The sequence below is a fragment of the Pseudophryne corroboree genome, chromosome 11 (genome assembly GCF_028390025.1).
Source record: "Pseudophryne corroboree isolate aPseCor3 chromosome 11, aPseCor3.hap2, whole genome shotgun sequence".
Classification (NCBI taxonomy): domain Eukaryota; kingdom Metazoa; phylum Chordata; class Amphibia; order Anura; family Myobatrachidae; genus Pseudophryne; species Pseudophryne corroboree.
The window spans coordinates 212,463,238-212,534,901 of NC_086454.1; the positions used below are offsets into that span (position 1 = coordinate 212,463,238).

Consider the following 71,664-nt stretch of genomic DNA (forward strand, 5'->3'; position numbering starts at 1 on the left):
GACTCATTTCATACTAAATCTACACCCCTTGAGCCTACACTGCTTTTCTCACCTGCATTTCTGCAATTCTTCTGCTCGGATTGCATTACAGTCTCCTCTCCTACTTCCACTACTTCAACCTATTTACCTACTTAACACTATGTCAAGGTTTTCTTATACTCCCCACATCACTCAGTGTCTACCTAATAATGTATCTTTATCCTTCCCCACTAGTCTCCTCCACCTCCTCCTCTCTCCCCTCCTCTGTCTCCCCTCCATCCCTCTGTTTCCTTCCCCCACCTTTCCTGTTACCCCACTTTCATTCACCTCTGCCCCATGGTCCTGCTACCCCACAACTCAGCCCTGCTCCCTCTCTCCCTTCCCTGTCACCTCCCCACACCCCCATCCACATCACACTGACCTCCCTCCCTGCCCACCTCCTGCAGTTTCCCCTCCTAGCTTAGGCACCCGTACCATCACTACTCTCTCATCATCCCTGCCCTCAAAGTTAATCCCACCTCATCGCTACAGCAACCCTGAAAATCTAATTCACATCTCTCCCACAAACTCATACCCCCTATCCTGTGCCCTCTGGAATGCCAGATCTGTTTGTAACAAACTGGTCCCCACTCATGACCTTTTCATTTCCAACTCCCTACACCTACTAGCCATTACTGAAACTTGGATTACGCCCTCTGACACTACTTCTGCTGCTGCTCTCTCTGCTGGGGGCCTTACATTCACACACACACCCCGACCTGGGGGTCGCCATGGGGGTGGTGTTGGGGTCCTTTTACCTTCTAGTTACTCCTACCAACTCATACCACCAGAACCATCCCTTATATTCTCTACATTTGAGGTCCACGCCATATGCCTCTTCCAACCAGTCCATCTTAGAGTAGCTGTCATTTACCGCCCCCCTGGCACTGCTTCCAAATTCATCGACAACTTTGCTTCCTGGCTTCCTCACTTCCTCTCTTCTGACATTCCCACCATTATCCTAGGCAATTTCAACATCCCTATTGACATACCCACACAATCCCCTGCCTCTAAACTCCTTAACCTCACCTCTTCACTTGGTCTCTCCCAGTGGACCTCCTCACCCTCCCATGTGAATGGGAGCTCACTGGATCTGGTCTTCACTCACCGCTGTGATATTTCTGATTTTTCCAACTCCCCATTTCCCCTCTCTGACCACCACCTGCTCTCCTTCAACCTATCTCTCTCGACTTCCCCATCTCTACCTCCTAAGGCTACCATCACTAAGCGTAACATTGAAGCTATTGACACCACATTCCTTTCCTCCCTGTTTGACTCACTTCTCTCTCCTATTCTCTCTCTCTCATGCCCTGAACAAGCCACTTCCACATACAATGCTTCCCTTACTTCTGCTCTTGACTCTGTTGCTCCACCAACGACTATTCACCCTTGCAAATTAACACCTCAACCCTGGCACACCAAATGCACCAGATATCTGCAAAAATGCTTATGTACTGCTGAGCGACACTGGAGGAAATCACGCTCTAAGGCAGACTTCCTCCATTTCAAACTTATGCTCTCATCCTTCAGTGCTGCCCTTTCTCTTGCTAAACAGTCATACTTCAAGAACCTCATCTCCTCCCAGTCTTCCAACCCCCGGCGCCTCTTTGCCACTCTCAACTCACTCCTCTGCCCACCTCCACCTCGTCTCCCTTCCTCACTCTCTGCTCTTGACTTTGCCACTTACTTCACATCCAAAATTGACTCCATACGTCAGGACATCACATCACACCAGACTATCAGTAACCAGCCTTCTCCCATCCCTTACCAACCCTCCCCATCCCTCGTACCAACTCTGTCATCTTTCTCCCATGCATCTGGAGAGGAAGTCATGGCCCTCATTCGTTCCTTTCCGCCCACAACCACCTCCCCACTTGACCCTATCCCCTCCCGCCTCCTTTGCCACCTCTCTTCTTCTGCTTGTTCCCATCTTTCCCACCTTCTCAATCTCTCCCTCTCATCAGGCACTGTCCCCTCTGCCTTCAAGCACGCTCTCATCTCTCCTATTCTTAAAAAACCTACCCTTGATCCAAACACTCTCTCCAACTACCGACCCATCTCTCTCCTCCCTTTTGCCTCCAAACTCCTTGAGCGTATTGTCTACAACCGCCTTACTTCCTTTCTTTCCTCACACTCACTGCTTGACCCATTCCAGTCTGGCTTCGGTCCTCTCCACTCCACTGAAACTGCCCTTACAAAAGTATGCAATGACCTCCATGCTGCTAAATCTAAGGGACACTACTCTCTACTTATTCTACTTGATCTCTCTGCTGCTTTTGACACTGTGGACCATCCTCTCCTACTGCAAATCCTTCACTCCATTGGTCTGCGTAACACTGCCCTCTCTTGGTTGTCGTCCTACCTTTCTGACCGTTCATTCTCTGTCTCCTCTCATGACTCCACCTCCCCCTCACTTCCACTAACTGTAGGGGTACCCCAAGGTTCTGTCCTTGGTCCTCTTCTCTTCTCTCTCTATACGTCCTCACTAGGTAAGCTCATTAGTTCTTTTGGTTTCCAATATCATCTCTATGCTGATGACACTCAAATCTATCTTTCCTCTCCAGACCTCTCCCCTACTCTCCTCACTCGTATCTCCAACTGTCTCTCTGCTATCTCTTCCTGGATGTCCCAGCGCTTTCTTAAACTTAACATGTCTAAGACCGAGCTGATCATCTTCCCTCCCTCCCGCATAATCTCACCTCCTACAATCGCACTACTATCTCCTCTACCCCCCAAGCGCGCTGTCTTGGAGTAATCCTTGACTCCTCCCTCTCCTTCAAACCACACATTCAGCACCTCTCACAAACCTGCCGTTTTCATCTAAAAAATATTTCCAGGATCAGACCCTTTCTGACCCAGGATGCTACTAAGACTCTTATCCACTCACTGGTCATCTCCAGACTGGACTGCTGTAATCTCTTCCTGACTGGCATTCCTGACAAATACCTCTCTCCACTCCAATCTATCCTCAATGCTGCTGCCCGGCTCATTTTCCTCACCAAACGCACTACGTCCACCTCTCCTCTCTTACTAGTCCTTCACTGGCTCCCCTTCCCTTTCAGAATCCATTTCAAGCTTCTCACACTTGCTTACAAAGCCCTCACCCACTCCTCTCCCATCTACATCTCTGATCTTATCTCGCTTTACACTCCCACCCGTCCTCTTCGCTCTGCTAATGCACACCGACTCTCCTGCCTACGGATTACTTCCTCCCACTCCTACCTCCAAGATTTTTCACGTGCTGCACCACTTCTCTGGAATTCCCTACCTCTCCCCCTCAGACTCTCCACCTCTCTACAAAACTTCAAACGGGCTCTCAAGACCCACTTCTTCACCAAACCCAGCCAAATCTCATCCTAAACCTCTGTTCCATGCTCTCTATGTACCCCATCTGTCTCACCCCTGTCTGTCTACCCCTCCCTTTTAGAATGTAAGCTCTCACGAGCAGGTCCCTCTTCCCTCATGTGCTTACTCTTTTCTTACTTTAATAATCTTCAGCTGCACCAAATCCAGCAGTCTTCTGCCACCTGATACTTATTCCAGTGTCATCTGCTGATGTAGCTATGTTTATTTACCCTGTACTTGTCCTATATTGTCGTCAACTGTAAGTTGCTGTTTTCCTGTTTGATTATTTGTTTATGTACTCTGTAATTGGGCACTGCGGAACCCTTGTGGCGCCATATAAAATAAGAATTTACTTACCGATAATTCTATTTCTCGTAGTCCGTAGTGGATGCTGGGGACTCCGTCAGGACCATGGGGATTAGCGGCTCCGCAGGAGACAGGGCACAAAAGTAAAAGCTTTAGGATCAGGTGGTGTGCACTGGCTCCTCCCCCTATGACCCTCCTCCAAGCCTCAGTTAGGATACTGTGCCCGGACGAGCGTACACAATAAGGAAGGATTTTGAATCCCGGGTAAGACTCATACCAGCCACACCAATCACACTGTACAACCTGTGATCTGAACCCAGTTAACAGCATGATAACAGCGGAGCCTCTGAAAAGATGGCTCACAACAATAATAACCCGATTTTTGTAACAATAACTATGTACAAGTATTGCAGACAATCCGCACTTGGGATGGGCGCCCAGCATCCACTACGGACTACGAGAAATAGAATTATCGGTAAGTAAATTCTTATTTTCTCTGACGTCCTAAGTGGATGCTGGGGACTCCGTCAGGACCATGGGGATTATACCAAAGCTCCCAAACGGGCGGGAGAGTGCGGATTACTCTGCAGCACCGAATGAGAGAACTCCAGGTCCTCCTCAGTCAGGGTGTGCCCCTGACCAAGTAGCAGCTCGGCAAAGTTGTAAAGCCAAGACCCCTCGGGCAGCCGCCCAAGATGAGCCCACCTTCCTTGTGGAATGGGCATTTACATATTTTGGCTGTGGCAGGCCTGCCACAGAATGTGCAAGCTGAATTGTACTACACATCCAACTAGCAATCGTTTGCTTAGAAGCAAGAGCACCCAGTTTGTTGGGTGCATACAGGATAACAGCAAGTCAGTTTTCCTGACTCCAGCCGTCCTGGAAACCTATATTTTCAGGGCCCTGACAACATCTAGCAACTTGGAGTCCTCCAAGTTCCTAGTAGCCGCAGGTACCACAATAAGCTGGTTCAGGTGAAACACTGACACCACCTTAGGGAGAAACTGGGAACGAGTCCGCAGCTCTGCCCTGTCCGAATGGACAATCAGATATGAGCTTTTGCGAGACAAAGCCGCCAATTCTGACACTCACCTGGCCGAGGCCAGGGCCAACAGCATGGTCACTTTCCATGTGAGATATTTCAAATCCACAGATTTGAGCGGTTTAAACCAATGTGATTTGAGGAATCCCAGAACTACGTTGAGATCCCACAGTGCCACTGGAGGCACAAAAGGGGGTTGTATATGCAGTACTCCCTTGACAAACTTCTGGACTTCAGGAACTGAAGCCAATTCTTTCTGGAAGAAAATCGACAGGGCCGAAATTTGAACCTTAATGGACCCCAATTTGAGGCCCATAGACACTCCTGTTTGCAGGAAATGCAGGAATCGACCGAGTTGAAATCTCTTTGTGGGGCCTTCCTGGCCTCACACCACGCAACATATTTTCGCCACATGTGGTGATAATGTTGTGCGGTCACCTCCTTCCTGGCTTTGACCAGGGTAGGAATGACCTCTTCCGGAATGCCTTTTTCCCTTAGGATCCGGCGTTCCCCCACCATGCCGTCAAACGCAGCCGCGGTAAGTCTTGGAACAGACATGGTACTTGTTGAAGCAAGTCCCTTCTTAGCGGCAGAGGCCATGAGTCCTCTGTGAGCATCTCTTGAAGTTCCGGGTACCAAGTCCTTCTTGGCCAATCCGGAGCCACGAGTATAGTTCTTACTCCTCTACGTCTTATAATTCTCAATACCTTGGGTATGAGAAGCAGAGGAGGGAACACATACACCGACTGGTACACCCACGGTGTTATCAGAACGTCCACAGTTATTGCCTGAGGGTCTCTTGACCTGGCGCAATACCTGTCCAGTTTTTTGTTCAGGCGGGACGCCATCATGTCCACCTTTGGTCTTTCCCAACGGTTCACAATCATGTGGAAGACTTCCCGATGAAGTCCCCACTCTCCCGGGTGGAGGCCGTGCCTGCTGAGGAAGTCTGCTTCCCAGTTGTCCACTCCCGGAATGAACACTGCTGACAGTGCTATCACATGATTTTCCGCCCAGCAAAGAATCCTTGCAGTTTCTGCCATTGCCCTCCTGCTTCTTGTGCCGCCCTGTCTGTTTACGTGGGCGACTGCCGTGATGTTGTCCGACTGGATCAATACCGGCTGACCTTGAAGCAGAGGTCTTGCTAAGCTTAGAGCATTGTAAATTGCCCTTAGCTCCAGTATATTTATGTGGAGAGAAGTCTCCAGACTTGATCACACTCCCTGGAAATTTTTTCCTTGTGTGACTGCTCCCCAGCCTTCCAGGCTGGCATCCGTGGTCACCAGCATCCAATCCTGAATGCCGAATCTGCGGCCCTCTAGAAGATGAGCACTCTGTAACCACCACAGGAGAGACACCCTTGTCCTTGGAGATAGGGTTATCCGCTGATGCATCTGAAGATGCGATCCGGACCATTTGTCCAGCAGATCCCACTGAAAAGTTCTTGCGTGGAATCTGCCGAATGGAATCGCTTCGTAAGAAGCCACCATTTTTCCCAGGACCCTTGTGCAATGATGCACTGACACTTTTCCTGGTTTTAGGAGGTTCCTGACTAGCTCGGATAACTCCCTGGCTTTCTCCTCCGGGAGAAAACCTTTTTCTGGACTGTGTCCAGAATCATCCCTAGGAACAGCAGACGTGTCGTCGGAAACGGCTGCGATTTTTAGAATCCACCCGTGCTGTCGTAGAACTACTTGAGATAGTGCTACTCCGACCTCCAACTGTTCTCTGGACCTTGCCCTTATCAGGAGATCGTCCAAGTAAGGGATAATTAAGACGCCTTTTCTTTGAAGAAGAATCATCATTTCGGCCATTACCTTGGTAGAGACCCGGGGTGCCGTGGACAATCCAAACAGCAGCGTCTGAAACTGATAGTGACAGTTCTGTACCACGAACCTGAGGTACCCTTGGTGAGAAGGGCAATTTGGGACATGGAGGTAAGCATCCTTGATGTCCAGGGACACCATATAGTCCCCTTCTTCCTGGTTCGCTATCACTGCTCTGAGTGACTCCATCTTGATTTGAACCTTTGTATGTAAGTGTTCAAAGATTACAGATTTAGAATAGGTCTCACCGAGCCGTCTGGCTTCAGTACCACAATATAGTGTGGAATAATACCCCTTTCCTTGTTGTAGGAGGGGTACTTTGATTATCACCTGCTGGGAATACAGCTTGTGAATTGTTTCCAATACTGCCTCCCTGTCGGAGGGAGACGTTGGTAAAGCAGACTTCAGGAGCCTGCGAGGGGGAGACGTCTCGAATTTCCAATCTGTACCCCTGGGATACTACTTGTAGGATCCAGGGGTCCACTTGCGAGTGAGCCCACTACGCGCTGAAACTCTTGAGACGACCCCCCACCGCACCTGAGTCCGCTTGTACGGCCCCAGCGTCATGCTGAGGACTTGGCAGAAGCGGTGGAGGGCTTCTGTTCCTGGGAATGGGCTGCCTGCTGCTGTCTTCTTCCCTTTCCTCTATCCCTGGGCAGATATGACTGGCCTTTTGCCCGCTTGCCCTTATGGGGACGAAAGGACTGAGGCTGAAAAGACGGTGTCTTTTTCTGCTGAGATGTGACTTGGGGTAAAAAAGGTGGATTTTCCAGCTGTTGCCGTGGCCACCAGGTCCGATGGACCGATCCCAAATAACTCCTCCCCTTTATACGGCAATACTTCCATGTGCCGTTTGGAATCTGCATCACCTGACCACTGTCGTGTCCATAAACATCTTCTGGCAGATATGGACATCGCACTTACTCTTGATGCCAGAGTGCAAATATCCCTCTGTGCATCTCGCATATATAGAAATGCATCCTTTAAATGCTCTATAGTCAATAAAATACTGTCCCTGTCAAGGGTATCAATATTTTCAGTCAGGGAATCCGACCAAGCCACCCCAGCGCTGCACATCCAGGCTGAGGCGATCGCTGGTCGCAGTATAACACCAGTATGTGTGTATATACTTTTTAGGATATTTTCCAGCCTCCTATCAGCTGGCTCCTTGAGGGCGGCCGTATCTGGAGACGGTACCGCCACTTGTTTTGATAAGCGTGTGAGCGCCTTATCCACCCTAAGGGGTGTTTCCCAACGCGCCCTAACTTCTGGCGGGAAAGGGTATACCGCCAATAATTTTCTATCGGGGGAAACCCACGCATCATCACACACTTCATTTAATTTATCTGATTCAGGAAAAACTACAGGTAGTTTTTTCACACTCCACATAATACCCTTTTTTGTGGTACTTGTAGTATCAGAAATATGTAACACCTCCTTCATTGCCCTTAACAAGTAACGTGTGGCCCTAAAGGAAAATACGTTTGTTTCTTCACCGTCGACACTGGAGTCAGTGTCCGTGTCTGTGTCGACCGACTGAGGTAAAAGGACGTTTTAACTCCCCTGACGGTGTTTGAGACGCCTGGACAGGTACTAATTGGTTTGCCGGCCGTCTCATGTCGTCAACCGACCTTGCAGCGTGTTGACATTATCACGTAATTCCTTAAATAAGCCATCCATTCCGGTGTCGACTCCCTAGAGAGTGACATCACCATTACAGGCAATTGCTCCGCCTCCTCACCAACATCGTCCTCATACATGTCGACACACACGTACCGACACACAGCACACACACAGGGAATGCTCTGATAGAGGACAGGACCCCACTAGCCCTTTGGAGAGACAGAGGGAGAGTTTGCCAGCACACACCAAAACGCTATAATTATACAGGGACAACCTTTATATAAGTGTTTTTCCCTTATAGCATCTTAATATATATAATCATATCGCCAAATAAGTGCCCCCCTCTCTGTTTTAACCCTGTTTCTGTAGTGCAGTGCAGGGGAGAGCCTGGGAGCCTTCCCACCAGCATTTCTGTGAGGGAAAATGGCGCTGTGTGCTGAGGAGAATAGGCCCCGCCCCCTTTTCGGCGGGCTTCTTCTCCCGTTTTTCTGAGACCTGGCAGGGGTTAAATACATCCATATAGCCCCAGGGGCTATATGTGATGTATCTTTTAGCCAGTATAGGTATTTCATTGCTGCCCAGGGCGCCCCCCCAGCGCCCTGCACCCTCAGTGACCGCTGGTGTGAAGTGTGCTGACAACAATGGCGCACAGCTGCAGTGCTGTGCGCTACCTCATGAAGACTGAAAAGTCTTCTGCCGCCGGTTTCTGGACCTCTTCACTCTTCGGCATCTGCAAGGGGGTCGGCGGCGCGGCTCTGGGACCGGACTCCATGGCTGGGCCTGTGTTCGATCCCTCTGGAGCTAATGGTGTCCAGTAGCCTAAGAAGCCAATCCATCCTGCACGCAGGTGAGTTCACTTCTTCTCCCCTAAGTCCCTCGTAGCAGTGAGCCTGTTGCCAGCAGGACTCACTGAAAATAAAAAACCTAACAAAACTTTTACTCTAAGCAGCTCTTTAGGAGAGCCACCTAGATTGCACCCTTCTCGGCCGGGCACAAAAATCTAACTGAGGCTTGGAGGAGGGTCATAGGGGGAGGAGCCAGTGCACACCACCTGATCCTAAAGCTTTTACTTTTGTGCCCTGTCTCCTGCGGAGCCGCTAATCCCCATGGTCCTGACGGAGTCCCCAGCATCCACTTAGGACGTCAGAGAAATAAAGGATAATAATAATAATAATAAATAATATAATATATAGCAGTACGGTACAGTAGGCCACTGCTCTACCTACCTCTGTGTCGTCAAGTATACTATCCATCCATACCTGTGGTGCATTTTAGAAAAAAACATGTCTCGGCAGAGCAATCTATAAATCCATCATTTTTCAGACAGCAACAGTGGGTATTGTAATAGTCACCCAATCCATCACTTTTATAGGGTTACATGCACCCACATGCTACAGCCTGTCTCAATAATTTTACTGTCACGCTGTGTGTGTTTGTGTTTTTATTTGGGTATTTTTTGTTGTTGTAGAACTACAGGTACCAGCAAGCCCGTTATTTCCCCGCCTGCTGGTACTTGAGGTTCTCCAAGTACCAGCAAGCGGGGGAGGCTTGCTGGGCCTTGTAGTTCCACAACGAAAAAACAATATTCTTTTTTTACACACATGGCTATCAGCCCGGCACCCACCACCCAGGGGTGCTGGGGACAGCCTCGGGCTTCACCCCTGGCCCTTGGGTGCCTCGAGGGGAGGAACCTCTTGATTTAAGGGGTCCCCACTCCTCCAGGGAACCCCGGCCAGGGGTGACTAGTTGGAGGGGTAATGCCAGGGCCGCAGGGACCTACATAAAAGTGTCCCCCGGCTGTGGCGTTATCTCTCTGGCTAGTGGAGCCCGGTGCTGGTTTTAAAAATATGGGGGACCCCTACATCTATTGTCCCACGTATTTTTGGAACCTGGACCGGTCTAAGAGCCCGGTGCTAGTTGTCTAAATACGGGGAACCCCTGTCCAATTTTTCCCCCAGTATTTAAATAACCAGGACCGGCTCAAAGAGCCCGAGGCTGGTTATACTAAGGAGGGGGGACCTCACGCATTTTTTTTAACCCATTCAGACCCTTCTCCTTTAAGTTAATGGAAGCCCTGGACAACAAAATTGCATTCATGTCCTCCTCCCTCACCCTTCCCAGTCCCAAACACTCATTTTTTTTCTTTAAAAATTTATAATATATAACGAGAACAATGAGCAGGCAGGCAGCGGGCATTGGCGGCATCGGACTGAGATAGAAATTAGTGGTGGAGGGCTGGGTCAGTTGATTGTGGGCGAGTTTGTAAGCCATTGGCGGTGGCAGCGGGTATCGGCTCAGAGGCAGTAGCGGGCATTGGCTAAGGGTCATCGGCAGGATTCGGCGGACATTATGGCTGTAGTGCCTCACTAGCCACTGACCTCACCGCACGCCACTGTGGGACAGATGTAACATGCAGAGAGAGGTAGATTTGGGAGGGGGAATGTCCTAGCATAACTGTTAATTGCAGTGTAATACTGTAATTCAGCTGTGCAGCATTTGTGGCTAAATGTCAAAGAAGCCAGTATTTACCCTGCATGCAAAACAATAAATGTATTTGAACATACCTCCCAACTATCCCAATTTTTGCAGGACAGTCACTTTTTTGGGGAATGTCCAGCTAACCCAAACAACCCCCCCCCCCCTTCCCATGGGGAAGGGGGGGGGGGTGGAAGGCTCCCTGTAGCTTGTTGCTCTGCAAATATGCACATTGTGGGTAATTCAGACCTGATCGCTAGGGTGTGTTTTTTGCATCCCTGTAATCAGGTAGTTGCCGCCTACAGCGGAAGGGAAAATTTGCTGTGCAGGTGTGTGATCACATGTGCACAAGAGCTGCACAGCTCAGCACTTACTCAGCCATTGAGGTGACGTCACAAATCCTCCCACAAAACGCCGGGTCCCTCCAGTGTTTTTCCGGACACTCCCTAGAAACATTCAGTTGCCACCCACACAAACACCCTCTTCTTGTCAATCTTCTTGTGATCTCCGGACCGTCGCACTTACGCATTGTGGCGCATACGCATGTGCAGTGCAGACCAGATTGCCCGCTGGGTGAAAATAAATTGAAGCGATCTGGTCTGAATAAGCCTCAATGTCTATTCACGGGAGACAGAGGGGCTGGGGCATGGCCAGCAGCTCACAGAGCACCTATAATGACAAAAATGGGAGACATGGCTCATGATCGCGATATACCTGCGAAGGTACGCCCTCTACTGATTGACAGGCAGAGGCATTCGCATTTTCTGCGGGGCACCCGGAGAAAATGTAGGCACACGCACAGGATGGACCCTGCGTATATGCCCCCATCCTCTTCATAGTTTTTGCGGTTGGAACGCGTATTACGATCCAAACTGAATTAGGCCCTATGTCTTATATACACGAGCAGTGTGAAAACATCAATCGATGGGGGTAATTCCAAGATGATTGCAGCAGGAATTTTGTTAGCAGTTGGGCAAAACCATGTGTACTGCAGGGGAGGCAGATATAACATGTGCAGAAAGAGTTAGATTTGGGTGAGTTATTTTGTTTCTGTGCAGGGTAAATACTGACTGCTTTATTTTTACACTGCAAATTAGATTGCAGATTGAACACACCACACCCAAATCTAACTCTCTCTGCACATGTTAAATCTGCCTTTCCTGCAGTGCACATAGGTGGTCATTCCGAGTTGTTCGCTCGGTAATTTTCTTCGCATCGCAGCGATTTTCCGCTTAATGCGCATGCGCAATGTTCACACTGCGACTGCGCCAAGTAAATTTGCTATGCAGTTAGGAATATTACTCACGTTTTTTTCATCGTTCTGGTGATCGTAATGTGATTGACAGGAAGTGGGTGTTTCTGGGCGGAAACAGGCCGCTTTAGGGGCGTGTGGGAAAAAATGCTACCGTTTCTGGGAAAAACGCGGGAGTGGCTGGAGAAACGGAGGAGTGTCTGGGCGAACGCTGGGTGTGTTTGTGATGTCAAACCAGGAACGACAAGCACTGAACTGATCGCACTGGCAGAGTAAGTCTCGAGCTACTCAGAAACTGCACAGAGATGTCTTATCGCAATATTGCAAATTTTTCGTTCGCAATTTTAAGATGCTAAGATTCACTCCCAGTAGGCGGCAGCTTAGCGTGTGCAATGGGGTAATTCTGAGTTGATCGCAGCAGGATTTTTGTTAGCAGTTGGGCAAAACCATGTGCACTGCATTTACGAACAGATGATTTTTTTATATAAATTTTAAAATGTTAGTAAATGTGTGTGTTTTTTTCAACCTGGAAGCCCAACATCGATTAAGATCGATCTTAAATAGACCCCTGGGTTTTAAGGATAACCATGGTTGAGTCCAATGGTTAATTCACATTGACCGAAGTTCTAATTAAGTCACCTGTGCTCAAGCATGATATCCTTAAAATCTGGATTGCAATGACAGCATTTTGGAACTATGCCTAAGGGTTTAATTTTTACATTTATCCACTGACAATAAATCTACCTACAATATCCCTGTAACTGTTATGATTACAGTATTTCACTAAATAATTTAATTTGCTGAACCTTCTGTAAAAAGAAATATTAAGCTGCTGTAATTCCCAGATGCAGCAAATTTGTTAGCTAGTGGGCAAAACCATGTGCACTGCAGGGATGGGGGGGGGCAGATATAACATTTGCAGAGAGATTTAGGTGGGTTATATTGTTTGTGTGCAGGGTAAATACTGGCTGTTTTGTTTTTACACTGCAATTTAGATTTCAGTTTGAACACACCGCACCAAAATCTAACTCTCTCTGCACATATTATACACCCCCCCCCTGCAGTGTACATGGTTTTAGCTAATAAATTTGCTGCTGTGATCAGATCTGAGTTAAGCCCTATGTATTTGGCACTGGCAAAGGGTTAGAGGCCTTGCTGTAGAGCTCACACCTTTCTTATCATGCATTGTAATATTTCCTATGTCCTGATGTTGTGCTCTCTGCTCCATCCAAGTAAACAGCAATGTAGCATGGCTATCAAAGAGCGTGAAGATTGCAGATTTCCTGGGATTAATGCTAAGGAATGCTATTCCAGAGGCTGCTGCTTTAATTCAAGTGTCACTGGGGTTAAATGGTGTTTTTACCTTAAAAACACAGGTAGAGTATATAGTACAGTGGTAAAGTGGGAGCATGTAGTGCTATTGATTACAGATTTGATGGAGCTTAAACATGGATAAGGTCCATGGCTCTAAGAGTTTATCTTGTGTATCCTTTATTCTTAGTCATGGTCAGATAAGATTAGAAAATACCATTTAAGTGGAAATTTCCTGTTAGCTGTTTTTCAGTTTGCTCAACTGTCTGATTAACTGGTCCTAAAAAAGGACCAAAGGAGCTAAATTGCCCTGTGATCTAGCTAAATTGCCCCAGTTAAAAAAAAAACTAAGCTTCTGTAATTCCTGGATGTTTCCTTACTGCATCAACAGGAAGTGACAAGAAACAATGTAATGTGGAACCGTACAGCAGAAGGGATTGCGGCTACCCCACAATAAGTGCAGCGGAATGTAAGAAGAGGAATTGTTGCTTTGACTGCAGCATTCCCGGGGTTAACTGGTGTTTCTTCAAGTCACAAGGTATGGAGCTGCTGTATAGTTACTCGCAAGTCAGTAGTTGTATGATGCTCACACCTGTTAAGCTGGATACACACAGAATGCCCTACACAGAGGGTGAAATGAGCGCCCCCCCCACCCCCCGTATGCTCAGCACACATCACGCTGTGCTGAGCGGGGGGAGAGATGTGTGCTGAGCAGTTCGCTCAGCACACATCTCTCCCCAAAATCGGGCCGTGAATACGGACCTTTAAACTGGATCCACACTTAGATTATCTGTCCAATTTTTTTTTCTAGTTGAAACAAAATTATGCTAATATGTGGCAGCAAATGACAATTGACCATTTGCTCACAAACACTGGAAAACATCCAAAAATGGTCATTTAGATAAATTGGTTAAATCCATTTCATTTAGCTAATTTATCCAAACTACCTTTATTGTATCTTTGTGGGTGAATGATGTGTGGGTCAGTGTTGAGGGTGGTGGAGGAGATGGGTAATAGGCACAGCAGGGTGTGGACAGTCAAATAGTGTGCTTAGAGGTTCAGAGTCATTGTATGAGACTCTGGCAACAGTGACTTGATGAGTCTGGTGTCCATAGGGTGGGACGCATTAACCTTTTTATGCTATTGAAATAGTTCTCCTCCTGACCGACGCAGTTCCTTGCTCCGAGGTTGGTGTATTGTCCTGTTGCAGCGTCTCTCCACTGTGGTCACAGTGAGCTGTGTGGTGTTGCTGGCGCATGCCAATCTCCCCCCAACCTCCCTCTTGCATTTCAGACCTACGTACGCATGATGGGATCTTGTATGATATGCGCGTGTGCTGTAGAGATGAAAGTGGGGGTGAGGAGGCAGATCGTGAGATGGGGAAACTTTGTGGACTGTTAGCGAAGGGGAGCACTGGGCAATCTGAGTTGCAAAGAGGGCAGCAGAAGAGGTTATTGCATGTGCACTGGTGACAGGTCCATCCTTGGTGGCCAGCCTCAGTGGTAAAGGTGTACATGAGCTAGTGTCCCTTGGCCAGCCATGTACCATGGCCACCTCCCTACCTCCTATATATTCTCCCTGATCTGTCACTTTGTTACGGTCTGCTGCTGGCACTGGTGTATCGTCCTGCAGTTGCCGTCTCCGCCCATTGCTGTGACTTCCCCCAGAGTTAGCCACACAGAGTGACAGATCTGGGAAAATATATAGGAGATCATTACTTTCACTTGCAGCCTACCTTATTTTTTGCAGCCTAGCATGCTCCTGACCCCTTCTCTCACTAATACTTATACAACATTCATGAACTCATCTTAAGGTTTCTTTATTATTCAGTCACACTGTCTTGGATCCAAACCATTTCCTGTGGCATTGCAGTCAAACAATTGAGCTATTTACCCTTGCATAGAAAGGTATAATCTAAGCTAGAGAATTCTATTTGGAGCTCACCTTGTACTTTGTGAAGAAATAATCAGCTTTGTGGCTGAGCAGATATATGGAGTGTGTGGCTGCACACTGCATTGATCTGCTGAGTTGCAATGCTAATAATTTTTTTTTTTGCAAAGTACCAATAGCTTCATTGTGAAGGTGGAAAGAAGGGTGTTACGGCATGGAATGTACAAACTGCGAGACCCTGCTGGTAGCGCCTTTGTCTATTTAGTAGGAAGGGCACGTAACAGCCGGGGGGCAATGGAGGAAGCCCCTTTAGGGCTGGAGCCCGGCGGCAACTGACTCCGTTGTCTCTGGCAGTTCCGCCCCTGGACTAGAGGAATGGTCAAGAACATGGCAACATTTAATGCCAAAAAATGCAAAATCATACACGTCTCAAAAATGCAAAGGCTAACTATAATATTAAGGGCATTATAATGGCAAGAGGAAAGCTATCTAAGTATTACTATTTCAGGTAAGCAATGTAACAAAGCAATAGGAAAGGCAAGTCAGATGCTTGTTTGCATAGGTTAAAGAACCAGTAGCAGAAAAAAGTAATACAGGTTGAGTTTCCCATATCCAAATATTCCGAAATACGGAATATTCCGAAATACGGACTTTTTTGAGTGAGACTGAGATAGTGAAACCTTTGTGTTTTGATGGCTCAGTGTACACAAACTTTGTTTAATACTCAAAGTTATTAAAAATATTGTATTAAATGAACTTCAGACTGTGTGTATAAGGTGTATATGAAACATAAATGAATTCTGTGAATGTACACACACTTTGTTTAATGCACAAAGTTATAAAAAATATTGGCTAAAATGACCTTCAGGCTGTGTGTATAAGGTGTATATGAAACATAAATGCCTTCTGCGCTTAGATTTAGGTCCCATCACCATAATATCTCGTTATGGTATGCAATTATTCCAAAATACAGAAAAATCCGATATCCAAAATTCCTCTGGTCCCAAGCATTTTGGATAAGGGATACTCAACCTGTAATGCCACTGTATAGGTCCTTGGTACAGCCACATTTAGAATCCTGTGTTCAGTTCCAGAAGCCATATCTCCAGAAGGCTGTAAATACATTAGGGCAACTAAAATTGTGCATGGCCTACATCACAAAACTTACCTGGAAATACTAAAAAATGTTGATGTGTATAGTTTGGAGAAGGGAAGAGGGAACATACAGTAATAGAAACATTTAAATATATAGGGAGGAATGTAATAGGGTGTGAGAATCAGAAAGTGAGAGATTTTGTGTTTTTTCCTGTTGTTTTTTTTGTTTTTGTTTGATTGTTTGTTTTTAAAGTGGCAATCCTTTACATGGCAAAACCAGGTTGATATTTGCCATGTAAAGGATTGCCACCGTGGGCATGTGTAGAAGGGGCACTGCTACTGTTGGCATTATGTGTGTAAGCTGCACTGATATGGTGGTTATGTGTATAAAGGGCACTGCGACTGTGGGTATTATTATTATTATTATTACATGCGGTGTAATGACAATAAGATAGTGCTACTGTGTGGCGTATTTTGATTTGGGGTGCTATTGTGTGGCCATGCCCCTTCCTTGTGATACCACACCTTCTTTTTTTAAGGAGCGCACTGTCCCTTTATTAAGTATTGGAGAGAGGGCCCAAATTAATAGTTTGCAGGGAGGCGCCAAACACCCTAGCACTGGCCCTTTGGTAGGGGACAGGATTTGCTTCTGCTTGTGCACATATGTTATGATTGCCAGCCAACAGCACTGGTTTTGCCTATAACACTAACTATAAATATTTTGAATTGGTCCTGGACCACCAATCCAAGGCACCCCTGCAGGTGTCCTGAGGCACCCCAGGGTGCAGTTTGAGAACCACTGGTCTAGTGAGTACCCAGGATAATTATTGTAGCTGGTCTGCGGGTAACAGCTCTCAGATCCACTTCTAGAAAAAATGCAGCAATGTAATTTGAGTGACAAACTGCAGAGATGAACCCTTTCTGTGACTGCTGCACAGGGATCACACAAACTCTATTCATAGGGCTGACTTCACTTAGGGGAGATGTTCTCACCCCGCAAAGAAGTGCGAGTATATACCGCACTTACGGTACCATTGGATTTACAGATATTTTCTTGCAATACACTATGGGGGTCATTCTGAGTTGATTGCTCGCTAGCAGTTTTTAGCAGCCATGCAAACGCATTGTCGCTGCCCACTGGAGAGTTTATATTCACTTTGGAGAAGTGCGAACACTTGAGCAGCAGAGCGCCTGCAAAATCGTTTCAAAATAAGACCAGCACTGTAGTTACACTTCGTGTGCGTTGATTCTAACAACCGAGGGACGGCTTTTGATGTCACACACCCATCCAGCGAATGCCCAGCCACGCCTGCATTTCTTCTGCCACGCCTGCATTTTTCCAAGCACTCCCTGAAAACGGTCAGTTGACACCCAGAAACGCCCTCTTTCTGTCAATCTCCTTGTGGCCTGTTCTGTGATTGGAATAATCGCTAGAACTAGTGCAAAACCACAATGGACTTTGTACCCGTACGATGCGCATGCACATTACGGAGCATGCGCATGCACAGATTAGCCATTTTTTTTCAACTGATTGCTACGCAGCGAACAACGGCAGCATGCGATCAACTCGGAATGACCCCCTATATACATAGAAACATGGATTTTTACTGCAGGAATTATGGTTAGTTTAGGGGTATCGGTTAGGGTCAACAGAGGTGTAGCTAGGGGTCCAAGCGCCCCTGGCAAAGTAAGGGACTGGCGCCCCCCCTTTCGATAAAGCATTGCAGTCCATTGGCGGTTACCATGTTGGAGCCACAGCAACTGACCCCCTCCCCCACACGCTGCCCTACATCATCGGCTGGGATTCACTGTTGGTGTGAAGCCACTGGGAACAGTCTGGTAGCATTAGCAGCAGTCTGTGTCATAGATAGGGAAGGCAGAAGGTTAACTAGCTAATAGCAGTCTGTTGGCAGCAGAGGCTGGGCGGGGGGCTGAGAATGAGCCAACGCTGATCAGTGTCCAGTCTGCTCAGACAAAAATATTTTGTGATCAGGGCTGGTTCTAGACCAAAGGAGCCACTGGCAAAAATTTCCTTTGGCACCCCCCCCCCCCCCCCCCACACACACACATACATACACACACACCAAAAAAGAACATATCCCAGTTTAACATAACGCTATGTGGTGCAAGGTGTGGAGCTGGTCACTTGTATCAGACCTCTGACATTTGCCTTTTCACCCATATTGCATACTTTTTCTTGCAGGTTGTGTCTTAATTCAAGAAGTGTTCTAAGTACTTCAGCTTAGCATCTTTACTGACCCCTCTTTACCCCACACTACATAACTGACCCCTCTATACCCTACACTACATCACTGACCTTTCTATAACCATCACTGCATTACTGACCCCTCTATACAGTACACTGACCTCTATATACCTGCTAGTACATCCCTGATGCCTATATTCCCTAAGCTAAATCCCTGACGCCTCTATTCCCTACGCTACATCCCTGACGCCTCTATTCCCTATGCTACATCCCTGACGCCTCTATACCCTACGCTACATTCCTGATGCCTCTATAACCTACGCTACATCCCTGACGCCTCTATACCCTACGCTACATCCCTGACGCCTCTATACAGTACAATGCATTACTGATCCCTCTAGACCATACATCCTCATTACATCAGAGAGATAGTGAAACACTGGAAAAAATAAGGATAAAGTGGACTACAGAAACTGATGCTCTAAACAAAGGAGAGAGAGAGAGAGAAAAGCACAAGGGAAAGTGGGCAATCGGAACACCATAGAGAGAGGAGAGATAGAAATGCCTGAAAAAGTAAAGGGGGTTGGGTATGGCATCCGGCGGTCGGGATTCCAGCAGTCACATGATACCTAATCCTAATCCTCTGGGGGGGTGGCGGATAGGGCTAACCCTCAGGGGGTGGCAGCTAGGACTAACCCCCCCCCCCCTCCTAGTGCCTTCCCTAACACCCGCTCCCCCGGTCCTAACCCTCCCTCCAATACTCGCCTTCGGGATGTTGGCTGTCTGTGTGCCGGCACCAGTCTCCCAAGTGGTGTCAGGATTCCAACATCGGTCAAATGACCGCCGGTATACCGTCTGCCGGGATGGTAAATGTATCCTGAGGACAGGTAGTGAGTGTGGAGGGATAGGTGGTTCAGTAAAATGTAACAGCTCAAACTGCGATCATTCACTGATAAATTGATTTATAGCTCTCCCTTTTTAACCATTGCAGTCATAAAAGCAATGTTTTTTAAACTTTTAAATAAAGCTTGTTAGCATCCCCAGCACACTGTATATGCTGGGAGATGTAGTTCTCAATATGAAAACATTTAATTACTGTATGAACTCTAATTCCCCAACTGAAACCTCTCACAAACACACACTCCTAAATCTAGTACACACACACACACATTTCCCCAGTACTGACAACTCTCATCACTTCCACACACTGACAACTCCCTCCTGCTCCTCTCCCCACTGACACTGACAGCTCCCTCACAGTCACACACATCCTCCACCCCCCCACCCCCCCACACACACACTGATAGCACACATGCACAAATCCCCCCCTCCTCGACACTAACTGTCACGGACTGCTTGGGCAGCAGGGGGCAGGCTCTGGCTTGAAGTGCTGAAATTCAACAGCTCTCTCGAACTTGCAAGGCATGGCTGTGCAGCTGTCTCCAGCCATCTCCTTGCCCACTGTGTAATTTGTGGCGTTCTCTGATGTTCCCCGCTCTGCCTCTACAACCGGCACATAATGTACAGCAGTGGTGACTCCTGAGTATGGGCCTGGAGAACTCCGCCTACCGGGGGGTAGGGATTAATAATTTCAAAGGGGCAGAGCTAGGAGTGAAGCAGTGGACAGCAGTTGAGGGGCGTTTCAAACTGTAACAGGGTTGGGACAATTTCAGTATCCTTCCCTCACCGTCTAATTGGTCAGTCCCACGCTGATTGCCATAGCGCCCTTTCGAGACTGCAGAACTCTATCCCTTAGCCACGGTTGGCACAGCTGGATGGTGCCCCTGGCAAGTGCCATCCTGGCCAAGGGGTAGATACGCCCCTGAGGGTCAGGGCCAGCAACAGAAATCTCGGGGCCCAGTACACTGATATCTCTGGGGCCCCCTCAACCCCCCCTTAACTTGGCAGAGGGATCTTTAAAAAAAATGGAGCCTTTGACTCGGACCGTCAGTGAGGCCGGCAGGTGGTTTTCATACTGGGCTATCCAGCTCTTCGGTGGCGGTGGCAGGGACATTCAGAAAAGGGCCAGCACAGCAACATGCATAATAATGGCAATACAGTATGGACCACAGGGACTGGACAAAGTGATGGGGTAAAAGGAGGGGGGAGGGTTTAGTTGGCCTGTTAATTGTTTTCCTGCTTAAATTGAGCAGTTGGTGGATACACTTTAAAAAGCAATATTGGCACTGTGGCCCCATTATTTCTGTTCTTAATACTTGGAGCCCTGAACAAGTGTCCCCTTTGTCCCCCCTGTCACCGGGCCTGTTCAGGCGTTACCTATGGAGAAGCTGCGACATGACATCCTGGGACACGATACTGCACCATGCATCACCATTATATTTCAGTGTGCCTTGTCAATATTTAAATCTTGTTCTGTGTGACGTGAGTTGTAAATGGTTGAAAATCTCTGTGCTACAGTATCGTCACCATGTAGTTATAACAACACCGCAAAACCACCAAAAGACGTGTTTTGGTAGAGGGACTGCTGGAGGGGCCCATTGGGGCCCCCAGTTTGCTACCCCACCCCAGTATACCTGTGCTGTAGCCAGTGGAAGGGGCACTATCTTCCCGGTGATCTCTTCGGGAAGATGGTGCCGCACATAGAAAGCAAAGACTCTGGCTGCACTCTCCTGCCCTCGCTCTAAGCAAGGTGATCGGGCCACAAAAGGACCCCTGTCGGACCCCGGCCTGTGGGCCACAAAAGGATGCATTGGGGGCGGCATGCGGCCCATGGGTTTGACACCCCTGCCCTAGAGTATCAAAATTTGTTTCACGGCACCCCTAGGCCAAAGTTTTTTTTATTGAGAAATTCAGAAAAAAATATAAAATTAAGTAAATTGTGTTTATAGCATGTCATCCTCAGGTTCAGTTATGTTGTGAGGGAATGGTTTTGCCAATTTAATAAAGTATAAATAATTTTAATTGGTCCTGGACCACCAAACTATGCTACCAGTGCAAGAACCCCAGTTTGGAAACTACTGCCATAAAATAAACCTTTTTTGGTTTTTTTAAACTACATGTAATACACCTTAGATCTCAGTTCCTAAAAGGTTTTAAACCTTTGCATACAGTAAACTACACATATTTAAAAATCCTACACCGGGCACAAGTGCTCACGGGCCAATTTCATGGCAGTCTCGGATAGGAGGGCATTGTGGATTCACCAAGGGAATGCTGATGCTGACTCCAAGAAGAAAGGGAGTCTCTTCCCTATGAAGGTGAAGCCTTGTTTGGCGACGGCCTAGTTAATTTGATCTCGGCAGCTCCCGCAGGTAAGTCATCCTTCTTGCCCTATGTTCCCTCTCAACGGATGAAGACGCATCATTATCTGACGCAGTCATTTCGGCCCAATAGATATGCAAGAAGTTAAGATTCCCCTTTCTTTGCAGGTAGAGGAAGGAAAAGAGGGAAGAGGTCTGTAGCCTCTTCAAGATCGCAGGAGCAGAGATCGTCCTCTGCTTTTGCCAAATCCACTGCATGACGCTGGGGCTCTCTTGCAGGAGCCCGCACCAGTGGGGGGCACGTCTAAAACTCTTCAGTCAGTTCTGGATTCATTCGGACCTGGACTCGTGGGCTTTACAAATAGTGTCCCAAAGGTACAAACTGGGGTTTCAAGACGTTCCCCCTCACCGATTGTTCAAATCAGCCTTAGTCAGCAGGGAGAAGGTTTTTATTCAAGCCTCTTCGTGGTCCCGAAGCCGGACGGCTCAGTCAGACCAATCTTAAATCTGAAATCCCTTAATTTCTACCTAAAGAAATTCAATTTCAAGATGGAATCTCTCAGGGTAGTGATCTCCAGTCTGGGGGATAAAGGAGATTTCATGGTTTTGGTAGACATAAAGGATGCCTACTTATATGTTCCCATTTAGCCACTGCATCAAGCTACCTGAGGTTTGCAATTCAGGATTGTCATTACCAATTTCAGACGTTGCCGTTTGGTCTGTCCACGGCTCCGAGGATTTTCACCAGGGTGATGGCGGAAATGATGGTTCTCCTTCGCAAGCAAGGAGTCACAATTATCCCGTACTTGGATGATCTCCTGATAAAGGCGAGATCCAGGGACCAGTTGGTGCAAAACATCTACTCTCCCTGACAGTTCTTCAACAACATGGTTGGCTCCTAAACTTGCCAAAATCGCAGTTGGTCCCAATGACGCGGTTGTTGTTTTTGGGAGTGATACTGGACACAGAAGAGGTTTTCTTCTAGTGGAAAGGCTCTGGAGATCCAGAGTCTGGTCAAACAAATTCTGAAACCAGCAAGAGTGTTAATCCATCAATGCATTCAGTTGCTGGGGAAGATGGTTGCGGCCTACGAGGCCATTCAGTTTGGCAGGTTCCATGCCAGAGTGTTCCAGTGGGACCTGTTGGACAAGTGGTCCGGATCCCACCTACACATGCACCGGAGGATAATCCTGTCTTCCAAGACCAGAATCTCACTCCATTGGTGGCTGCACAGTTCTCACCACCTAGAGGGGCGATGGTTCGGGATCCAGGACGGGATCCTAGGGACCACGGATGCAACCCTCTGAGGCTGTAGAGCAGTCACACAGGGGGAAAACATCCAAGGAAGATGGTCAAGTCTTCCTTGGATGTTTTCATCTCCACATAAATGTTCTGGAGTTAAGGGCCATTTAATAACTGCAGACACAGTACGCACTGGGACGGGTGCCCAGCATCCTCTACGGACTAAGAGAAAAGGATTTACCGGTAGGTATTAAAATCCTATTTTCTCTAACGTCCTAGAGGATGCTGGGGACTCCGTAAGGACCATGGGGATAGACGGGCTCCGCAGGAGACATGGGCACTTTAAGAAAGACTTTAGTTCTGGGTGTGCACTGGCTCCTCCCTCTATGCCCCTCCTCCAGACCTCAGTTTGATACTGTACCCAGTGGAGACTGGGTGCTTTTCAGGAGCTCTCCTGAGCTTTCTGACAGAAAGTATTTTGTTAGGTTTTTCATTTTCAGGGAGCACTGCTGGCAACAGACTCCCTCATCGAGGGACTGAGGGGAGAGAAGCAGCCCTACTCTCTGAGTTGCAAGGTCCTGCTTCTTAGGCTACTGGACACAATTAGCTCCAGTGGGATTGGTACGCAGGATCTCACCCTCGCCGTCCGTCCCAGAGCCGCGCCGCCGTCCCCCTCGCAGAGCCGGAAGATAGAAGCCGGGTGAGTATGAGAAGAAAAGAAGACTTCAGAGGCGGCAGAAGACTTCATGATCTTCACTGAGGTAACGCACAGCACTGCAGCTGTGCGCCTTTGCTCCCATACACCTCACATACTCCGGTCACTGTAAGGGTGCAGGGCGCAGGGGGGGCGCCCTGGGCAGCAATATAAACCTCTTTCGCAAAAATATAACATATATACAGCTGGGCACTTTATATATGTATAAGCCCCCACCAATTTTACAGTTTAAGCGGGACAGAAGCCCGCCTCCGAGGGGGCGGGGCTTCTCCCTCAGCACTCACCAGCGCCATTTTTTCTCCACAGCACCGCTGAGAGGAAGCTCCCCGGACTCTACCCTGCTTATACCACGTTAGACAAGAGGGTTGAAAAGAGGGGGGGGGGGGGGGCACATAATTCGCAAATTACATACAGCAGCACTACTGGGCAAACATTAAGTTACTGTTTTATTCCTGGGTTATATAGCGCTGGGGGGTGTGCTGGCATACTCTCTCTCTGTCTCTCCAAAGGGCCTTGTGGGGAAACTGTCTTCAGAAAAAGCATTCCCTGTGTGTGAAGTGTGTCGGTACACGTGTGTCGACATGTCTGAGGAAGAAGGCTATATTAGAGAGGAGCGGGAGCAAATGAATGTGGTGTCTCCGCCGACAGCTGATTGGATGGATATGTGGAATGTTTTAAATGCTAGTGTAAACTCATTGCACAAAAGATTAGACAAGGCAGAAGCTTTGGGACAGTCAGGGTTTCAACCCATGCCTGATCCTATGTTGCAGGGACTGTCAGGGTCTCATAAGCGCCCACTATCCCAGATTGTTGACACAGATACCGACACGGATTCTGACTCCAGTGTCGATTACGATGATGCAAAGTTACAACCAAAATTGGCAAAATCCATTCGATTTATGATTATGGCAATAAAAGATGTTTTGCACATCACAGAGGAACCCCCTGTCGCTGACAAGAGGGTACATATGTACAAGGGAAAGAAGCCTGAGGTAACCTTTCCCCCCTCACACGAGCTGAACGAGTTATGTGAAAAAGCTTGGGAATCTCCAGATAAAAGACTGCAGATTTCCAAAAGGATTCTTATGGCGTATCCTTTCCCATCAACGGATAGGTTACGATGGGAATCCTCCCCTAGGGTGGACAAAGCATTAACACGCTTATCCAAGAAGGTAGCCCTCCCGTCCCAGGATACGGCTACCCTCAAAGAGTGTGCTGACCGCAAACAGGAGATTACCCTGAAGTCCATTTATACACATTCAGGTACCTTACTCAGACCGGCAATTGCGTCGGCCTGGGTGTGTAGTGCTGTAGCGGCATGGACAAATACCTTATCTGAGGGGATGGATAGCCTAGACAAGGATACTATTTTATTGACCCTGGGGCATATAAGAGATGCTGTCCTATATATGTGTGTATGCAAACTACAGGTGGTGCTGCAGGGCCCACACCCTTTTACTTGTCTTGTAGAGCAGCTCTGAAGCTGTTACAGTGCCCAGCTGCTGCAAGAAATCAGCTTGAATGCTTCAGGGGCTTGGGCATGGCCAACATGAGCCCCACACCGAAGGAGGGTGGGGGTGTTTAATGCAAACTTGGGGTTATCCAAGCGCCGCAAAAGGCCGCCATGCCCTGCATGCCCCTTTTCTCTTTTCATATACAGATGAGGGTTCCAGCCAACTTTGGCCCACTGCTTGGATGACATCACCGTATGCAAATCCGTCTGCTGCAGACCTTCCCCCAGGAATGCTTGCAATAGTTGTTGCATATGGTTTAATGTCTGAGGGTGCTTCAGTATTAGGCAGCCTTCCGCCCTCCCATGTTCATCTGAAAAGATGTGGTCTCCCTGCAGTTGTTGTCCCCAGACGAGAGTTCCCTTGTGCTTCCTCAGTTAAATCTCCTTAACTTGACGGGGGTGTGCCCGAGCAGCCACCCTCCCCAGCCCTATCCCAACACATACTTATCTTGCATATGAGATCTCTTAATCATGAAGATAGTTCTCACAGGTTGAGGTTCATCCTGGCCCCGCTCCCCGCTGGAGAGCGCTGATGGGGACAGCAGCGGGGCTTCAGCAGAAGGGTGAGTACGTGTGGCCAGAGACCTCCCTTCCCATGTGCAGGCCTGCAGAGTCTGCCGCGCAGGATGGGGCATGTGGCACTCTCCCTCCCAGGGGCTCTTCCAGATGTAGCTCCTCAGCAGTATTTTTCCCGGGCTGCGCGGCGCTCTCCCCGACTGGCATCTGCCCTGGAACACTGCCTTCCTCAACGCAACATCAGCAGGGGGCCCTGGCCTCATCACCATCCCAGGTCTTTCTCATGTATGTATCATGTATGTGTGTGTGATATATGTATGAATCATATATGTTTGTGATATATATATATATGTATCTATCTATCTATCTATCTATCTATCTATCTATCTATCTATCTATCGTATGTGTGTGTATATATATGTATCTATCATGTATGTATGTATCTATCTTGTATGTATCTATCTATCTATCTATCTATCGTGTGTGTGATATATGTATGTATCTATCATGTATGTGTTATATGTATGTATCACACCTTCCTCTATACATATACATACATACATACATACACACACACACACACACACACACCTATATCTGTACGTACACTGACATACACACCAACATCTATACATTAACACGCTGACCCCTAAACGTACACCAACGTACCCACACCTGCATCTATACCTACACATGCTGACACGTGGACGTACACCGGCTTACCCACATGTGAATCTATACATACATGTGCTGACACCTGGATATACACTGATGTACCCACACCTAACATCTATACATACACATGCTAACACCTGGACGTATACAGACGTACCCACATTTGCATCCATGCATATATAGATTTAGGTGTGTGTACGTCAGTGTACGTCCAGGTGTCAACGCGTGTATGTATAGATGCAGGTGTGGGTACGTCTGTGTATGTCCAGGTGTCAGAATGTGTATGTATAGATGCAGGTGTGGGAAGGTCAGTGTAGGTTCAGGTGTCAGCGCGTGTATGTATAGATGCAGGTGCTTGTATGTCCAGATGTCAGTGCATGTATGTATAGATGCAAGTGTGGGTACGTCGGTGTATGTCCATTTGTCAGCGCGTGTATATATAGATGCAGGTGCTTGTATGTTGGTGTATGTCCAGGTGTCAGCATGTGTATGTATAGATGCAGGTGTGGGAATGTTGGTGTATGTCCAGGTGTCAGGGCGTGTATGTATGGATATTAGGTGTGGGTACATCAGTGTATGTCCAGGTGTTAGCGCATGTATGTATAGATGTATATATACACACACATACGATAGATAGATAGATAGATAGATAGATAGATAGATAGATAGATAGATAGATAGATATTATAAGGGCACGGTCGTGCCCTTATATTAAGGCTGAATCGAACAAACGGAATTCTCCCATAGGGAACTTCTGAGATGGGGGCATGGTGTTTGAGGGGCTACACCTCAAAACTGATTGGACGTACTGAGCTGAAATTTGGCATGGGCGTGTAGAATCGTCACCCGGTGCTGCATGCCAAATTTCAGGGCAAAATAATAAAAAATGAGGAATTGGGAGTAACCTAAAGTTCCAACTGTCAGTTTTTTTCTGTGGCTTCCTTTGTGGCTTTTTGACACCGTTTTCCTATAGAGTGAATTAGATATTTTTTGGGAAGGCATAACTCCGGATAGAGGACGAATTAAGACTTGGGGTTTGTTTTACTAGATAGAGTATGCCCCAGTGTAGTGCCTTTTGGGGTTGTGGTTTTTCAGAAAGTTATAGGGTTTTTTTAATTAAGAGAAATATGCCCCATTATAGAGATAGGGCTTTTCAATTTGTTGCGGCTGCGCAGTGGCCGCCAGGAGAGCGAGAGTGAGTGAGGGAAGGGGTCTCGTGCAGGCTGAGGTTATAAAAGTAGCTGCTGGCGGCGGGAGGAGAGCCAGCGGTTCCTGGGTGTGTGCACCTGCGGTCCCTTACAGACTGCAGCGACCCATTAGGACTGTGGAGGAGAGGGGTAGCGGCATAGCAGCCGCAGGCTTACCGAAAGTGCTCACTACTGAGCAATATGGTCCCCTTACCCGAAGTGGGAGCCGCAGCGGGAGGAATAGCTGGAGTTGCGCCGCAGGAGAAAGTCAGAGGACATCCAGAAGAGACATCCGGTGCAGCGCTGACTCCTGACTGACAGCGCTTGCCTACTGAGCGGTGTGGTACCCCCACACCTGAAGCGGGTGCGGGAGCGGCAGCGGCAGCCGGAGAAGACAGCTGTGCTGCACGGAAGAAGTCAGGCAGCAGCACCAGCGGGCTGAGGTGGGGAGGATCAGTATGGTCCCTTACGTGCGGCTCACATTCAGATCCATCCGGCTCCCTTCCCCTCCTCCCCTGCACCCTTAGCAGCCTGCCCCCACATCTCATTCACCCACCGCCGCAGACTCCTCCCCCACACGGTTATTATAATAAGGCCACCCCCCTACCCCCTTCCCTCCCTGCTGTGTGTCCAGCCACCCCCCCCCTCACCTGCTGTGTGTCCGGCCTACCCCCCCCCTCACCTGCTGTGTGTCCAGCCCCCCCCCCTCACCTGCTGTGTGTCCAGCCCCCCCCCCTCACCTGCTGTGTGTCCGGCCTACCCCCCCCCCTCCCTGCTGTGTGTCCAGCCCCCCCCCCCCCTCACCTGCTGTGTGTCTGGCCTACCCCCCCCCCCCTGCTGTGTCCAGCCCCCCCCCCCCTCCCTGCTGTGTGTCCGGCCTACCCCCCCCCTCCCTGCTGTTTGTCCGGCCTACCCCCCCCCCCTGCTGTGTGTCCAGACCCCCCCCCTCACCTGCTGTGTGTCCAGCCACCCCCCCCCCCTCACCTGCTGTGTGTCCGGCCTACCCCCCCCTCCCTGCTGTTTGTCCGGCCACCCTCCCCTCCCCTGCTGTGTGTCCGGCGGCCTACCCCCCCCCCTCCCTGCTGTGTGTCCGGCCTACCCCCCCCCTCACCTGCTGTGTGTCCAGCCCCCCCCCTCACCTGCTGTGTGTCCAGCCCCCCCTCCTCCCCTGCTGTGTGTCCGGCCTACCCCCCCCTCCCTGCTGTTTGTCCGGCCACCCTCCCCTCCCCTGCTGTTTGTCCGGCCACCCTCCCCTCCCCTGCTGTGTGTCCGGCCACCCTCCCCTCCCCTGCTGTGTGTCCGGCCACCCTCCCCTCCCCTGCTGTGTGTCCGGCCTACCCCCCCTCACCTGCTGCGTGTCCAGCCCCCCCCCTCACCTGCTGCGTGTCCAGCCCCCCCCCCCCACCTGCTGTGTGTCCAGCCCCCCCCCCTCACCTGCTGTGTGTCCAGCCCCCCCCCTCACCTGCTGTGTGTCCAGGCCCCCCCCCTCACCTGCTGTGTGTCCAGCCCCCCCCCTCACCTGCTGTGTGTCCAGCCCCCCCTCACCTGCTGTGTGTCCAGCCACCCCCCCTCCCCTGCTGTGTGTCCGGCCTACCCCCCCCCTCTCTCCCTGCTGTTTGTCCGGCCACCCTCCCCTCCCCTGCTGTGTGTCCTGCCTACCCCCCCTCCCTGCTGTGTGTCCGGCGGCCTACCCCCCCCTCCCTGCTGTGTGTCCGGCCTACCCCCCCCCTCACCTGCTGTGTGTCCAGCCCCCCCCCTCACCTGCTGTGTGTCCAGCCCCCCCTCCTCCCCTGCTGTGTGTCCGGCCTACCCCCCCCCTCCCTGCTGTTTGTCCGGCCACCCTCCCCTCCCCTGCTGTTTGTCCGGCCACCCTCCCCTCCCCTGCTGTGTGTCCGGCCACCCTCCCCTCCCCTGCTGTGTGTCCGGCCACCCTCCCCTCCCCTGCTGTGTGTCCGGCCTACCCCCCCTCACCTGCTGCGTGTCCAGCCCCCCCCCCTCACCTGCTGCGTGTCCAGCCCCCCCCCCCACCTGCTGTGTGTCCAGCCCCCCCCCCTCACCTGCTGTGTGTCCAGCCCCCCCCTCACCTGCTGTGTGTCCAGGCCCCCCCCCTCACCTGCTGTGTGTCCAGCCCCCCCCCCTCACCTGCTGTGTGTCCAGCCCCCCCTCACCTGCTGTGTGTCCAGCCACCCCCCCTCCCCTGCTGTGTGTCCGGCCTACCCCCCCCCCTCTCTCCCTGCTGTTTGTCCGGCCACCCTCCCCTCCCCTGCTGTGTGTCCTGCCTACCCCCCCTCCCTGCTGTGTGTCCAGCCACCCCCCCCCCTCACCTGCTGTGTGTCCGGCCTCCCCTCCCCCCCCTCCCCTCCCCTGCTGTTTGTCTGGCCACCATCCCCTCCCCTCCCCTGCTGTGTGTTCGGCAACTCCCCCCTCTTCCTGCTGTGTTCGGCCACCCCCTCCCCTCCCTGCCGTGTGTCCGGTCACCCTCCCCTCACACACGCAGACACGCAGCGCCTGACACACACGCAGACACGCAGCGCCTGACACACACGCAGACACGCAGCGCCTGACACACACGCAGCGCCTGACACACGCAGAGCCTGACACACACGCAGCGCCTGACACACACGCAGACACGCAGCGCCTGACACACACGCAGACACGCAGTGCCTGACACACACGCAGACACGCAGCGCCTGACACACACGCAGCGCCTGACACACGCAGAGCCTGACACACACGCAGCGCCTGACACACACGCAGACACGCAGCGCCTGACACACACGCAGACACGCAGCGCCTGACACACACGCAGCGCCTGACACACACGCAGCGCCTGACACACACGCAGCGCCTGACACACACGCAGCGCCTGACACACACGCAGACACGCAGCGCCTGACACACGCAGACACGCAGCGCCTGACACACACGCAGACACGCAGCGCCTGACACACACGCAGACACGCAGCACCTGACAGACACGCACACACACACACAGCACCTGACACAGATATGCAGCGCCTGACACACACACGCAGACATACAGCGCCTGACACACACACACGCAGACATGCAGCACCTGACACACACATGCAGCACCTGACAGACACACACACCCACACACACACACACAGACATGCAGCACCTGACACACCCACACACACACACACATGCATCACCTGACACACCCACACACAGACATGCATCACCTGACACACCCACACACATATACAGACATGCAGCACCTGACACACACACACACACACACACACACACACAGACATGCAGCGCCTGACACACACACACATACAGACATGCAGCACCTGACACACACACACACATACAAACATGCAGCACCTGACACACACACACACACACACACACGCAGCACCTGACACACATATATACATGTGGCATTTAACGCACACATGCACAGCACCTGACACACAATCATATACACTCAGTGCACCTAACACACACATACACTCGCAGCACCTCACACACACTCGTATACACACGCAGCACCTGCCACTCCCACATACATGAACAGCACCTGAAACACACATACACGCGCAGCACCTGACAGTCACACACATACAGATGCGACAGCTGACACAAACACATACACGCTCAACACCTGACACCCACGTGGCAGCTGACGCATACAAATGCAGCACCTGAAATACACACATATACACGTGCAGCACCTGAGACACACACATACACGTACAGCACCTGAGACACACACACACACATGTATGTACACGCGCGGCTCCAGGCACACACATACGTACGTACACACGCGGCACTTGACACACACACGTACACGCGCGGCACCTGACACAAACACACACACACACACGTACGTACATGTGTGGCACCTGACACACACACGTATGCACACGTGTGGCTCCTGACACACACGCGCGTTGCTCCTGACACACACACATGTACGTACGCGCTCGGCTCCTGACACACACACGTATGTATACGCGCGGTACCTGAAACCTACACGTATGTACGTATACGTGCGGCTCCTAACACCCTCACGCATGTACACGCGTGGCTCCTGGCACACTGGCGCACACACACACACACACGCGGCACCTGACACATACACGCGTGTACGTACACACATGCACAGCACCTGACATACACACATGTAGGTACGCGCCACCTGACACACACACACACACACACGTACACGCACGACACCTGACACACACGTACGTACGCGCACGGCACCTGACACACACGTACATACTAGTGATGAGTGGGTTCGGTTCGTCGGAATCCGGACCCCCCGAACTTCACCCATTTTACATGGGTCCGAGGCAGGTTCGAACCTTCCCGCCTTGCTCGGCTAACCCGAGCGCGCCCGAACGTCATCATCCCGCTGTCGGATTCCCGCGAGATTCGGATGTCTGCATTCGTGGAAAGGGGTCCCATGTGTAAACATGGGACCCCTTTCAGTCCGTCTGGTCCGGGTGTTCGGTTTGTTGTTTTGCCAAGTACGTGGAGTTAATCTGGAACCTGGATCAGGTGAGTATAATTATCTTTTATTTTCAGGTACCCGTGGATTCTACTTGGAGAAGAGGACCGACTGCTTCGTGTCAACATAGGTAAGTATGTGTGTGTCGGCAGGTGTGAAATAAAGTTATACTTTCACGGTGTCTGTGTCCTGTTTTTATTTGGGTATTTTTCCCCCAGTAGAACTACAGGTACCAGCGGGCACGTTTTTCTCCCGCATGCTGGTACTTGTGGTTCTCAAAGTACCAGATTGCGGGGGAGGCTTGCTGGGACTTGTAGTACTACTGGAAAAAACAATATTCTTTCAATTTTCTCAAGGCTATCACCCTCCCATCCGCAGCCCTTGGATGGGGGGACAGCCTTGGGCTTCACCCCTGGCCCTTGGGTGGCTGGGGGGGGACCCCTTGATTGAAGGGGTCCCCACTCCCCCAGGGTACCCCGGCCAGGGGTGACTAGTTGGATATTTAATGCCACGGCCGCAGGGCACTGTATAAAAGTGACCCCCGGCTGTGGCACTATCTGTCCTGCTAGTGGAGCCCGATGCTGGTGTAAAAATAATGGGGGACCCTACTCTTTTTGTCCCCCGTATTTTTTGCACCAGCACCAGGCGCAGAGCCCGGAGCTGGTTTTAAAAATACGGGGGATCCCCTGTCCGTTTTCCCCCCGGATTTTTAGAACCAGGACAGGATCGAAGAGCCCGAGGCTGGTTATGCTTTGGAGGGGGGACCCCACGCAATTTTTCTTTTCCGGGTTTTTCACATTCCATTTAAAAAAAAAATAATAATAATAATAATCTTTTAAAAAATATATAAATAATACTTGTGCCTCCAAAAAAGACAAACCAAGTACCTAATCCCTTCTAATATAAATAGATATGCTATTACCCCAAAAAAATATTATTTTTTATTAGATTCCGCCTGCAAAGTGTGGCGGATTGAAAATGACGAATTTACTGTTTAAAAGCACTGTTGTCGAATTTACAAACTTCAATTGAATATACTTTTGTTGAATTGCCGCATTTGTACCATTGCAGAAAATCGAATTTGTCAAATGTCGAATTTTAAAAAGTCGAATTTTGAAAGGATGCAAGAATAGGCCCCGCCCCCTTCTTCACATCAGCCGTCCCCTTCTACCCCTGTACCTTGCTCTCTCCTGTCTGTGCTCTCTCCCGTCTGTAGGACTAGGCCCCGTCCCCTTCTTACCCTCCAGTGACTGCTCTCTCCTGACAAGTGGACCAGGCCTGCCCCCTACACGCTGCTGGTGTCTTCATTGTTACTTGGTCTGGAGCTCCGTTGGGGAGAGAACTCACGTGAGCTCATTAAGAATGAGGAACTGGGATGTTTTAATTTTATTGTGAGTAGTGTACTGTGGTGATGTAGTATGTTGTATGGGGGGTATAGTGTAACTATGAAGTGCAGCATATGGGAGGGCTATAGCATAGTGATGTAGTGTGGCATATGGGGGGTGGTAGCGCATAGGCGTGCGAACAGGGGGTGCCTGGTGCGCACAGGCACTCCCTAATGTCCAGCACCGCTGCACGATACGCTTGCTGTGGCACAGTGATCGCTGAGTGTGTGATCGGTGGAGCCTAGCCTGTAGCTCATTTCCGTACCTCCCACCACCGCTGCGCCCGCCCCCCCTCTGCCTGCTGCTAATACTATGCTGAGTGCATTCGTCGGCGGCCTCACTGGGGGGACTGGTGTCACCTTGCAATGTGACGTGGTGATGTCCGCCTATGCTCTCCTCCCGCCCACCCGTGCTTTCCTCCCGCTGCGGTCTCTCAGTCCTAGTGTGCCGCGGCTGCCACACCACTGGCAGTGTTCCTCTAGGGGGGACTGGGAGCCGCCGGCAGACACATTCTGCTGAGACTTACTTGTCAGTGCGGGTTCCGGATGGCAGGCGGCGGGTGGGAGGGCAGACGGGGAGCAGGTGTCACAAGGAGTGTGTGGGTAACTAAATCACAATACTTCCGCTCAACGTGGCACTGCTGGTCCTTCATCTCCCATGTCTCTTCACCAGGTGGCGGGCGGCCCGGAAATTAAGTGATGTGTTGTGCAGCAGTCAGTGTGAAGTGACTGTGAGTAACACTGATGGTGCTGATGATGCTGCTGCAGAATCGGGAAGCAATTAATTCATAAATATAATGTACTCAGTGTATTATACATACATAAACATGTACATACGTGTATTTGTGTATACATGTATATACATGAGTGTGTGTGCATATATATATATATATACAGCCAGTTCCCAGGAACAAAAGTCCTCCCCCGCTTCCGCTAAGTCCACAGCATGACGCTGGGGCTCCACTGGTGGAGCCAGGTGCGGTGGGGGCCCGTCTCAAGTGCTTCAGCAATCAGTGGGCTTGCTCACAGGTGGATCCCTGGATTCTACAAGTAGTGTCTCAGGGATTCAAGCTGGAATTCGAGACGTCTCCCCCTCGCCGTTTCCTAAAATCTGCCTTGCCAACATCTCCCTTGGACAGGGAGGCTGTGATAGAGGCAAATTCACAAGCTGTATTTGCAGCAGGTGATAGTCAAGGTACCCCTCCTTCAACAAGGAAGGGGTTACTATTCCACAATGTTTGTGGTACCGAAACCGGACGGTTCGGTGAGACCCATTTTAAATCTTTGAACACGTATATAAAACGGTTCAAGTTCAAGATGACCCTTAGTTCGCATTAAACACCCCCACCCTCCTTCGGTGTGGGGCTCATGTTGGCAATGCCCCAGCCCCTGAAGCATTCAAGCTGATTTCTTGCAGCAGCTGGGTACTGTAACAGCTCCAGAGCTGCTCTGTGAGGCAAGTAAAAGGGTGTGGGCCCTGCAGCACTACCTGTAGTTTGCATTGTGTGTTGGAAGGAACAAAGTAAGCAGACGGGAGAAGTCAGGATAGTGCGCAAGGGCATAGAAGGGAGCGGCTCAAGAAAAGAGAAGTGGAAACAGACAGCAAACTAGGCTGGAGAGAGACCTGAGACAAAGAGATCTGAATTATACGAGAGACGGCCAGGGGAAACACAAATTATGCAGTCAAGTTTCCCACATTTGGGGAAATCACAGGGGCAGCACACCCAGAGTGCAATGGGTGAGCCTTGCCCTGGGAGAAGCACCTACATGATCATAGTATCTCACCTGGCAGGTAAGTAGGAGTTGGGCTAGAGCTGGGGAGGGTCGCTGCTCGGGTACCCCCCTGTCAAGTGAAGGAGATCCAACTGAGGCAGCACAAGGGAACTCTCGAAAGAGGAACAAGGCTAGAGGAAGATCTGAGACAAAGAAATCTGATTTTTACCAGAGTTGACCAGAAGAAAGCACAAACACAGTCCCCCACTACCACAAATAATGCAGTCAAGTTTCCCACATTTGGGGAAATCACAGGGGCAGCACACCCAGAGTGCAATGGGTGAGCCTTGCCCTGGGAGAAGCACCTTCCTGATCATAGTTTCTCACCTGGCAGGTAAGTAGGAGTTGAGCTAAAGCTGGGGAGGGTCGCTGCTCGGGCACCCCCCTGTCAAGTGAAGGAGATCCAACTGAGGCAGCACAAGGGAACTCTCGAAAGAAGAACAAGGCTAGAGGAAGATCTGAGACAAAGAAATCTGACTTTTACCAGAGCTGACCAGAGGAAAGCACAAACACAGTCCCCCTCTACCACAAATAATGCAGTCGAGTTTCCCACATTTGGGGAAATCACAGGGGTCATCATACCCAGAATGCAATGAATGAACCTCACCCTGGGAGAACAATCTTCATGACCATGATATCTCCTATGCAAAATAAGTATGATTTGGGATAGGGCTGGGGAGGGCCGCTGCTCAGGCACATCTCTGTCAAGTAAAGGCGATTCAACTGAGGCAGCACAAGGGAACTCTCATCTGGGGACAACAACTGCTGGGAGAACACATATTTTCAGATGAACATGGGAGGGCAGAAGGCTGCCTAATACTGAAGCACCCCCAAACAACAAACCAAATGCAACAACTAGTACAAGCATTCCTGGGGGAAGGCCTGCAGCAGATGGATTTGCATATGGTGATGTCATCCAAGCAGTGGGTCAAAGTTGGCTTCAACCCTCGTCTGCATATGAAAAGAAAAAAGGGATGTGCAGGACATGGCGTCCTTTTGTGGCGCTTGGATGACCCTTAATTCGCATTAAACATCTCCACCCTCCTTCGGTGTGGGGCTCATGTTGGCTATTCCCCAGCCCCTGAAGCATTCAAGATGATTTCTTGCAGCAGCTGGGCACTGTAACAGCTCCAGAGCTGTTCTGTAAAGCATGTAAAAGGGTGTGGGCCCTGCAGCACTACCTGTAGTATGCATTGTGCATTGGAAGGCACAAAGTAAGCAGACGGGAGAGGTCAGGATAGTGCGCAAGGGCATAGAAGGGAGCGGCTCAAGAAAAGAGAAGTGGAAACAGACAGCAAACTAGGCTGGAGAAAGACCTGGGACAAAGAGATCTGAATTATACGAGAGCCGACCAGAGGAAACACAAATTATGCAGTCAAGTTTCCCACATTTGGGGAAATCGCAGGAGCAGCACACCCAGAGTGCAATGGGTGAGCCTTGCCCTGGGAGAAGCACCTTCCTGATCATAGTATCTCACCTGGCAGGTAAGTAGGAGTTGGGCTAGAGCTGGGGAGGGTCGCTGCTCGGGCACCCCCCTGTCAAGTGAAGGAGATCCAACTGAGGCAGCACAAGGGAACTCTCGAAAGAAGAACAAGGCTAGAGGAAGATCTGAGACAAAGAAATCTGACTTTTACCAGAGCTGAGCAGAGGAAAGCACAAACACAGTCCCCCACTACCACAAATAATGCAGTCGAGTTTCCCACATTTGGGGAAATCACAGGGGTCAGCATACCCAGAATGCAATGAATGAACCTCACCCTGGGAGAACAATCTTCATGACCATGGTATCTCCTATGCAAAATAAGTATGATTTGGGATAGGGCTGGGGAGGGCCGCTGCTCAGGCACATCTCTGTCAAGTAAAGGAGATTCAACTGAGGCAGCACAAGGGAACTCTCATCTGGGGACAACAACTGCAGGGAGAACACATATTTTCAGATGAACATGGGAGGGCAGAAGGCTGCCTAATACTGAAGCACCCCCAAACAACAAACCAAATGCAACAACTAGTGCAAGCATTCCTGGGGGAAGGCCTGCAGCAGATTGATTTGCATATGGTAATGCCATCCAAGCAGTGGGTCAAAGTTGGCTTCAACCCTCGTCTGCATATGAAAAGAGAAAAGGGGCGTGCAGGGCATGGCGGCCTTTTGCGGCGCTTGGGTGACCCTTAGTTCGCATTAAACATCTCCACCCTCCTTCGGTGTGGGGCTCATGTTGGCAATGCCCCAGCCCCTGAAGCATTCAAGCTGATTTCTTGCAGCAGCTGGGTACTGTAACAGCTCCAGAGCTGCTCTGTGTGGCAAGTAAAAGGGTGTGGGCCCTGCAGCACTACCTGTAGTTTGCATTGTGTGTTGGAAGGCACAAAGTAAGCAGACGGGAGAAGTCAGGATAGTGCGCAAGGGCATAGAAGGGAGCGGCTCAAGAAAAGAGAAGTGGAAACAGACAGCAAACTAGGCTGGAGAGAGACCTGAGACAAAGAGATCTGAATTATACGAGAGACGACCAGGGGAAACACAAATTATGCAGTCAAGTTTCCCACATTTGGGGAAATCACAGGGGCAGCACACCCAGAGTGCAATGGGTGAGCCTTGCCCTGGGAGAAGCACCTACATGATCATAGTATCTCACCTGGCAGGTAAGTAGGAGTTGGGCTAGAGCTGGGGAGGGTCGCTGCTCGGGTACCCCCCTGTCAAGTGAAGGAGATCCAACTGAGGCAGCACAAGGGAACTCTCGAAAGAGGAACAAGGCTAGAGGAAGATCTGAGACAAAGAAATCTGATTTTTACCAGAGTTGACCAGAAGAAAGCACAAACACAGTCCCCCACTACCACAAATAATGCAGTCGAGTTTCCCACATTTGGGGAAATCACAGGGGTCAGCATACCCAGAATGCAATGAATGAACCTCACCCTGGGAGAACAATCTTCATGACCATGGTATCTCCTATGCAAAATAAGTATGATTTGGGATAGGGCTGGGGAGGGCCGCTGCTCAGGCACATCTCTGTCAAGTAAAGGAGATTCAACTGAGGCAGCACAAGGGAACTCTCATCTGGGGACAACAACTGCAGGGAGAACACATATTTTCAGATGAACATGGGAGGGCAGAAGGCTGCATAATACTGAAGCACCCCCAAACAACAAACCAAATGCAACAACTAGTGCAAGCATTCCTGGGGGAAGGCCTGCAGCAGATTGATTTGCATATGGTAATGCCATCCAAGCAGTGGGTCAAAGTTGGCTTCAACCCTCGTCTGCATATGAAAAGAGAAAAGGGGCGTGCAGGGCATGGCGGCCTTTTGCGGCGCTTGGGTGACCCTTAGTTCACATTAAACATCTCCACCCTCCTTCGGTGTGGGGCTCATGTTGGCAATGCCCCAGCCCCTGAAGCATTCAAGCTGATTTCTTGCAGCAGCTGGGTACTGTAACAGCTCCAGAGCTGCTCTGTGAGGCAAGTAAAAGGGTGTGGGCCCTGCAGCACTACCTGTAGTTTGCATTGTGTGTTGGAAGGCACAAAGTAAGCAGACGGGAGAAGTCAGGATAGTGCGCAAGGGCATAGAAGGGAGCGGCTCAAGAAAAGAGAAGTGGAAACAGACAGCAAACTAGGCTGGAGAGAGACCTGAGACAAAGAGATCTGAATTATACGAGAGACGACCAGGGGAAACACAAATTATGCAGTCAAGTTTCCCACATTTGGGGAAATCACAGGGGCAGCACACCCAGAGTGCAATGGGTGAGCCTTGCCCTGGGAGAAGCACCTACATGATCATAGTTTCTCACCTGGCAGGTAAGTAGGAGTTGGGCTAGAGCTGGGGAGGGTCGCTGCTCGGGTACCCCCCTGTCAAGTGAAGGAGATCCAACTGAGGCAGCACAAGGGAACTCTCGAAAGAGGAACAAGGCTAGAGGAAGATCTGAGACAAAGAAATCTGATTTTTACCAGAGTTGACCAGAAGAAAGCACAAACACAGTCCCCCACTACCACAAATAATGCAGTCGAGTTTCCCACATTTGGGGAAATCACAGGGGTCAGCATACCCAGAATGCAATGAATGAACCTCACCCTGGGAGAACAATCTTCATGACCATGGTATCTCCTATGCAAAATAAGTATGATTTGGGATAGGGCTGGGGAGGGCCGCTGCTCAGGCACATCTCTGTCAAGTAAAGGAGATTCAACTGAGGCAGCACAAGGGAACTCTCATCTGGGGACAACAACTGCAGGGAGAACACATATTTTCAGATGAACATGGGAGGGCAGAAGGCTGCCTAATACTGAAGCACCCCCAAACAACAAACCAAATGCAACAACTAGTGCAAGCATTCCTGGGGGAAGGCCTGCAGCAGATGGATTTGCATATGGTGATGTCATCCAAGCAGTGGGTCAAAGTTGGCTTCAACCCTCGTCTGCATATGAAAAGAAAAAAGGGATGTGCAGGGCATGGTGTCCTTTTGTGGCGCTTGGATGACCCCTCCTTCGGTGTGGGGCTCATGTTGGCTATGCCCCAGCCCCTGAAGCATTCAAGATGATTTCTTGCAGCAGCTGGGCACTGTAACAGCTCCAGAGTTGCTCTGTAAAGCATGTAAAAGGGTGTGGGCCCTGCAGCACTACCTGTAGTATGCATTGTGCGTTGGAAGGCACAAAGTAAGCAGACGGGAGAGGTCAGGATAGTGCGCAACTGCATAGAAGGGAGCGGCTCAAGAAAAGAGAAGTGGAAACAGACAGCAAACTAGGCTGGAGAAAGACCTGAGACAAAGAGATCTGAATTATATGAAAGCCGACCAGAGGAAACACAAATTATGCAGTCAAGTGTCCCACATTTGGGGAAATCGCAGGAGCAGCACACCCAGAGTGCAATGGGTGAGCCTTGCCCTGGGAGAAGCACCTTCCTGATCATAGTATCTCACCTGGCAAGTAAATAGGAGTTGGGCTAGAGCTGGGGAGGGTCGCTGCTCGTGCACCCCCCTGTCAAGTGAAGGAGATCCAACTGAGGCAGCACAAGGGAACTCTCGAAAGAAGAACAAGGTTAGAGGAAGATCTGAGACAAAGAAATCTGACTTTTACCAGAGCTGACCAGAGGAAAGCACAAACACAGTCCCCCACTACCACAAATAATGCAGTCGAGTTTCCCACATTTGGGGAAATCACAGGGGTCAGCATACCCAGAATGCAATGAATGAACCTCACCCTGGGAGAACAATCTTCATGACCATGGTATCTCCTATGCAAAATAAGTATGATTTGAGATAGGGCTGGGGAGGGCCGCTGCTCAGGCACATCTCTGTCAAGTAAAGGAGATTCAACTGAGGCAGCACAAGGGAACTCTCATCTGGGGACAGCAACTGCAGGGAGAACACATATTTTCAGATGAACATGGGAGGGCAGAAGGCTGCCTAATACTGAAGCACCCCCAAACAACAAACCAAATGCAACAACTAGTGCAAGCATTCCTGGGGGAAGGCCTGCAGCAGATTGATTTGCATATGGTAATGCCATCCAAGCAGTGGGTCAAAGTTGGCTTCAACCCTCGTCTGCATATGAAAAGAGAAAAGGGGCGTGCAGGGCATGGCGGCCTTTTGCGGCGCTTGGATGACCCCTAGTTCGCATTAAACACCTCCACCCTCCTTCGGTGTGGGGCTCATGTTGGCTATGCCCCAGCCCCTGAAGCATTCAAGCTGATTTCTTGCAGCAGCTGGGCACTGTAACAGCCACAGAGCTGCTCTGTAAGGCAAGTAAAAGGGTGTGGGCCCTGCAGTACTACCTGTAGTTTGCATTGTGCATTGGAAAGCACAAAGTAAGCAGACGGGAGAAGTCAGGATAGTGCGCAAGGGCATAGAAGGGAGCGGCTCAAGAAAAGAGAAGTGGAAACAGACAGCAAACTAGGCTGGAGAGAGACCTGAGACAAAGAGATCTGAATTATACGAGAGCCGACCAGGGGAAACACAAATTATGCAGTCAAGTTTCCCACATTTGGGGAAATCGCAGGAGCAGCACACCCAGAGTGCAATGGGTGAGCCTTGCCCTGGGAGAAGCACCTTCATGATCATAGTATCTCACCTGGCAGGTAAGTAGGAGTTGGGCTAGAGCTGGGGAGGGTTGCTGCTCGGGTACCCCCCTGTCAAGTGAAGGAGATCCAACTGAGGCAGCGCAAGGGAACTCTAGAAAAAAGAACAAGGCTAGAGGAAGATCTGAGACAAAGAAATCTGACTTTTACCAGAGCTGACCAGAGGAAAGCACAAACACAGTCCCCCACTACCACAAATAATGCAGTCGAGTTTCCCACATTTGGGGAAATCATAGGGGTCAGCATACCCAGAATGCAATGAATGAACCTCACCCTGGGAGAACAATCTTCATGACCATGGTATCTCCTATGCAAAATAAGTATGATTTGGGATAGAGCTGGGGAGGGCCGCTGCTCAGGCACATCTCTGTCAAGTAAAGGAGATTCAACTGAGGCAGCACAAGGGAACTCTCATCTGGGGACAACAACTGCAGGGAGAACACATATTTTCAGATGAACATGGGAGGGCAGAAGGCTGCCTAATACTGAAGCACCCCCAAACAACAAACCAAATGCAACAACTAGTGCAAGCATTCCTGGGGGAAGGCCTGCAGCAGATGGATTTGCATATGGTGATGTCATCCAAGCAGTGGGTCAAAGTTGGCTTCAACCCTCGTCTGCATATGAAAAGAGAAAAGGGGTGTGCAGGGCATGGCGGCCTTTTGCGGCGCTTGGATGACCCCTAGTTCGCATTAAACACCTCCACCCTCCTTCGGTGTGGGGCTCATGTTGGCTATGCCCCAGCCGCTTAAGCATTCAAGCTGATTTCTTGCAGCAGCTGGGCACTGTAACAGCTCCAGAGCTGCTCTGTAAGGCAAGTAAAAGGGTCTCTGTGGCGCAATCAGTTAGTATGTACGGCTATTAACCAAAAGGTTGGTGGTTCAATCCCACCCAGGGACCTAATTGACCTTGTTATCAGATTTTGGTGATCTTTAAGTAGACAAGTCAAATTTCATACCCCCTGTTATGGTGTAGGGTACCTGGCCTTCTCTGATGTAATCAGAGTTAGATTTGATTCAGTGATTTTATAAAAACATCTAGGAAGCACAATTTAGCAGTGGGTTGCAGAGAAAAAGAAATATGCTGGCAAAAAAATCAAATTGCGTGATTAAACAGCTCTTCATTTTCTGGCTTTATTTTTATGCTAACAAATTTGTTCTCTGAAAAGTGTCCACAAAGCCAAGTCTCTGATTAACACCTTTGTAGGGATGGTTTTTCACCTATTACTAAATTAAACTTGCTTCATTGGAAAGGCAGCAAGATGCATCCTCATTTCAATGTCTACTGAAATAATACAGGTTGACACCAGGAAACATTAACGCCACTGCATCCTTGCTGCTTTCTCATGTGGAAGTCTGTTTAATGTGAAAACAAGGTGATATCTAATTAGCACACAGGTAAGAAATTACGAAAATCTTTATTTAAGGGTGAAGATGTTTCTCACAAAATTGTTGCCCCAATGCATCATTGAAATTCAAGCTGGAAAGATGATTTTAATATATCACTTGTACATTTTGTATTGCTCTTCTGGTGACAATGTCGTTTTTTTTGTCAATTACCATTTTAATAATAGGGTAAAGAAAATTAAGTGGATTTTTGAAAGAAAACTATACTGTCAATATACTATTAAAACAAATTAAAATGGTAAAAGTTATTGTACTTTAAGTAAAAATAAAAGAGCAAAAATATCAATCCCAGTTTTGATTACTTAAATTAACAAAAAAAAATGCATATAGCAAAGGATAGTTTCAATCTGCCTACCTCTGGGTTATGGGTCCAGCATGCTTCCATTGCAGTACTCTGCTGCACATGTAAGTGCAAGAGATCCTGAAGCACTCACTCATCATGGGAAAGTACCAATGTGTTTATTCATTGGTTGATGGAAGAAACATCTTACAAAAACTCTCCAGATTATTGATTTTTTAATGTTTTTCTAGGAAACGTTCTAGATGTATGCTTATTAGCCTTTGTCAGTATGTACTGTTTGCAAAGTGTCTCTGTGGCGCAATCGGTTAGTGTGTTCGGCTATTAACCAAAAGGTTGGTGGTTCAATCCCACCCAGCGACGTAATTGACCTTGTGATCAGATTTTGGTGATATTTAAGTAGACAAGTCAAAATTTCAAACCCACTCTTATTGTGTAGGGTACCTGGCCTTCTCTGATGTAATCAGAGTTAGATTTGATTCAGTGATTTTATAAAAAACAGCTAGGAAGCACAATTTAGCAGTGGGTTGCAGAGAAAAAAAATATGCTGGCAGAAAAATCCAATTGAGTGATTAAACAGCTCTTCATTTTCTGGCTTTATTTTTATGCTAACAAATTTGTTCTCTGAAAAGTGTCCACAAAGCCAAGTGCATTCCTGCTTCAATGACAGCAGCACATCCCTACCTCACTTATAGCAGCACATCCCTGCCTCGCTGACAGCAGCACATCCCTGCCTCGCTGACAGCAGCACATCCCTGCCTCGCTGACAGCAGCACATCCCTGCTTCGCTGACAGCAGCACATCCCTGCTTCGCTGACAGCAGCACATCCCTGCTTCGCTGACAGCAGCACATCCCTGCTTCGCTGACAGCAGCACATCCCTGTCTCGCTGACAGCAGCACAGCACTGCTTCGCTGACAGCAGCACATCACTGCTTCACTACCAGCAGCACATCCCTGCCTCACTGGCAGCAGCACATCCCTGCCTTACTGACAGCTGTATATAGGGCCTAATTCAGACCTGATCCCTGCTGTGCATATTCACACAACAGGAGATCAGGTCTGAAGTGCGTGTGTGCTGGTGCCGCAGTGCACCGGCACATGCCAGAGATGCGATCAGCATCTCTGCCCAGTGAGCGCCTCTGCCTGATTGACAGGCAGAGGCGGTCACTGGGCAGGAGGAGTCGGGCCAGCGGCGTTGTGCCGCCATTTTGGGGGCACAGTCAGGACAACGCAGACATGACCGGACCGTATGGGGGCGGGCCGTGACGGCTGCGTGACCCGGACAGCAACGGGCCTTATTTACTAAAATCTCAGATAAATTTTATGGCATTTATGTGCAGTCTAGTTTGCACAGTTGATAGAGTGTTGATCTTGCACTATCAATGTAAGCCTCACATAGGTTTGATACACATGTAAGTTTGTTTTTATTTTACTACATTGTGGTTTGTGGCTCTATACCATGTAATGCATGTCTTTTAACAGTAGTCAAGTCTTCCAATGTGCTTGTTAGTGAAACCCAATAGATAGCTTTATTTTATTTTGTTTCTTCAAATATTGAATGCATATGTCTTATAACTTTTTTTTTTTTTTCAATATACAGGTTGAGTATCTGTATATACATTTTTATTATAAGATTTTCAATGACACAAGTACATCCAAGTTGCAGATTATGGATTGTGAAGGACAAATCAACCATATAAACAATTTAAGCAATTTAAATTGCATGCAGGTAGTAGAATATCAAACTCCTTGGATGAGAGTTGGTCGTAATAAACTAGGATAGAAAAGAATAAAGTAGAAAATAAGATTTTAAACCTACCGGTAAATCTTTTTCTCGTAGTCCGTAGAGGATGCTGGGGACTCCGTAAGGACCATGGGGATAGACGGGCTCCACAGGAGACATGGGCACTTTAAGAAAGACTTTAGTTCTGGGTGTGCACTGGCTCCTCCCTCTATGCCACAGTTAGAGAAACTGTGCCCAGAGGAGACGGACAGTATGAGGAAAGGATTTTGTTAATCCAGGGCAAGATTCATACCAGCCACACCAATCACACCGTATAACTTGTGATAAACTACCCAGTTATCAGTATGAAAAAACAACATAGCATCAGTGCAGGACCGATGCAACTATAACATAACCCTTATTGAAGCAATAACTATATACAAGTATTGCAGAAGTAGTCCGCACTTGGGACGGGCGCCCAGCATCCTCTACGGACTACGAGAAAAAGATTTACCAGTAGGTTTAAAATCTTATTTTCTCTAACGTCCTAGAGGATGCTGGGGACTCCGTAAGGACCATGGGGATTATACCAATGCTCCAAAACGGGCGGGAGAGTGCGGATGACTCTGCAGCACCGATTGAGCAAACATGAGTTCCTCCTCAGCCAGGGTATCAAACTTATAGTATTTTGCAAAGGTGTGTGAACCCGACCAAGTAGCAGCTTGACACAGCTGTAGTGCCGAGACCCCTCGGGCAGCCGCCCAAGAAGAGCCCACTTTCCTCGTGGAATGGGCCTTGACCGATTTCAGTAACTGCAATCCAGCCATAGAATGCGCTTGCTGAATCGTGTTACAAATCCGGCGAGCAATAGCCTGCTTTGAAGCAGGGGCACCAATCTTGTTGGTTGCATACAGGACAAACAGCGCTTCAGTTTTCCTGACTCTAGCCGTCCTGGCCACGTAAATTTTCAAAGCCCTAACCACATCAAGTAACTCGGAATCCTCCAAGTCACGCGTAGCCACAGGCACCACAATAGGTTGGTTCATATGAAAAGATGAGACCACTTTTGGTAGGAATTGAGGACGGGTCTGCAATTCCGCTCTATCCACATGGAATACCAAATATGGGCTTTTATGTGACAAAGCCGCTAATTCTGACACTCGCCTAGCCGAAGCCAAGGCTAATAACATGACCACCTTCCATGTGAGATATTTTAACTCCACTGTTTTAAGTGGTTCAAACCAGTGTAATTTTAGAAAACTTAACACCACGTTAAGGTCCTAAGGTGCCACCGGAGGCACAAAAGGAGGCTGAATATGCAGCACTCCTTTTACAAAAGTCTGAACTTCTGGAAGAGAAGCCAATTCTTTTTGAAAGAAAATGGATAAGGCCGAAATCTGGACCTTAATAGAGCCTAATTTTAGGCCCAAATTCACTCCAGTTTGTAGGAAGTGAAGGAAACGGCCCAGATGGAATTCTTCCGTAGGAGCATTCCTGGCCTCACACCAAGAAACATAATTTCGCCATATACGGTGTAATGTTTTAACGTTACATCCTTCCTAGCCTTTATCAGCGTAGGGATGACCTCAACCGGAATGCTAGGATCCGGCATTCAACCGCCATGCCGTCAAACGCAGCCGCGGTAAGTCTTGGAACAGACAGGGCCCCTGATGCAACAGGTCCTGTCTTAGAGGGAGAGGCCACAGATCTTCTGTGAGCATTTCCTGCAGATCCGGATACCAGGTCCTCCGTGGCCAATCTGGAACAATGAGGATTGTTCTCACTCCTCTTTGTCTTATTATCCTCAACACCTTGGGTATGAGAGGAAGAGGAGGAAATACATAGACCGACCGGAACACCCACGGTGTCACTAGGGCGTCTACAGCTACTGCCTGAGGGTCTCTTGACCTTGCGCAATACCTCTGTAGCTTTTTGTTGAGCCGGGACGGCATCATGTCTATCTGTGGCAGTTCCCACCGACTTGTAATCTGTGCAAAGACTTCCTGATGAAGTCCCCACTCTCCCGGATGTAGGTCGTGTCTGCTGAGGATGTCTGCTTCCCAGTTGTCCACTCCCGGAATGAACACTGCTGACAGTGCGCTTGCGTGATTCTCCACCCAGCGAAGAATTCTGGTGGCTTGTGCCATCGCCACTCTGCTTCTTGTGCCGCCTTGGCGGTTTACATGAGCCACTGCGGTGACGTTGTCTGACTGGATCAGAACCGGTTGGTCGCAAAGTAAGGTCTCCGCTTGACGTAGGGCATTGTATATGGCCCTTAGTTCCAGGATGTTGATGTGAAGACAAGTCTCTTGACTTGACCAAAGACCTTGGAAATTTCTTCCCTGTGTGACTGCTCCCCAACCTTGGAGGCTTGCGTCTGTGGTCACCAGGATCCAGCCCTGAATGCTGAATCTGCGTCCCTCGAGAAGGTGAGCACTCTGCAGCCACCACAAGAGTGATACCCTGACCCTGGGGGACAGGGTGATCAACCAGTGCATCTGTAAATGTGACCCGGACCACTTGTCCAGTACGTCCCATTGGAAAGTCCTCGCATGGAACCTGCCGATTGGAATGGCCTCGTATGATGCCACCATCTTTCCCAGGACTCGAGTGCAGTGATGCACTGACACCTGTTTTGGTTTCAATAGGTTCCTGACAAGAGTCATGAGTTCCTGGGCCTTTTCTATCAGGAGATAAACCCTCTTCTGGTCTGTGTCTAGAATCATGCCCAAGAAAGACAGACGAGTAGTAGGAATCAACTGCGACTTCGGGATATTGAGAATCCAGCCGTGTTGCTGTAACACTTTCAGTGAAAGTGATACGCTGTTCAGCAACTGCTCTCTTGATCTCGCTTTTATGAGATCGCCCAAGTACGGGATAATTGTGACACCTTGCTTGCACAGGAGCACCATCATTTCCGCCATTACCTTGGTGAAAATTCTCAGGGCCATGGAGAGACCAAACAGCAACGTCTGAAATTGGCAATGACAGTCCTGTACCGCAAATCTGAGTTACGCCTGATGAGGTGGATAAATGGGGACATGAAGGTATGCATCCTGTACACAAATGCGGACAACAGGTGTCAAGCCGTGTGTTGCCTTTGTCAAGCTGTAATAAGTAGGGATAAGGACGTTAACCACCTCGGAACATCCTCCCTTATATGTCACCTGCAGCGCATTCATCATAAGTCAGTGACAAGTTCAAAAACTTTGGATGACAGCGGAAGCAGTCCACTAACCACTAAATCCCTTCCTCTTGTAACCAAGCTCCTGCAAACCACACCACCAACTCCCTCAGTGTCAATTTCCTCCTTAGACAGGAGAGCCAATAGTCCTGCAGGCCATGTCACTGGCAACTCTGACGAGTCCTCTCCTGCCTGGGATTCCTCCGATGCATCCTTGAGTGTAACGCCTACTGCTGCTGGCGCTGCTGTTGTTGCTGTTGGGAGTCGATCGTCATCCCAGAGGGGAAGTCGGAAGACCACTTGTACTTCTTCCAGTAAGCAATTGACTGTCCAACAGTCCTTTGCGAGGAAGATGAAATATCACAGCAGTCATCCTGCTGCAAAGCGGATAACTCAGGTCTGGGTGGTGAGAAACGTGGTTCCGGTATCCATCGTTAATTTAGAGGCAACTAGAGACTTGATTGAGGTACTGTGTCCCCGGTACCAAATACCCTCTAGGTTCCATTTCTCTAGGCAGGCGATACCGAAAATGTACACAGACCTCAGAAAAAGAGTCACCAGTGTCCTAAAAAATGCAGTTGTACCCAATGTCCACTTGTCTGTGGTTAAGTGGAGCAGGGCAGACTCAGGACTATATGACTGTGACAGCCCACTGGGTAGATGTATTGCCTCCCGCAGCAAGAACAGCAGCGGCGGCACCAGTAGCAGCATCTCGCAATTGCCAACTCGTTCCTAGGCAGGCTACGCTTTGTATCACCGCTTTCCATAAGAGGCACACAGCTGACAACCTCTTACGGAAACTGAGGAACATCATCGCAGAATGGCTTACCCCAATTGAACTCTCCTGGGGATTTGTGACATCGGACAACGCCACCAATATTGTGCGTGCATTACATCTGGGCAAATTCCAGCACGTCCCATGTTTTGCACATACATTGAACTTGGTGGTGCAGAATTATTTAAAAAACGACAGGGGCGTGCAAGAGATGCTGTCGGTGGCCCGAAGAATTGCGGGCCACTTTCTGCCTTCAGCCACCGCATGCCGAAGACTGGAGCACCACCAAACATTCCTGAACCTGCCCTGCCATCATCTGAAGCAAGAGGTGGTAACGAGGTGGAATTCAACCCTCTATATGCTTCAGAGGATGGAGGAGCAGCAAAAGGCCATTCAAGCCTATACATCTGCCCACGATATAGGCAAAGGAGGGGGAATGCACCTGACTCAAGCGCAGTGGAGAATGATTTCAACGTTGTGCAAGGTTCTGCAACCCTTTGAACTTTCCACACGTGAAGTCAGTTCAGACACTGCCAGCCTGAGTCAGGTTATTCCCCTCATCAGGCTTTTGCAGAAGAAGCTGGAGACATTGAAGGAGGAGCTAAAACAGAGCGATTCAACTAGGCATGTGGGACTTGTGGATGGAGCCCTTAATTTGCTTAACCAGGATTCAATCTGTTGAAATCAGAGCACTACATTTTGGCCGCCGTGCTCGATCCTAGATTTAAAACCTACATTGTATCTCTCTTTCCGGCAGACACAAGTCTGCAGAGGTTCAAAGACCTGCTGGTGAGAAAATTGTCAAGTCAAGCGGAACGTGACCCGTCAACAGCTCCTCCTTCACATTCTCCCGCAACTGGGGGTGCGAGGAAAAGGCTAAGAATTCCGAGCCCACCCGCTGGCGGTGATGCAGGGCAGTCTGGAGTGAGTGCTGACATCTGGTCCAGACTGAAGGACCTGGCAACGATTACTGACATGTCGTCTACTGTCACTGCATATGATTCTGTCACCTTTGAAAGAATGGTGGAGAAAAAGAGGCAATTTGGAGGCCCTTGCACAAACTGGCTTTATTCTACTTAAGTTGCCCTCCCTCCAGTGTGGACTCCGAAAGAGTGTTTAGTGCGGCCGCTCACCTTGTCAGCAATCGGCGTACAAGGTTACTTCCAGAAAATGTGGAGAAGATGATGATCATCAAAATTAATTATAATCAATTCCTCCGTGGAGACATTCACCAGCAATTGCCTCCAGAAAGTACACAGGGATCTGAGATGGTGGATTCCAGTGGGGACGAATTAATAATCTGTGAGGAGGGGGATGTACACAGTGAAAGGGGTGAGGAATCGGAGGATGATGAGGTGGACATCTTGCCTCTGTAGAGCCAGTTTGTGCAAGGAGAGATTGATTGATTCTTTTTTGGTGGGGGCCCAAACCAACCAGTCATTTCAGTCAGTCGTGTGGCAGACCCTGTCGCTGAAATGATGGGTTCGTCAATGTTTTTCTTTTCAATCTAAGCCCCTGCAGTTTTCTGTAAGCATCTGCTTCGCTATGATGATCAACAAGTCACAAGGGAAAACACTCAGGGCTGGAGGCGTAGATCTTAGGACCAGCTGCTACAAGCATGGCAGAGGTGTCACTATCACTGGTGACACCCAGAGAGGCGGCGAGGGAGATTGTAATGCAGTGCGCGCAGATAAGCAGCGCAATGGTAAAAAGGAGGCATGGTCTCATAGGTAGGGGCGTGGCCTGAATCACCATTTTGTTGCTGCGGGTATCCCGGGGGTTGGGGGCTGTACCCGGGGACTAGTGTGTGAGTGGTGCTGGCTCCTGCACAGTGACAGAAACTGGGTGTTGCACGTAATGTCACAGTGAAACACCCATATTCTGTCACTGAAGAAGAGCCGGCACTTTGGTGTCACCCCACTTGGCGGGTGACACTCGGGTGTGTGCCGCAACCCCGTTGTGATGCCACTGACCCATGGGAAGCTTTACGTGGCTTACCCATGTGTTAGTAGCCCCAAGCATCTTTTGTGTTAGTCCCTGAAGAAAAACTTCAAATATTGTTTACAATTTTGTAATCAATGGCCTAATTCAGTAAGGATTGCAAATTCTGCTAAGTAACAGAATTTGCAATCCTTTGGTTCGCATGCTGGGGCCACCCATCACAGGGCATGGCCACCCAGCATGCCGCCTCCCTTCTTGACCACGCTGAAATTGCAGTCTCAGTGCAGTTCAGCGTGATCATAAAAAATGGGTTAGCCTCCTGTTGGTGCAGACTGTACGTGTGCGCAGGAAGCCGCCACCATTTTTGTGATCGCAACGGCTGCATGTGATGTCATGCAGCCGCTCTGCCCACGCCTCCTGTTTCTCCGTTGAAGCCCTGCCCCCGCACCGCTCCATCTCCGACTTTGAAATGGAGTGTTGCTGACCCCCCCCCCCCACACCGATTGACAGTCACAGAAAATGCAGGCGCTTGCGTATGCTCTTAGCAATTTTTGCAGTTGGATTGCTTATTGTGATTGCAATCCAACCTGAATCAGGCTCTATTACCTATCACAATGCACTGCAGGTAGTACAAAATGGGGTTAATATAGGAGAAAAACCCCCAGAGCTGTGCTCCTTAACTGTCCCTGGTGGCTAGTGGTGCGGCTGCCCAGTAATCAGTGTCCACGCCAGTGCGCACACGGCCCGCCCCCTACTGCCACGCTGGATCACGGTATAGTGTGGGCACAGAAGCCCCTTACCTCCCTTTCATCAGCGGCCTCGTGATCCCGGAGGGCGGTGTGTGTGTGACTGACCTTAGGAAGAAACCGGAGCCTCCGCTGCAGTGACCCAGCAACCAGGGCACGGGAGTATACTGCGCCGCTGGGAGTGATGGAGCTGCAGTAAAGATGTCTATTAGACCTAGCCTGCTGCAGCCCTTGTACATTCTTATAAAAAAAGTTCTTCTTTTCTTGTCAAAATTAATAGCTAAGTATAGGCTGCCTGAGGCAGCCCCCTGTTAAGTGTCCTGCTACTGAAGGCACCAACTACAAACTGAGCTCCCTGTTCATGGAAGCGAGGTTATAGAGCAGGGGGCGCTGAGCATCTTGGGAACAGTCAAAAGCTTTGAGCCTGTTGGTGCCTCAGATCAAGATCCTACTCTACACCCCAATGTGAATCCTTGTGGAGTCCAGTGTACCCCACAGAAGAAATGAATGTGTCACACCCATTGGCAGCAACATTAGAATAGCTGCTGATGGGCACAATTGAGAAAGGAAGGGGGGAAAACATTTGAATCCAGCACATATATGTAATTTGAATATGTAATTTGTACCTTCCTACTTTAAAATGTAATGGATGAACCTCACCCTGTGAGAACTATCTTCATGAACAAGAGATCTCATATGCAAGATAAGTATGTGTTGGCAGAGGCGCTCACTGGGCAGAGATGCTGATCGCATCTCTGGCATGTGCCGGTGCACTGCGGCACCAGCACACACACACACACTTCAGACCTGATCTCCTGTTGTGTGAATATGCACAGCAGAGATCAGGTCTGAATTAGGCCCTATATACAGCTGTCAGTAAGGCAGGGATCTGCTGCTGCCAGTGAGGCAGGGATGTGCTGCTGTCAGTGAAGCAGTGATCTGCTGCTGCCAGTGAGGCAGGGATCTGCTGCTGCCAGTGAGGCAGGGATGTGCTGCTATAAGTGAGGCAGGTATGTGCTGCTGTCAATGAGGCAGGGATGTGCTGCTGTCAGTGAAGCAGGGATGTGCTGCTGTCAGCGAGGCAGTGATCTGCTGCCCACTATCTCCCTATCACCCCTGCCTGAGTCACACACTTTCCCTGTCACCCCTGCCCCAGTTACCCACTATCTCCCAGTCACCGCTGCCTCAGTTAACCACTATACCTGCGACCCCTGCCTCAGTCACCCACTATACCAGTCACCCCTGCTTTAGTCACCCACTATCTCTGTCACCCCTGCCTCAGTCAACCACTATCTCCATATCACCCCTACCTCAGTCACCCACTATCCCTGTCACCTCTGCCTCAGTCACCCACTGTCACCCTATCACCCCTGCCTCAGTCACCCACTATCCCTGTCACCCCTGCCTCAGTCTCCTACTGTCCCTGTCACCCCTGCCACAGTCATCCACTATATCCCTATCACCCCTGCCTTAGTCACTGACTATCTCCCAGTCACCCCGGCCTCAGTCACCCACTATCTCCCAGTCATACATGCTTCAGTCACCCACTATCTCCCAGTCATCCCTGCCTCAGTCACCTACTGACACCAGTGCAGACATTTCTGCTGCGGCCTCTCCACTCTCCAGCGTGAACGTACTGACGACTGAGGAAATCCGCTTCCCAGTTGAGGACTCCGGGAATGAACACTGCCGATATTGCTGGCAGATGACGTTCTACCCAACTGAGGATTTTTGATACTTCCAGCTTTTCCATGCAATTTCGAGTGCCGCCTTGATGATTTGTGTACACTACCGTGGTGTCGTTGTCCGATTGTACTTGAACAGGCCTGTTCTGTACTAGAGGCAGGGCCAGTGTCAATGAATTGAACACTGCCCGCAATTCCAGAATGTTTATCGGGAGGAGAGATTCCTCCCTGGTCCACCGATGGTGAAGGGTCGTCATCACGGCCATGACCTTGGTGAATTTCCGAGGTGCCGTGGCCAAACCAGAAGGCAGGACCTGAAATCCAAAAACTAACCAGGCACAACACTGCTTAGCTTCCAACATCAGATGAGATTGGACATATCCAGTGTGATGCGGCTGTAGATGATTTTTGCTGTTTCTAACTTCTACTTCTAACTACTGGTACATCAATGAATAAGTTTCAAAATATAATGCATCAAGAGAACGGTGTTGGTAGTATAAAACTACCTACAGCACCTGGTATTCCCAGGTGGTCTCACATCCAAGAACAAACCAGGCCTAAAATCAGGTGATATTGGGCATATACAGTGTGGTGTGGCTGTAGATGAGCTTAGTGGTTTCTGTTAGAGTTCTTCTACTTCTAACTACTCGTACATAAATGAGTAAGCAGCCGATTTATTAAACCTGGTGAAATGATAATTTGCATGGTGATAAAGTACCAGCCAGTCAGCTCCTAATTGCCATGTCACAGGCTGGGTTTGAAAAATGACAGTTAGGAGCTGACTGGCTGGTACTTTATCACCTTGCACTTTATCAGTTCACCAGGCTTAATAGATCTGCCCCAATGTTTCAAAATGGAATGCATCAAGAGAACGGTGTTGGTAGTATAAAACTACCTACAGCACCTGGTATTCCCAGGTGGTCTCACATCCAAGAACAAACCAGGCCTAAAATCAGGTGATATTGGGCATATACAGTGTGGTGTGGCTGTAGATGAGCTTAGTGGTTTCTGTTAGAGTTCTTCTACTTCTAACTACTCGTACATAAATGAGTAAGCAGCCGATTTATTAAACCTGGTGAATTGATAATTTGCATGGTGATAAAGTACCAGCCAATCAGCTCCTAATTGCCATGTCACAGGCTGGGTTTGAAAAATGACAGTTAGGAGCTGACTGGCTGGTACTTTATCACCTTGCACTTTATCAGTTCACCAGGCTTAATAGATCTGCCCCAATGTTTCAAAATGGAATGCATCAAGAGAACGGTGTTAGTATTGTAAAAATACACACAGCTCCTGGTATTTCCTTGTGGTCTCCCATCCAAGTACTAAAACCAGGACCAACACTGCTCAGCTTCCATGATCAGGAGAGATTGGGCAAATCCAGTGTGCTGTGGCTGTAGATGAGCTGGTGGTTTCTGTTACAGCTCTTCTACTTCTAACTTCTGGTACATAAAAGAATACATGTAAAAATTAAATGTACCAAGAAAATGGTGTTGGTAGTTTAAAAACACCTAAAGAATCTGATACTACCAAGCAGTCTCCCATCCATGTATTAACAAAGTCCAATACTGCTTTGCTTCAAAAATCAAATGAGATTGGGCATATCCAGTGTGGTGTGGCTTTAGATAAGCTTTGTGGTTTCTGTTAGAGCTCTTCTACTTCTAACTACTGGTACATTAATGAATATGTATAAGGTTGTAGTTTATCCAATATGCCTTTACTACCTTACCTTTCAACCCCCCCTCCCTCCCCTCTTCTCCTTATAGCTTCCTTAGTTCTCTCCTCCTCGTGTGTGCGTTATTTGTTTTCTCATACGTCCTAGAGGATGCTGGGGTCACATTAAGAACCATGGGGTATAGACGGGATCCGCAGGAGACATGGGCACTTTAAGACTTTCAAAGGGTGTGAACTGTCTCCTCCCTCTATGCCCCTCCTCCAGACTCCAGTTTTAGTATTGTGCGCAGTGATACTGGATGCACTACAGGGGAGCTCTACTGAGTTTCTCTGAAAAGACTTGTTAGTTTTTTTTATTTTCAGGGAGGCTGCTGGCAACAGTCTCCCTGCTTCGTGGGACTTAGGGGAGAGAAGTATGACCAACTTCTAGTGAGTTCAATGGCTCTGCTTCAGGCTGACAGGACACCATTAGCTCCTGAGGGTGCTGATCGCTGGGTACGCCTAGATGCACACTCCCGCAGCCTGCCGTCACCCCCTTACAGAGCCAGAAGACATGTGAGTAGCAGAAGAACAGAAGACTTCTTCTTCAGTGACGGCATTCTGAGGTACCGAGCAGCGAGCGGAACGTTGCGCGCCATGCTCCCACACAAACACAGGCACTGCAGGGTGCAGGGCACGGGGGGGGGCACCATGGGCAGCATAAATTCCTCACAAAAGGCTGGAAAAAGTGGACATTAGTGCCTGGGCACTGTCCTTACCCCGCTAGCGTAATTAATTATTTCTGAACGGGACAGATACGCGCCATTACAGCGGCGGGGCTTCTTCCTCACCTCACCAGAACATCTTTAGAGCATTACAAGTCTATCACTATAGAGTTTATTATTTCCCAGACTGTGTACTTTTGGCGCTGGATTGTGAGCTGAAAAATCCTCTGTGTCCCTCTGACAGATTTACTGACGGTCTGTCCCCCATAAGCCGGTGTGTCTGTGGGTACTTGGTATATGTGTGTCAACATGTCGGTGGCTGAATGTTTTTCCCAAGAGGAAACTATATTAGGAATGCAGACATATGATGGTGGCCCTGTTGGCACCACCAATAACTGACTGGGTAAATGTTTCAGTAATATCAGAGTAAGGTTGGATAAATCTGTGTCCCAGACACAGATGTAGAGAATAGATGTGATATTCATGGCTATGTTTCTTTTCCCTCAGGCCCCGCTGGGTCGCAAAAATGTTATTTTGCCCAGTTACTACACACTGATACTGACACGGATACTGATACTTATGTCGACCATAATGTTTCCTGATTAGATCCAATATTGGCAAGGAGCATTCAGTACATGATTGTGGATATTAAGGACATATTAAAATCACTGAAGACCCTGCTGTTCCTGACAAAGGGTTCTATATGTATGTATATATAGATATATAATGAAAGCTGATGTAACGTTCCTCCATCTCTGTTTGAGAAAGTCTGGGCCAGCTCGACAAGATGGTTTCAAATCCCCAAAAGGATTCTGGTTGTTTATTCATTTCCCGCCGCGGACAGAATAAAGTGGGAGTCACCCCCTGTTCTGCACGGGGCCCTGTCACAAATCCAGCGGATCGTATGCAGGAAGCTACATTATTTCTAGTTATGTAACCACGGGTACATTACTTAGACCTGCCATTACATGTGCATGGGTGAGTAGTAGTATTCAAGAATTGGTCGAATACCTTGTCATCCGATATAGATACCCTGGAGAGATGGGATACTCCTTACGTTGTATCATATCAAGGACACTGCAGCATACTTACGTGAGACTGCAAGGGATATAGGACTCTTGAGTTCACGGGCCAATTTCATGGCAGTGTCGGATAGGAGGGCATTGTGGATTCACCAAGAGAATGCTGATGCTGACTCCAAGAAGAAAGGGAGTCTCTTCCCTATGAAGGTGAAGCCTTGTTTGGTGACTGCCTAGTTAATTTGATCTCGGCAGCTCCCGCAGGTAAGTCAACCTTCTTGCCCTATGTTCCCTCCCAACGGATGAAGACGCATCATTATCTGATGCAGTCATTTCGGCCCAATAGATATGCAAGAAGTTAAGATTCCCCTTTCTTTGCAGGTAGAGGAAGGAGAAGAGAGAAGAGGTCTGCATCCTCTTCAAGATCGCAGGAGCAGAGATCATCCTCTGCTTCTGCCAAATCCACTGCATGACGCTGGGGCTCTCTTGCAGGAGCCCGCACCAGTGGGGGCACGTCTAAAACTCTTCAGTCAGTTCTGGATTCATTCGGACATGGACTCGTGTGTTTTACAAATAGTGTCCCAAGGGTACAAACTGGGGTTTCAAGATGTTCCCCCTCACCGATTGATCAAACATTAAGTTACTGTGCTATTCCTGGGTTATATAGCGCTGGGGTATGTGCTGGCATACTCTCTCTCTGTCTCTCCAAAGGGCCTTGTGGGGGAAATGTCTTCAGTAAAAGTATTCCCTGTGTGTGTGGTGTGTCGGTACGCGTGTGTCGACATGTCTGAGGAAGAAGGCTATATTAGAGAGGAGCGGGAGCAAATGAACGTGGTGTCTCCGCCGACACCTGATTGGATGGATATGTGGAATGTTTTAAATGCTAGTGTAAACTCATTGCACAAAAGATTAGACAAGGCAGAAGCTTTGGGACAGTCAGGGTCTCAACCAATGCCTAATCCTATGTCGCAGGGACTGTCAGGGTCTCATAAGCGCCCACTATCCAGATTGTTGACACAGATACCGACACGGATTCTGACTCCAGTGTCGATTACGATGATGCAAAGTTACAGCCAAAATTGGCAAAATACATTTGATATATGATTATGGCAATAAAAGATGTTTTGCACATCACAGAGGAGCCCCCTATCCCTGACAAGAGGGTACATATGTACAAGGGAAAGAAGCCTGAGGTAACCTTTCCCCCCTCACACGAGCTGAACGAGTTATGTGAAAAAGCTTGGGAATCTCCTGCAGATTTCCAAAAGGATTCCCCTTTCCCATCAACGGATAGGTTACGATGGGAATCCTCCCCTTGGGTGGACAAAGCATTAACACGCTTATCCAAGAAGGTAGCCCTCCCGTCCCAGGATACGGCTACCCTCAAAGAGTCTGCTGACCGCAAACAGGAGATTACCCTGAAGTCCATTTATACACATTCAGGTACCTTACTCAGACCGGCAATTGCGTCGGCCTGGGTGTGTAGTGCTGTAGCGGCATGGACGGATACCCTAGATAAGGCTACTATTTTATTGCCCCTGGGGCATATAAGAGATGCTGTCCTATATATGTGTGTATGCAAACTACAGGTGGTGCTGCAGGGCTCACACCCTTTTACTTGTCTTGTAGAGCAACTCTGGAGCTGTTACTGGGTCCAGCTGCTGCAAGAAATCAGCTTGAATGCTTCAGGGGCTTGGGCATGGCCAACATGAGCCCCACACTGATGGGGGTGTATAAAGCGATCTAGGGGTCATCCAAGCGCAACCCCACAAAGGCCGCCATGCCCTGCGTGACCATTTTCTCTTTTCATATGCAGACGAGGGTTGCAGCCAACTATGCCCATTGCTTGGATGACATCACCGTATGCAAATCCGTCTGCTGCAGACCTTTCCCCAGGAATGCTTGTACTAGTTGTTGCATATGGTTTGATGTTTGAGGGTGCTTCAGTATTAGGCAGCCTTCCACCCTCTCATGTTCATCTGAAAATATGTGGTCTCCCTGCAGTTCCCTTGTGCTTCCTCAGTTGAATCTCCTTAACTTGACGGGTGTGTGCCCGAGCAGCCGCCCTCCACAGCCCTATCCCAGCACATGCTTTTCTTGCGTATGAGATCTCTTGATCATGAAGATAGTTCTCACAGGGTGAGGTTCATCCATTACATTTTAAAGTAGGAAGGTACAAATTACATATTCAAATTACATATATGTGCTGGATTCAAATGTTTTCCCCCCTTCCTTTCTCAATTGTGCCCATCAGCAGCTATTCTAATGTTGCTGCCAATGGGTGTGACACATTCATTTCTTCTGTGGGGTACACTGGACTCCACAAGGATTCACATTAGGGTGTAGAGTAGGATCTTGATCTGAGGCACCAACAGGCTCAAAGCTTTTGACTGTTCCCAAGATGCTCAGCGCCCCCTCCTCTATAACCTCGCTTCCATGAACAGGGAGCTCAGTTTGTAGTTGGTGCCTTCAGTAGCAGGCCACTTAAGAGGGGGCTGCCTCAGGCAGCCTATTCTTAGCTATTAATTTTGACAAGAAAAGAAGAACTTTTTTTTATAAGAATCTACAAGGGCTCCAGCAGGCTAGGTCTAATAGACATCTTTACTGCAGCTCCATCACTCCCAGCGGCGCAGTATACTCCCGCGCCCTGGTTGCTGGGTTACTGCAGCGGAGGCTCCGGTTTCTTCCTAAGGTCAGTCACACACACACCGCCCTCCGGGATCACGAGGCCGCTGATGAAAGGGAGGTAAGGGACTTCTATGCCCACACTATACCGTGATCCAGCGTGGCTGTAGGGGGCGGGCCATGTGCGCACTGGCGTGGACACTGATTACTGGGCAGCTGCTCCACTAGCCACCAGGGACAGTTAAGGAGCACAGCTCTGGGGGGTTTTCTCTTATATTAACCCCATTTTGTACTACCCGCAGTGCATTGTGATAGGTAATAGAGCCTGATTCAGGTTGGATTGCAATCGCAATAAGCAGTCCAACTGCAAAAATTGCTAAGAGCATACGCATGCGCCTGCATTTTCTGCGGCACCCCGCAGTTAATGCGATCGCCTCTGACTGTCAATCGGTGCTGGGGGGGGGGGGGGGTCAGCAACACTCCATTTCCAAGTCGGAGATGGAGCGGTGCGTGGGCAGGGCTTCAAAATGGGGTCGGCAACGGAGAAACAGGAGGCGTGGTCAGAGCGGTTGCATGACATCACATGCAGCAGCTGCGATCACAAAAATGGTGGCGGCTTCCTGCGCACACATACAGTCTGCACCAACAGGAGGCTAACCCATTTTTTATGATCACGCTGAACTGCACTGCGACTGCAATTTCAGCGTGGTCAAGAAGGGAGGCGGCATGCTGGGTGGCCCCAGCATGCGAACCAAAGGATTGCAAATTCTGTTACTTAGCAGAATTTGCAATCCTTACTGAATTAGGCCCATTGATTACAAAATTTATTTGTAAATATTTGAAGTTTTTCTTCAGGGACTAACACAAAAGATGCTTGGGGCTACTAACACATGGGTAAGCCACGTAAAGCTTCCCATGGGTCAGTGGCATCACAACGGGGTTGCGGCCCACACCCGAGTGTCACCCGCCAAGGGGGGTGACACCAAAGTGCCGGCTCCTCTTCAGTGACAGAATATGGGTGTTTCACTGTGACATTACGTGCAACACCCAGTTTCTGTCACTGTGCAGGAGCCAGCACCACTCACACACTAGTCCCCGGGTGCAGCACTCAACCCCCGGGATACCCGGAGCAACAAAATGGAGATTCAGGCCAACAGGCCACACCCCTACCTATGAGACCATGCCTCCATTTTACCATTGCGCTGCTTATCTGCGCGCACTGCATTACAATCTCCCTCGCTTCCTCTCTGGGTGTCACAAATGATAGTGACACCTTTGCCATGCTTGTAGCAGCTGGTCCTAAGATCTACGCCTCCAGCCCTGAGTGTTTGCCCTTGTGACTTGTTGATCATCATAGCGAAGCAGATTCTTACAGAAAACTGCAGGGGCTTAGATTGAAAAGAAAAACATTGACGAACCCATCATTTCAGCAACAGGGTCTGCCACACGGCTGACTGAAATGACTGGTTGGTTTGGACCCCCACCAAAAAAGAAGCAATCAATCTCTCCTTGCACAAACTGGCTCTACAGAGGCAAGATGTCCACCTCATCATCCTCCGATTCCTCACCCCTTTCACTGTGTACATCGCCCTCCTCATAGATTATTAATTCGTCCCCACTGGAATCCACCATCTCAGATCCCTGTGTACTTTCTGGAGGCAATTGCTGGTGAATGTCTCCACGGAGGAATTGATTATAATTCATTTTGATGATCATCATCTTCTCCACATTTTCTGGAAGTAACCTCGTACGCCGATTGCTGACAAGGTGAGCGGCTGCACTAAACACTCTTTTGGAGTACACACTGGAGGGAGGGCAACTTAGGTAGAATAAAGCCAGTTTGTGCAAGGGCCTCCAAATTGCCTCTTTTTCCTGCCAGTATACATACGGACTGTCTGACGTGCCTACCTGGATGCGGTCACTCATATAATCCTCCACCATTCTTTCAAAGGTGACAGAATCATATGCAGTGACAGTAGACGACATGTCAGTAATCGTTGCCAGGTCCTTCAGTCCGGACCAGATGTCAGCACTCACTCCAGACTGCCCTGCATCACCGCCAGCGGGTGGGCTCGGAATTCTTAGCCTTTTCCTCGCACCCCCAGTTGCGGGAGAATGTGAAGGAGGAGCTGTTGACGGGTCACGTTCCGCTTGACTTGACAATTTTCTCACCAGCAGGTCTTTGAACCTCTGCAGACTTGTGTCTGCAGGAAAGAGAGATACAATGTAGGTTTTAAATCTAGGATCGAGCACGGTGGCCAAAATTTATTGCTCTGATTTCAACAGATTGAATCCTGGTTAAGCGAATTAAGGGCTCCATCCACAAGTCCCACATGCCTAGCGGAATCGCTCTGTTTTAGCTCCTCCTTCAATGTCTCCAGCTTCTTCTGCAAAAGCCTGATGAGGGGAATGACCTGACTCAGGTTGGCAGTGTCTGAACTGACTTCACGTGTGGCAAGTTCAAAGGATTGCAGAACCTTGCACAACGTTGAAATCATTCTCCACTGCGCTTGAGTCAGGTGCATTCCCCCTCCTTTGCCTATATCGTGGGTAGATGTATAGGCTTGAATGGCCTTTTGCTGCTCCTCCATCCTCTGAAGCATATAGAGGGTTGAATTCCACCTCGTTACCACCTCTTGCTTCAGAGGATGGCAGGGCAGGTTCAGGAATGTTTGGTGGTGCTCCAGTCTTCGGCACGCGGTGGCTGAATGCAGAAAGTGGCCCGCAATTCTTCGGGCCACCGACAGCATCTCTTGCACGCCCCTGTCGTTTTTTAAATAATTCTGCACCACCAAATTCAATGTATGTGCAAAACATGGGACGTGCTGGAATTTGCCCAGATGTAATGCACGCACAATATTGGTGGCGTTGTCCGATGTCACAAATCCCCAGGAGAGTCAAATTGGGGTAAGCCATTCTGCGATGATGTTCCTCAGTTTCCGTAAGAGGTTGTCAGCTGTGTGCCTCTTATGGAAAGCGGTGATACAAAGCGTAGCCTGCCTAGGAACGAGTTGGCATTTGCGAGATGCTGCTACTGGTGCCGCCGCTGCTGTTCTTGCTGCGGGAGGCAATACATCTACCCAGTGGGCTGTCACTGTCATATAGTCCTGAGTCTGCCCTGCTCCACTTAACCACGGACATGTGGACTAGTGGACATTGGGTACAACTGCATTTTTTAGGACACTGGTGACTCTTTTTCTGAGGTCTGTGTACATTTTCGGTATCGCCTGCCTAGAGAAATGGAACCTAGATGGCATTTGGTACCGGGGACACAGTACCTCAATCAAGTCTCTAGTTGCCTCTGAATTAACGATGGATACCGGAACCACGTTTCTCACCACCCAGGCTGACAAGACCTGAGTTATCCGCTTTGCAGCAGGATGACTGCTGTGATATTTCATCTTCCTCGCAAAGGACTGTTGGACAGTCAATTGCCTACTAGAAGTAGTACAAGTGGTCTTCCGACTTCCCCTCTGGGATGACGATCGACTCCCAGCAGCAACAACAGCAGCGCCAGCAGCAGTAGGCGTTACACTCAAGGATGCATCGGAGGAATCCCAGGCAGGAGAGGACTCGTCAGACTTGCCAGTGACATGGCCTGCAGGACTATTGGCTCTCCTGTCTAAGAAGGAAATTGACACTGAGGGAGTTGGTGGTGTGGTTTGCAGGAGCTTGGTTACAAGAGGAAGGGATTTAGTGGTCAGTGGACTGCTTCCGCTGTCATCCAAAGTTTTTGAACTTGTCACTGACTTATGATTAATGCGCTGCAGGTGACGTATAAGGGAGGATGTTCTGAGGTGGTTAACGTCCTTACCCCTACTTATTACAGCTTGACAAAGGCAACACACGGCTTGACACCTGTTGTCCGCATTTGTGTACAGGATGCATACCTTCATGTCCAAATTTATCCATCTCATCAGTCGTACCTCAGATTTGCGGTACAGGACTGTCATTGCCAATTTCAGACGTTGCTGTTTGGTCTCTCCACTGCCCAGAGAATTTTCACCAAGGTAATGGTGGAAATGATGGTTCTCCTGCGCAAGCAATGTGTCACAATTATCCCGTACTTGAGCGATCTCATAAAAGCGAGATCAAGAGAGCAGTTGCTGAACAGCGTATCACTTTCACTGAAAGTGTTACAGCAACACGGCTGGATTTTCAATATCCCAAAGTCGCAGTTGGTTCCTACGACTCGTCTGTCTTTCTTGGGCATGATTCTGGACACAGACCAGAAGAGGGTTTATCTCCCGATAGAAAAGGCCCAGGAACTCATGACTCTTGTCAGGAACCTATTGAAACCAAAACAGGTGTCAGTGCATCACTGCACTCGAGTCCTGGGAAAGATGGTGGCATCATACAAAGCCATTCCATTCGGCAGGTTCCATGCGAGGACTTTCCAATGGGACCTACTGGACAAGTGGTCTGGGTCACATTTACAGATGCATTGGTTGATCACCCTGTCCCCCAGGGTCAGGGTATCACTCCTGTGGTGGCTGCAGAGTGCTCACCTTCTCGAGTGACGCAGATTCGGCATTCAGGACTGGATCCTGGTGACCACAGATGCAAGCCTCCAAGGTTGGGGAGCAGTCACACAGGGAAGAAATTTCCAAGGTCTTTGGTCAAGTCAAGAGACTTGTCTTCACATCAACATCCTGAAACTAGGGGCCATATACAATGCCCTACGTCAAGCGGAGACCTTACTTTGCGACCAACCGGTTCTGATCCAGTCAGACAACGTCACCGCAGTGGCTCATGTAAACCGCCAAGGCGGCACAAGGAGCAGAGTGGCGATGGCACAAGCTACCTTTGCATTTTTCTCCCAAACGAAGGACACTAGAATGAAAATTTTAAAGCCTCCTGTTAGTGCTTCATCTACACGGTATAGCCCTGAATTTTCCAATGCGTAGCTCTTTGCAAAAGAGAGATATTGGCAAGGAAAAGCTGTCTTGTACCTTTGCATTTTTCTCCCAAACGAAGGACACTAGAAAGAAAATTTTAAAGCCTCCTGATAGGCCATCAGCTACACGGCATAGCCCTGAATTTTCCAATGCGTAGCTCTTTGCAAAAGAGAGATATTGGCAAGGAAAAGCTGTCTTGTACCTTTGCATTTTTCTCCCAAACGAAGGACACTAGAAAGAAAATTTTAAAGCCTCCTGTTAGGCCATCATCTACACGGCATAGCCCTGAATTTTCCAATGTGCAGCTCTTTGCAAAAGAGAGATATTGGCAAGGAAAAGCTGTCTTGTACCTTTGCATTTTTCTCCCAAACGAAGGAAACTAGAATGAAAATTTTAAAGCCTCCTGTTAGTGCTTCATCTACACGGTATAGCCCTGAATTTTCCAATGCGTAGCTCTTTGCAAAAGAGAGATATTGGCAAGGAAAAGCTGTCTTTCAACTCTTCCACAACTGAAAAACAGATAGTGTTCCCAAGCCTTCCATCCTGTAATATCTTCAGTCTCTCGTCAATGAAGAAAACAATCCCTCCAGCAGACTCTTCAACCACGATACAAGATCACAGCCAAAAGGGCGAGAAGCAACTACACTTGCGTTTAACCAAAATGGCTAAAACTTAGTGGAGGAAAGTGCAGTGCACCAAAACATAAGCTGACACAATCATGGAGAATGCGCCAGCATATATGCTCTTCTATCTATATTTTGCAAACCTGCTCTTGTCCCCTCCAGCTGCTCCATGTAGATTTGACGCCTGGCAAGGTGCATAACCCACTGACAAGCAGGCACACTCCTGCATGAGTTTTCACTCTCACTAGCAGGATGATACACATTCATTTGCATGTGCTCCACCTCTGACACACCGCCCACCCAACCACCCAGTCACCAGAGCCACCCACAAGCCAACTGGCTCCGTGATTTAATTTGCACAGTGCAGTCATCCAGGCAGCATGTCCTTCTCAATGGAATAATCTCTGGTTCCATGGAATCTTCCGCATTGGAATGCTGCGGAACAAAAAGGATTTAAACATTCAGCTTGCTAGCATTCAATGTACCTGCGGTTTGGCTCTAGCACATGGGTCTTCATCCTGTGGCCCTCCAGCTGCTGTGAAACTACACATCCCAGCATGCCCTGCCACAGTTTTGCTATTAAGGTATGCTAAAACTGAGGCAGGGCATGCTGGTATATGTAGTTCCACAGCAGCTGGAGGGTCGCAGGTTGAAGACCCATATTCTAGCATGCCTGTTCTATGATGCATGTTCCGTGATGTCACAATCAGCTTGGAATGGGGTGTCTAGCATGCATTTGCTGACAGCCACTTGAGGGAGACACACATCAGGAGATGCAGCATATCGGAGGTCTTCGATGCCTTTCCAGCAAATGCACACCACCAGCTGCTGGTCTGGACACAAAACAATACCCACAATTGAAGGCTCAAAATGCCCAACTACAGGATTAATGTAAGTAGTGAATTTAGGAATTAATTTAGAAGTAGGAAATTAAGTTAGTTCACAAGTACATTCAAATTCCGATCTAAAGTCTAGGTAGGCCTCACGTCCTGGCAGCCCCCAGCATTTAAAAATGCCTTGATTAGAGGTAGGGAATTAAATGTAGATAAGAAGTAGACACAAAATAACACTCCACAGAGCAATTATCAGGTGTCTTTATCAATTGTTGCATTTAAAAAATCAAGCAATTAGGGAACACAATGTTGCGACAATGTAACCCTATTTGCAAAATAGTACTAAATAAGTTTGTCGATGTAAGACATTTGCAAAGGCGCAAACAAAACACGCTGGAAAATGCAACTGAATCTGTTTTTGGAGGTTAGAATAGATGCAGGATCAAGTAGCTCAATGGGTAGGGTGTTTGATTAGAATTCAACAGGTTATAGATTTGAATCCTGGGTATGATAGTTTGAGGTGTTATTTAATAAAGTATGTTTATATATTAGTCACACATGGCTTACTTTTACAAATGGCATGTCACCAGTTAGTGCTGACTGCTGATATGCCATTTGCACAAACACCCCATGTGTGACTGTATATGCATTTAAGGAGGGCACCCCGGCAATACCACAAACCATTGAGTGTCAAGTATACTAGATATATCTTCATATCTCATGTGCTTTCTCTGAGACCAATCTTGTTATGCCCCTTCCCCACAAGGCATGCGCCTTTTGTCCATATTGCAAAAATGGGGAGGGGAGGGGGGGGGGGCATATAATTCTCTGTCACAGGGCACCAAAAAGTCTAGTTATGGCTCTGGTATGCATTATGTAATCTGGCAGACCATATCTCCAACACTGGCTGGTTGGAATAGAAATCCGGTTATCTATGTGAGCAAATGACCATCAACGATTTACTCTCAAACACTAGAAAATGGACAAACATGGTCCCCTAAACAAATTGGTTAAATTTTGGGTTTAACCAATTTGTGTAATGACCATTTTTGACCACTTTTCTAGTGTTTGGGAGCAAATGGTTAATTGACATTTGCTACTATACATTACCATATTTTCATTCCACCCATCCAGACTGGATAGATAGCCTGACAGATAATTGTGTAGTGTACGCCCAGGATAACTGTCAGTTGTGCTTTCTTTTATGACGGCACATAAATGGGTGGGCAGATCCAGAGCAAGCACTGCCCACTCATGCATAGTTGTCAACTGATGTGAAGTTCCAGGGGGCAATCTCAGTTATAAAGAAAAGTATCTGGAAATTGTCCCTAGTTTAAAAAAAAATAAAAAAAAAAATTGATCAACTCCATTTATTTAGTATGATATCCCAGCAGTCAGAACAACATACTTTATTAAATAACACATCTCAAACTACCATACCCAGGATTCAAACCTATAACCTGTTGAATTCTAATCAAACACCCTACCTATTGAGCTATTTGATCCTGCATAAAAATTGTGAACATTATATGAAGCTATTGGTACTTTGCAAAAAAAAAGTATCAGCATTACAACGCAGCAGATCCATGCAGTTTGCAGCCACACACTACATGTATCTGCTCAGCCACAATGCTGATTATTTCTTCACAAAGTACAAGGTGAGCTCCAAACAGAATTCTCTAGCTTAGAATTATACCTTTCTATGCCAAACCTAGAAGTCGGGCCCCCCACCCTGGGATCCCCCAGAGGGAGGCCTGCACCGTCATGCGGCAGGCTTGTCCGTTTTGGAAGCAGGCTGATGGGCAGCCCAGGCTTGCTTCAGTCTGGGCTTGGCAGGTCTGGAAGCATGAGCTTGCTTTGGGTATGCCTGACCTTGGGTACGCTTTACCTGAGGGATGAAAGGGCCAAGGGAAAGTACTTTTAGCCTTCTGCGTGGTAGGAGTCATACGAGGTAGGCAAGCTGTTTTAGCAGTAGCCAGATCAGCTACAATCTTATTGAGGTCTTCTCCAAAGAGAGTGTCTCCCTTGAAAGGAAGCACCTCCAGGGTTTTCTTGGAATCCATATCCACCGACCAGGATCTCAACCAGCTGTATAAAGTATTACCTTGGAACTGGCTCTCCACTCCCCATTATCTGGTTATCATGGCTTCCTCCGCCAGTGTCCAGACTCGCTTGCTGAAGCTCGGCCACTTCTTCCTAGCAGCAGGCTCCTGGATCACTGGGCAGCAGAGGTGTTTGGGAGCCAGAAGGGGGCGGAGCAATCAGGCAGGCAGTTGCAGTGCTGCCCAGCTATCTGTGGTGTGAGAAGAAGCAGGGGCACCCCACCGCTGGCAGTGCTGCAGCTAGCGGTGGTGGCAGCGGCGAGGCTGCTGGGCTGGGTCTTGAAAAAGGTGGAAAGAAGGGTTTTACGGCATGGAATGTACAAACTGCGAGACCCTGCTGGTAGCGCCTTTGTCTATTTAGTAGGAAGGGCACGTAACAGCCGGGGGGCAATGGAGGAAGCCCCTTTAGGGCTGGAGCCCCTTCAGGGCTGGAGCCCGGCGGCAACTGACTCCGTTGTCTCTGGCAGTTCTGCCCCTGGACTAGAGGAATGGTCAAGAACATGGCAACATTTAATGCCAAAAAATGCAAAATCATACATGTCTCAAAAATGCAAAGGCTAACTATAATATTAAGGGCATTATAATGGCAAGAGGAAAGCTATCTAAGTATTACTATTTCAGGTGAGCAATGTAACAAAGCAATAGGAAAGGCAAGTCAGATGCTTGTTTGCATAGGTTAAAGAACCAGTAGCAGAAAAAAGTAATACAGGTTGAGTATCCCATATGCAAATATTCCGAAATACGGAATATTCCGAAATACGGACTTTTTTGAGTGAGACTGAGATAGTGAAACCTTTGTTTTTTGATGGCTCAGTGTACACAAACTTTGTTTAATACTCAAAGTTATTAAAAATATTGTATTAAATGAACTTCAGACTGTGTGTATAAGGTGTATATGACACATGAATGAATTCTGTGAATGTACACACACTTTGTTTAATGCACAAAGTTATAAAAAATATTGGCTAAAATGACCTTCAGGCTGTGTGTATAAGGTGTATATGAAACATAAATGCATTCTGTGCTTAGATTTAGGTCCCATCACCATAATATCTCGTTATGGTATGCAATTATTCCAAAATACAGAAAAATCCGATATCCAAAATTCCTCTGGTCCCAAGCATTTTGGATGAGGGATACTCAACCTGTAATGCCACTGTATAGGTCCTTGGTACAGCCACATTTAGAATCCTGTGTTCAGTTCCAGAAGCCATATCTCCAGAAGGCTGTAAATACATTAGGGCAACTAAAATTGTGCATGGCCTACATCACAAAACTTACCTGGAAATACTAAAAAATGTTGATGTGTATAGTTTGGAGAAGGGAAGAGGGAACATACAGTAATAGAAACATTTAAATATATAGGGAGGAATGTAATAGGGTGTGAGAATCAGAAAGTGAGAGATTTTGTGTTTTTTCCTGTTGTTTTTTTTTTTTTTATTGTTTGTTTTTTAAAGTGGCAATCCTTTACATGGCAAAACCAGGTTGATATTTGCCATGTAAAGGATTGCCACCGTGGGCATGTGTAGAAGGGGCACTGCTACTGTTGGCATTATGTGTGTAAGCTGCACTGATATGGTGGTTATGTGTATAAAGGGCACTGCGACTGTGGGTATTATTATTATTATTATTATTATTACATGCGGTGTAATGACAATAAGATAGTGCTACTGTGTGGCGTATTTTGATTTGGGGTGCTATTGTGTGGCCATGCCCCTTCCTTGTGATACCACACCTTCTTTTTTTAAGGAGCGCACTGTCCCTTTATTAAGTATTGGAGAGAGGGCCCAAATTAATAGTTTGCAGGGAGGCGCCAAACACCCTAGCACTGGCCCTTTGGTAGGGGACAGGATTTGCTTCTGCTTGTGCACATATGTTATGATTGCCAGCCAACAGCACTGGTTTTGCCTATAACACTAACTATAAATATTTTGAATTGGTCCTGGACCATCAATCCAAGGCACCCCTGCAAGTGTCCTGAGGCACCCCAGGGTGCAGTTTGAGAACCACTGGTCTAGTGAGTACCCAGGATAATTATTGTAGCTGGTCTGCGGGTAACAGCTCTCAGATCCACTTCTAGAAAAAATGCAGCAATGTAATTTGAGTGACAAACTGCAGAGATGAACCCTTTCTGTGACTGCTGCACAGGGATCACACAAACTCTATTCATAGGGCTGACTTCACTTAGGGGAGATGTTCTCACCCCGCAAAGAAGTGCGAGTATATACCGCACTTACGGTACCATTGGATTTACAGATATTTTCTTGCAATACACTATGGGGGTCATTCTGAGTTGATTGCTCGCTAGCAGTTTTTAGCAGCCATGCAAACGCATTGTCGCTGCCCACTGGAGAGTGTATATTCACTTTGGAGAAGTGCGAACACTTGAGCAGCCGAGCGCCTGCAAAATCGTTTCAAAATAAGACCAGCACTGTAGTTACACTTCGTGTGCGTTGATTCTAGCAACCGAGGGACGGCTTTTGATGTCACACACCCATCCAGCGAATGCCCAGCCACGTCTGCATTTCTTCTGCCACGCCTGCATTTTTCCAAGCACTCCCTGAAAACGGTCAGTTGACACCCAGAAACGCCCTCTTTCTGTCAATCTCCTTGTGGCCTGTTCTGTGATTGGAATAATCGCTAGAACTAGTGCAAAACCACAATGGACTTTGTACCCGTACGATGCGCATGCACATTACGGAGCATGCGCATGCACAGATTAGCCATTTTTTTTCAACTGATTGCTACGCAGCGAACAACGGCAGCAAGCGATCAACTCGGAATGACCCCCTATATACATAGAAACATGGATTTTTACTGCAGGAATTATGGTTAGTTTAGGGGTATCGGTTAGGGTCAACAGAGGTGTAGCTAGGGGTCCAAGCGCCCCTGGCAAAGTAAGGGACTGGCGCCCCCCCTTTCGATAAAGCATTGCAGTCCATTGGCGGTTACCATGTTGGAGCCACAGCAACTGACCCCCTCCCCCACACGCTGCCCTACATCATCGGCTGGGATTCACTGTTGGTGTGAAGCCACTGGGAACATTCTGGTAGCATTAGCAGCAGTCTGTGTCATAGATAGGGAAGGCAGAAGGATAACTAGCTAATAGCAGTCTGTTGGCAGCAGAGGCTGGGCGGGGGGCTGAGAATGAGCCAACGCTGATCAGTGTCCAGTCTGCTCAGACAAAAATATTTTGTGATCAGGGCTGGTTTCTAGACCAAAGGAGCCAATGGCAAAAATTTCCTTTGGCACACCCCCCCCCCACACACACACACATACACACACACACACACACACACACACACACCAAAAAAGAACATATCCCAGTTTAACATAACGCTATGTGGTGCAAGGTGTGGAGCTGGTCACTTGTATCAGACCTCTGACATTTGCCTTTTCACCCATATTGCATACTTTTTCTTGCAGGTTGTGTCTTAATTCAAGAAGTGTTCTAAGTACTTCAGCTTAGTATCTTTACTGACCCCTCTTTACCCCACACTACATAACTGACCCCTCTATACCCTACACTACATCACTGACCTTTCTATAACCATCACTGCATTACTGACCCCTCTATACAGTACACTGACCTCTATATACCTGCTAGTACATCCCTGATGCCTATATTCCCTAAGCTAAATCCCTGACGCCTCTATTCCCTACGCTACATCCCTGACGCCTCTATTCCCTATGCTACATCCCTGACGCCTCTATACCCTACGCTACATCCCTGATGCCTCTATTCCCTACGCTACATTCCTGATGCCTCTATAACCTACGCTACATCCCTGACGCCTCTATACCCTACGCTACATCCCTGACGCCTCTATACAGTACAATGCATTACTGATCCCTCTAGACCATACATCCTCATTACATCAGAGAGATAGTGAAACACTGGAAAAAATAAGGATAAAGTGGACTACAGAAACTGATGCTCTAAACAAAGGAGAGAGAGAGAAAAGCACAAGGGAAAGTGGGCAATCGGAACACCATAGAGAGAGGAGAGATAGAAATGCCTGAAAAAGTAAAGGGGGTTGGGTATGGCATCCGGCGCTCGGGATTCCAGCAGTCACATGATACCTAATCCTAATCCTAACCCTCTGGGGGGGTGGCGGATAGGGCTAACCCTCAGGGGGTGGCAGCTAGGACTAACCCCCCCCCCCCCTCCTAGTGCCTTCCCTAACACCCCCTCCCCCGGTCCTAACCCTCCCTCCAATACTCGCCTTCGGGATGTTGGCTGTCTGTGTGCCGGCACCAGTCT

The 71,664-nt window shown here is 48.8% G+C and overlaps 12 non-coding genes and 1 pseudogene across 12 annotated transcripts; all 13 read right to left on the minus strand.

Annotated features, from left to right (window-relative positions):
* Positions 1-34,989: 34,989 nt before the first annotated feature.
* On the minus strand, positions 34,990-35,131 carry LOC134970942 (U1 spliceosomal RNA; annotated as a pseudogene).
* A 152-nt stretch (positions 35,132-35,283) lies between these two features.
* LOC134970655 (U1 spliceosomal RNA) lies at positions 35,284-35,446 on the minus strand. The gene has a single exon (XR_010189939.1). It is a non-coding gene; the product is annotated as a U1 spliceosomal RNA (small nuclear RNA).
* A 152-nt stretch (positions 35,447-35,598) lies between these two features.
* On the minus strand, positions 35,599-35,762 carry LOC134970693 (U1 spliceosomal RNA). Its single transcript, XR_010189970.1, has one exon. It is a non-coding gene; the product is annotated as a U1 spliceosomal RNA (small nuclear RNA).
* Positions 35,763-36,433: 671 nt separating this feature from the next.
* On the minus strand, positions 36,434-36,596 carry LOC134970764 (U1 spliceosomal RNA). Its single transcript, XR_010190028.1, has one exon. It is a non-coding gene; the product is annotated as a U1 spliceosomal RNA (small nuclear RNA).
* Positions 36,597-36,748: 152 nt separating this feature from the next.
* On the minus strand, positions 36,749-36,912 carry LOC134970495 (U1 spliceosomal RNA). The gene has a single exon (XR_010189807.1). It is a non-coding gene; the product is annotated as a U1 spliceosomal RNA (small nuclear RNA).
* Positions 36,913-37,583: 671 nt separating this feature from the next.
* LOC134970914 (U1 spliceosomal RNA) lies at positions 37,584-37,746 on the minus strand. The gene has a single exon (XR_010190135.1). It is a non-coding gene; the product is annotated as a U1 spliceosomal RNA (small nuclear RNA).
* A 152-nt stretch (positions 37,747-37,898) lies between these two features.
* On the minus strand, positions 37,899-38,062 carry LOC134970597 (U1 spliceosomal RNA). The gene has a single exon (XR_010189890.1). It is a non-coding gene; the product is annotated as a U1 spliceosomal RNA (small nuclear RNA).
* A 671-nt stretch (positions 38,063-38,733) lies between these two features.
* Positions 38,734-38,896, minus strand: LOC134970910 (U1 spliceosomal RNA). Its single transcript, XR_010190132.1, has one exon. It is a non-coding gene; the product is annotated as a U1 spliceosomal RNA (small nuclear RNA).
* Positions 38,897-39,048: 152 nt separating this feature from the next.
* On the minus strand, positions 39,049-39,212 carry LOC134970598 (U1 spliceosomal RNA). Its single transcript, XR_010189891.1, has one exon. It is a non-coding gene; the product is annotated as a U1 spliceosomal RNA (small nuclear RNA).
* A 646-nt stretch (positions 39,213-39,858) lies between these two features.
* On the minus strand, positions 39,859-40,021 carry LOC134970906 (U1 spliceosomal RNA). Its single transcript, XR_010190128.1, has one exon. It is a non-coding gene; the product is annotated as a U1 spliceosomal RNA (small nuclear RNA).
* Positions 40,022-40,173: 152 nt separating this feature from the next.
* LOC134970496 (U1 spliceosomal RNA) lies at positions 40,174-40,337 on the minus strand. The gene has a single exon (XR_010189808.1). It is a non-coding gene; the product is annotated as a U1 spliceosomal RNA (small nuclear RNA).
* A 671-nt stretch (positions 40,338-41,008) lies between these two features.
* LOC134970786 (U1 spliceosomal RNA) lies at positions 41,009-41,171 on the minus strand. The gene has a single exon (XR_010190046.1). It is a non-coding gene; the product is annotated as a U1 spliceosomal RNA (small nuclear RNA).
* A 152-nt stretch (positions 41,172-41,323) lies between these two features.
* LOC134970563 (U1 spliceosomal RNA) lies at positions 41,324-41,487 on the minus strand. The gene has a single exon (XR_010189862.1). It is a non-coding gene; the product is annotated as a U1 spliceosomal RNA (small nuclear RNA).
* Between the last annotated feature and the right edge of the window lie 30,177 nt (positions 41,488-71,664).